This window comes from Musa acuminata, chromosome BXJ1-6, assembly GCF_036884655.1.
Source record: "Musa acuminata AAA Group cultivar baxijiao chromosome BXJ1-6, Cavendish_Baxijiao_AAA, whole genome shotgun sequence".
NCBI lineage: Eukaryota > Viridiplantae > Streptophyta > Magnoliopsida > Zingiberales > Musaceae > Musa > Musa acuminata.
Genome location: NC_088332.1, coordinates 35,121,304 through 35,193,392, shown reverse-complemented (window position 1 = coordinate 35,193,392; position 72,089 = coordinate 35,121,304). Strand labels below are relative to the sequence as shown.

General features: G+C 36.9%; 5 protein-coding genes and 1 long non-coding RNA gene across 8 annotated transcripts in view; 2 read left to right on the top strand and 4 right to left on the bottom strand.

The window, feature by feature from the left end:
• The first annotated feature begins 24,263 nt into the window (after positions 1 to 24,263).
• LOC135677782 (uncharacterized) lies at positions 24,264 to 24,958 on the top strand. Its single transcript, XM_065190175.1, has 2 exons — positions 24,264 to 24,369; positions 24,442 to 24,958. Exons 1-2 carry the CDS (start codon positions 24,312 to 24,314, stop codon positions 24,753 to 24,755), a joined length of 372 nt encoding a protein of 123 aa, XP_065046247.1. The 5' UTR covers positions 24,264 to 24,311; the 3' UTR covers positions 24,756 to 24,958.
• A 1,776-nt stretch (positions 24,959 to 26,734) lies between these two features.
• Positions 26,735 to 28,204, bottom strand: LOC135677507 (uncharacterized). The gene has a single exon (XM_065189866.1). It carries the CDS (start codon positions 28,202 to 28,204, stop codon positions 26,735 to 26,737), a length of 1,470 nt encoding a protein of 489 aa, XP_065045938.1.
• Positions 28,205 to 36,755: 8,551 nt separating this feature from the next.
• LOC103988918 (membrane-anchored ubiquitin-fold protein 3) lies at positions 36,756 to 45,742 on the bottom strand. 3 transcript variants are annotated; one of them, XM_009407605.3, is made up of 5 exons: positions 45,548 to 45,742; positions 45,261 to 45,397; positions 38,845 to 39,015; positions 37,135 to 37,210; positions 36,756 to 37,039 (listed from the first exon to the last, which is right to left on the bottom strand). In XM_009407605.3, the coding sequence occupies exons 2-4, from the start codon at positions 45,388 to 45,390 to the stop codon at positions 37,155 to 37,157; spliced, it is 357 nt and encodes a 118-aa protein (XP_009405880.1). In that variant the 5' UTR covers positions 45,391 to 45,397; positions 45,548 to 45,742; the 3' UTR covers positions 36,756 to 37,039; positions 37,135 to 37,154. The 3 variants fall into 3 exon arrangements, with proteins under 3 accessions (XP_009405880.1, XP_009405881.1, XP_009405879.1); XM_009407606.3 differs by having other exon boundaries at positions 36,756 to 37,035; XM_009407604.3 differs by having other exon boundaries at positions 36,756 to 37,210; positions 45,548 to 45,741.
• Positions 45,743 to 52,134: 6,392 nt separating this feature from the next.
• LOC103988917 (glutaredoxin-C5-like) lies at positions 52,135 to 53,089 on the top strand. The gene has a single exon (XM_009407603.3). It carries the CDS (start codon positions 52,159 to 52,161, stop codon positions 52,567 to 52,569), a length of 411 nt encoding a protein of 136 aa, XP_009405878.1. The 5' UTR covers positions 52,135 to 52,158; the 3' UTR covers positions 52,570 to 53,089.
• Positions 53,090 to 54,538: 1,449 nt separating this feature from the next.
• On the bottom strand, positions 54,539 to 55,970 carry LOC135677506 (bidirectional sugar transporter SWEET14-like). Its single transcript, XM_065189864.1, has 6 exons — positions 55,916 to 55,970; positions 55,640 to 55,676; positions 55,329 to 55,539; positions 55,081 to 55,242; positions 54,884 to 55,003; positions 54,539 to 54,793 (listed from the first exon to the last, which is right to left on the bottom strand). Exons 1-6 carry the CDS (start codon positions 55,968 to 55,970, stop codon positions 54,539 to 54,541), a joined length of 840 nt encoding a protein of 279 aa, XP_065045936.1.
• A 10,216-nt stretch (positions 55,971 to 66,186) lies between these two features.
• LOC135676742 (uncharacterized) overlaps positions 66,187 to 72,089 on the bottom strand; it is an 11,176-nt gene continuing 5,273 nt past the window's right edge. Inside the window, exons 2-3 of the long non-coding RNA XR_010514397.1 lie at positions 66,657 to 67,026; positions 66,187 to 66,561 (exon numbers count right to left, since the gene is read on the bottom strand). This is a non-coding gene — a long non-coding RNA (uncharacterized LOC135676742). The remainder of the gene's footprint in view (positions 66,562 to 66,656; positions 67,027 to 72,089) is intronic.

Below are 72,089 nucleotides of genomic sequence, written 5' to 3'. Positions count from 1 at the left end.
GCCCCGATGAGAATGCTAACTTGGCCTTATGTAGTGTTGTTGTGGAAGATGACTCGACAAAGATTTCCAATGATTTAATGTACGATCTTATAGTCCATTGATGACTAAATGATGTATGTAAACATTCTCAACGTTTATGAGAGTCTCAACCTAATAGTTGCTCATCATATAAAAATATTTCTAAGTGCAAACTCTTGAGAAAATCTAGTTGAACACATTAAATTTGAAACTTAATTAAATCTCCTAAATTCATACTAACTTAAGCATTAAAGTGTTCATCAAGTATGCCAATAGAAAAGAAGTCTATATTAAAGTAAGATTTTTTAGGAGATAACCTTGATGGAAGGAACTCTCATAATAACTTATCCTAGACCCTATGCTCTCGTCTATAAATAGACAGGACCTCTAGGGGCTAAAGGTGCATTTGAGTAACATCTCAACAATTGAGAGATTAAGATTTTTCTCTCAATCTCTCTCTCTCATAATCCCCTAGTCCATCAATCTAGGTGGCCCTGTGAAAATATAGGAAGAAAGGAGAAGGATCTAGTTCTCCTTGCAGATTGATATTTTAGATCCGAAGATGAAGCACTTGTAGATCAGATAAGGTTTATTCTTCTGAACAATAAGAAAGGTATGCATCGTAATATTATTAGATTCAATTTATTTGATTTCAATCTTAGCATAAAAGTTTTTTCACATTACAGATAGCATGATTACAGATTTTATGCTAACAATTGGTATCAGAGTCAAGTTCTTGAGATCAAATATATTAGATCTATTATTTTTGTTTATGATGCCTGAATGATTCGTCAGATATTATTGATTTGTTTTTTCTATATGATTTGTTATATTACTGATTATGAGCAATGTATAATTTTATGTTTGATCGATTAATTTACTATTTACTATCATCGATATTATTGAGACGATCATCTCTGTTGATCGTTGTCGACGAAGGCCCGTGTACCACCCCGTAGCCCCACATCACATCGTGCGTGAGCAGAGGTTCGATTGCGAGCGGTGGCGGCACCACGGGCATCTTGCACAGCCTGTGAACGCGGTGCGTACGGAAGGGTAGTGGCCATAGATGGCAGCAGCTGCTGCCCCCGTGGATAGAGGGTAGCAGCAATGGCCGCGCCAAGGCGGCGACCAAGCGCGGGTAGGAACCGTGGCAACCGCATGCAGGTAGTGGCAGCGGTCGTGTGCGGGCACAAGCAGCGCTGCGGCGTGGCAACCGCACACCGACGGCAGCTGTGCATGGGTAGGCCATGCACAGGCGACGACCGCGCGTGTGTAGGTCGTGCACAGGCGACGGCCGCTCGTGGGCAAGAATCGTCGCAACGGTCGCTCGTGGGCAAGAATCGTCGCAACGGTCGCTCGTGGGCAGAGGCAGCCCCCGCGACGACAGCGGCCGTGCGCGGGTAGGTGTCGCCACAACGGACGCGCGCTAGCAACAGCTGCGACCAGCCCTTCAACGCCGCACGCAGCGCTGTAGCGACCGTGCGCGAGCGCGAATAGCGGTAGCGTCGCACGTTGTGGCGGCAGCGGCAAGGCAGATTAGGGTTTTAGCATAATTATGGTTTTGACCTTGAGGCTATGTTTTGTAAAATTATAGTTCTACCCCTTGCAAATTTCGTAATTTCAGTTTATGTTCTGGCAACATATTTATAATTTTACCCTCGAGTCTAATTTCTGCCAACCATTCATAAATAACATATTTCCGATTTATATCCTATCAAATATTTACAGTTTTATCGTTATGAAATTGAGAAATTTGGTTTATATTCTCAATTATAAAATTGATAAATATGATTTATTATAATTATGATTGAATTTAATCATGATTATATTTTGGTTATTTGATTGGATTTAATTTTTGATTAAAAAAATATTAATTATGGTTTATTTTATAGTTTTCTCATATGAATGATTGATTATACATGTGGTAAATAAAATCCAATTATTGTTCTTAGATATTCATTTAGTTATTCATATGTATATATTTAAAATTATGAAATAATATTTACCTTTGACATGATTTATATGTTATCATAATTATCATATGAGTTTTCTTTTGTTAATTAATATTCAATAATTATTATAGTTATTATTCTATTATTGAACTGCTTAGCATTAATATTCAATAATTATTATGATTGTTATTTTATTATTGAACTGCTTAGCATTAATGTTCAATAATTATTATGGTTGTTATTCTATTATTGAACTACTTAGCATAAATTAAAGAAATTTGATGAATATTATTTGTAATTTATCTCCTTAAGTTTTATCTGACTTGTAGCTACCAAAGTGGTCTTAGATGATAAACTTTTGTGATATGAATTACAATAAATGTCTTATCATTTATAGGACATTTTAGATTGTATTTTACATTTTTGTATTGGTCCTGTAGTCACCAAAGTGACCTAGATCAATAATTTATAAAATATATTATTAAATTAGTCTTAAATAATATTAAATAAAATAATATTCACAATGATAGCATGAATCAGGATAAAAAAATTTAGTAAATATTATTTATAATTTATCTTCCTAAGTTTTATCCGATCGGTATCTACTAAAGTAGCTTGGGATGATAGGCTTATGGGATATGAATTACAATAAAGTTCATGTCAATCATGGGATATTTTAGATTATATTTTATCTTTTTGTATTGGTCTTGCAGCCATCAAAGTGACTTGGACCAATAATCTATAAAATACATTATGGAATTCATCCTAAATGACATTAAATAAAATAATATTTATGATGACACATATAATTATGAGATTTAGATAATCCTAAAGGAAAATCTATTTCAAATAATTATGTGATGGGGTAGGATGATACTATTTTGGATATTCTTACAGTTTAGGGTTATATACCCAAAGGTAACAATACTATTCCACAAGGATGATATCAGTCATCCATAATTAATCTTGAGTGAACTCTAAATATGTCAATATTTCACCTAAACGTGAAATATAGATGATATCAAAAGTTCATCATATTTTGAAAACTCAAAGTATTAATATTATATTATTATAGTGGTACTTCCTTTATTGTATTTCTGTAAATGTCCCTATACTTTCTGAAATAAATGGTTTGAGTATATACAAGTTGTATTGAGTGAGTGAGACCTTGATCAGATTAATTGAAAAAATATAATATTAATTACTGAAAGTTCTATGAAATAAATAATTAAGGTTACTGATCAAGAAAGGTATGAAAGACTCAATTTTATGATACTTAGACTTCAGTACAATTTACAACTAGCGCATAAGAATATCTAAGGATTAATTTAAATTATCTGATAAGTCATTAGTTGACACCTTACTATGATGGTATTTGAGGAATTTAAGATTATATCCTCAAAATAAATGATAAAGCTATAAGCTCAAAACTCATAATATTTTGAGTATTACTTAAGGAGTAGGTAACACTAAAATTAGGATGAAGTGTAAGTCCACTTGAGTTTATAATTACTATATAAACTTATAAAAGAATATCTTCACAATAAAGTGTTACTTTTGTAGCAAATAAAGTTATGTGAAGAAAAAATATACTATAAGATTTGATTTGAAATGAAAAAGGTATAAATATAACATTTATATGGTTCAAACCAAATATTATAGATATTATTGATGGATTAATTTGATGCTTCATCATATGTTACCAATAATATATATTTATTAAAATAAAAAGAAAAATAAAGAGGGATAAAACCAAAAGAGAATGAGATATTTATCAATATAGGGAATCATCTTAAAGTGAAAGCGATATTAGTTTGTATTTATCGCTTATATCTAAAGATGATTCAATTTGATAAATCTTGAGAATCCATATTGTGTTCTTATAATTTTGGGAATTTGAGTTCTTTACCTAAAATTGTTAGAATATTATTTCCCTTTTGGTGGTTGTAAACTTATTGTAATTTAATAAAATTAACATTTGAATTTTGTATAATAGTCTATACAGAATTAATATGAATCATAAATTTCTAATGATCCTATAATTAAATATTGAAGTGAAATATAGTTTTATAAACTCCTTGAGGTTATATTTATCATTGTATGTTTTTATCTCATTAAAGAGAGGCATTTTGTCACCATATAAATAATTTGTTGAGATATGATTATATATATCTAAATCATGTAAAGTCTATAACTGTTTACACTCTTGAAATGTATATAAATGAAGTTGATAGACAATTAGATAGAAAAGTCAAGATCATCATATCTGACAAGGATGATAAATTTTATGGTATTTATGATGAACCCAATTATAATTCTTTTGCTAGATTTTTAGAAAAATAAGGTATATGATTTACTAGATGTGTTACAACATAATATGATTGCTGAAAGATATCATCGTACCTTATAGATATGGTTAAGAGCAATGATAAATTATTCTTTTGTACCCACATCAATATGAGAAAAAGCTCCAAGGACAACTATGTATATCTTGAATGGTGTTCCTAGTAAGTAAATTACATGACTTTTTTTTTTAAGTTATGAAATGATAGGAAACCTGACTTAAGATATTTACATATTTGAGATTATCCTATGGAGATAAGGATCTTCAACTCACATAAAAGAAAATTAAATTTAATAATTATTTTTGAATATTTTATTATCTATTCAGAAAAGTTTAAAGGGGTACATATCTGATTGCTCTAATCATAGTACGAGGACAATTAAATCTGATAATATAAGGTTCCTATAAAATAGTAAATCAGTGGGAGTGAAAATCTCAAAATTTAATTTTGATATAAAGGAGATACAAGTTAATACTCCTTTATTATTCGAGAGATTATTGTTACTAAAATCATTAAATGATTTGATAAAAGTAAATAATAAAATAACATTACTAAACTCCCACATTATATTGATATCATTATTAATGGTCTTGTAGAATAACCATAATTGACAACTTTGAGAATATCTCAAAGGGAAAGGAATCATGTCATTTATGGTTATTATATTACATATCTACAAGAATTATATTATGATATACGAATCAGAATGGATCCCTTATTGTTGTCATGGGTCATGAAAAGTAATGATTCTGAAAAGTAATATGATGCAATAAAAAAAGAATTAAAATTAATAACCAGAATGGTATTGATAAATTTATCGAATTGTCCAATAATTGTAAAAAAGTCTATTATATAAATGTGACTCAAAGGACAATATTGAATGATATAATAGTCAGACTTGTGGTTAAAAATTTTACTCATAAAGAATGTATCAATCATAACGAGATATTATGAATTTGAGTTATATCATAATGATATGAAAATATTTTTAAAAGATCTAGCTTTATATGGGTTACTCTAAATAATTTATAAAGAAAATGAAACAAATATAAAGTTTGGCATGCAAATTCAGGAATCCATTTATGGCCTTAAACAAACTTCAAGATAATGATATATAAAGGTTTTTGATATCATTATTTTCAGATTTAAGATAAATACTATTAATTATTATTTATATCAGTGGGAGCAAGTTTATTATATTGGTCTTATATATGGATAATATTTTGCTTTAGCAATAGTGATCTTGATTTATTATACTAAATCAAGAATTTGTCACTAAGAGTTTTAAGATGGTTGATATGAATGAGATATCTTATATTATTAACATTGAGTAATTCAAGGATAGACCTCAATGATTATGAAGATTATTTTAGAAAGGATATATCAACCGAGTCTTGAAAAGATTTTAATATATAGCTTTGTTCAGTCAATCATAAAAGTAAAGTTTTAGTCAATAGTAAATACTTTAAAATGACTTGAAAAGAATCAAATAAAGAAGATATTCTTTATATATGCTCAGTTGGAAGTCTATGCTCAAACCTGTGTTAGAAAAGATATCAGTTTTTATAGTTAAAATGTTGGGTATATATTGGATTTACCCAAAAGTAAAATACTAAAGGACTACAAAGAAAGTAATAAGATATCCCGAAGGAACAATGGATTATATGCTCACATGTATGAAATTATATCAGCTTGAAATAATGGTATTTTTTAGATGCTGATTAGATAAATTATCTCGATAATAGGAAGTCCACCTTACGGTTAATATCTATGTCAATTAGATGGGTAATTTATTATTATTAATAATAGAAGTTGATTTTGTGGCATACTTTGAGACCACTAATCAAATTTTTTACTATAAAATTTTTATCTCAGGACTTGGTGTAGTCAGACTTAATTACCAAGTTGTTGAAGATATTTTATGACATTGCAGTAGTTTTCTTCTCTAAGAATGACAAGTACTATTACATCTATATGCATTATGGTATAAAGCACTTGACGGTTAGAGAAGATGAGTCCAAAAACATATAATGTCAATTAATTACTTGAGTTCCACTATATTGATTGTTGATCCATTCACTTATGACTTATAGTCTAAAGTATTTTGAAAGAACATGTTCTTATGATTGGGTTTGTGAGCAACCCATAAAAGATATGGTGATGCATGTTTGAGTGAATATTATAATTGACATTCTTGCTTATGTACTTAAAGTTATTTGTTTTTGCTATCTTGTTTGCAATTATGTATGTACATATTATGGTTGAATGTGATGACAGGATTGTCTTGACAAAATAAATTATAGGGGTCATTTTGGACTGCATTAGGAAAGGCTAACAATATTGTGGTACATAGAAGGAAGTGTGACACTAATGATATACAACCGCTATGACTCAAATTGTTAGTTAGACTTAATATAGTATTATTATTATTATTGGACTTATTGGCCTATTTTCTAAAATTCACGCGCATGTATATAGTTTTTCCAAAAATTTCAGAATCCAATTGAGTCAAATTATTTTTAAATAAATTTTGTTTATTTATTTTTAATTTTAAGTCTTTTTGTATCTTACCAATTATTGGCCAAGTGGGAGAATATTAGATTATGTGGCTCTATTTAATTAGGTAAGATATATTATATATATGATTAGATTCTGGTTTGGTTATTGGCCAATAGAAAAGAAGTCCATGTTAAAATAGGATTCCTTAGGAAATAACCTTGATGGAAGGAACTCTCATAATAACTTATCATAGACCCTCTACTCTCATCTATAAATAGACAGGACCTCTAGGAGCTAAGGGTGCATTTGAGTAACATCTCAACAATTGAGAGATTAAGGTTTTTCTCTCAATCTCTCTCCCCTAATCTCCTAATCTATCAATCTAGCTGTGAAAAGATAGGAAGAGAGGAAAAGGATTTAGTTCTCCTTGCAAATCCTTGCAAATTGATATTTCAGATCCGAAGATGAAGCACTTGTAGATCAAATAAGGTTTATTCTTCTGAACAACAAGAAAGGTATGGATTGGAAAATAGCTAGCGTCGGTTGTTTCCCAAGGGCGACGGTACTGTAGCATCGACCAGATCTCCCTAGGGCGTTGGCATTGTAGCAGTGATCTGATCTCCTGCAGCGTCGATTGTTTCCCAAGGGTAACGATACTGTAGCAGCGACCAGATCTCCCTAGGGCAACAGCGTCTTCTCCCTAGGGCGACGGCTCTGTAGCGGCAATCAGGCTCCTGCAGCGGCGTCTTCTCCCTAAGGCAACGTACTGTAGCAACTATCAGAATAATGTAGTGGCAGCTTCTCCCTAGGGCGACGGCACTATAGCGACGATCTGGCTCTTACAGCGGCATCTTCTCCCTAGGGCGACGACAATGTAGCGGTGATCAGAATACTATAGCGGCGGCTTCTCCCTAGGGCAACAACACTGTAGCGGCGATCATGCTCCGGTAGCAGCGTCTTCTCCCTAGGGCGACGATACTGTAGTGGCAATCGGACTACTGTAGCAGCAGATTCTCCCTAGGGCGACGGTACTGTAGCGATGATCAGACTCCTACAACGACGGCATCTCCCTATGGCGACAATATTGTAGCGACGACCAAAGGAGGGATCAGACATGGTAGCGATGGTCCCTGGGGCAGTTGCTCCTCCGCTATATTCTCTCCAGAGAAATGCTCCTTCGACGAAGCAACATCGAAGCAGGTCGTGCTCTAGATCGCGGTATCTAGCCCTCATTTTTAGTGACCCTCGGCCTTGGACTAGTCTCTTCAAGGCTCCGGTTGGAAGTCCGGATCTTAGCCTGGAATTCTTTACTCCAAAAGTTCAGGCCGACAAGAAGATTGATGTATACGAGATAGCTGATTCTGTAGAGCTAATTGAGACATGGTCTATGGCGATTATTGGCTATGTGGTAGGTCTCAAAATATCATATTTTTCATTATCCTCATTTATCAAAACTCGATGGGGAATATCGGCATTTGACCTCCATATGCTGGAGAATGGTTTTTTTGTTTGCAAACTATATTCTGAAGAAGATTTACAACGGATCCTGGAAGGGTTCTGGACTATTCGTGGCCATCCAATGATTCTACGACGCTGGTCTCCTGATGTCCGTCTAGAGTTAGACAGCCTACAGTCTATTTCATTATGGGTATCCTTTCAAGGTCTTCCTCTATAACTTTGGAGTCGATGATTTATTGCAAAGTTATGCAGCACTTTGGGACAGCCACTCTACATCGACAAAGCAACAACAACTCAGACGAGAGTAGCATTTGCACGAGCATGTGTACTGGTTTCTTCCGATGAAGATCTTCCTAATGAGGTTTTTTATCGCGATCTTGATGGGAACACCCGGAAAGTACATGTCTCATATTCTTGGAAGCCACAACGATGTCAGAGTTGCTTATCTTTTGGCCATTCAAATGGAGCTTGTCAACAAACTCTGAAACCGATCACAAACGTCTATCGGCCACGCCAGGCGCCTCAGCAACAAGGCGAGTCTCCTCCAGTGGTAGTAGCACCGGTGGTGGCGAAGACTATTGAGCTTTCCGACACGCAGGGACAGCACTACGGACAGAAGGACAAATCCAGAATTTTATCTCTTCCCATTACATCGAAGCCTTCCACAACAGAAGTTTCCCATGGTACTCGTGAACAGGAAAAACATATATCAGGAACTTCGTCTCTTCTTATATCATCGAATCTGTCGACAATTGGAACTCCAATATCCACTCATTGCACCAACCAAGACCTTGTGTCTCAACAAACTCAAGCCCAAACAATCCTCGCCAGCAAAGATATTCTTACTCAACAAACTCAAGCCACAACAAACCTCACCAACAAGGATATTCTGCCTCAATAAACTCATGCCCCAACTGACCTCTCTAGCCAAGCTGCCCCAACAAGTACTAACCAGGATATTGTGCCTCAACAATCCTATCGCGCTTCAACAAACTCTGTTAACCATGACTACTTAGACTCAAGATATTTTAAAGTTTAAACATCTGCAAGCTGTGGATGAAGTGGATAAATATAGAAATAAAGTCTTAAAAGGTAAAGATATTATGCGGGAGAAAAATGCAAAATCGAAGGATAAGAAAAAGGATGGAACTGTCCATCCAAATTCATAGGATGAATATCCTACTACCTTTTCCATTTATTATATTTCTAATGAAAATAACCTATTGGAATGTTCGTGGACTTAATAAGCCTGAAAAATGTCAGGAGCTCAACAGAATAATCAAGTCTGCCGAATGTGATATTGTTATTCTAGTGGAAACAAAAATTAAACAAACGCGCGTTCAAGCTCAAAAGAATCTAATATGGTCGGATGCGGAACTGTTTACCAATGACTCTCATGAAACTTTTGGTAGAATATGTGTATTATGAAATCCTAACTCTATTAATGCTTGGTTTATTTCTACTACTGATCAATTTATCCATCTTAAGGTAGAGGACAAAAAGAATGGCTGTCAATTCAATTTCACTGGTATATATGCTTCAAACAGTATGCAAGAAAGAAATACACTATGGACTGATCTAACTAACATTGCAGATGACTATCTTAATGTACCTTGGATTGTTCTTGGTGACTTTAATACTGTTCGGTACACAAATGAAAAAGTGGGGGGTAGACAGCTTTCAGAAAGTCAGCTTCAAGGTTTTAATAATTACATAGATACTACTGCATTGACTGATATGAAATCTGTGGGTAATTGGCTCTCCTGGAGTAATCAAGGTGCTGGTAATAGAAAAATAATGGCTCGACTCGATAGATGTCTGATTAATCAAGAATGGTTAATAGTTTACCCTGATTCACTTCTTGAGTATGATGCTTCATTGTTTTCTGATCATTCTTTAATGTACATATACGTAGATAAAGCAACACCAAAAGGCAAGAAATCGTTTAGATTCTTTAACATGTGGAGTACTCATCCTCAGTTCCTTGATGTTATCGGATCAGCTTGGAATGTTAATGTGCATGGATCCCCTCTTACATCTTATGTCAAAAACTCAAAGCCTGCAAAGCAGCACTTAAGGAGTGGAATACAAATACCTTTGGCAATATTACCACCCGAGTTCAATTTTGCAGAAAGGAATTATTGGCAATGCAACATGAGCTGCAACTTCAGCCCCATGATGAGAATCTTATCGACAAAGAGACAGAAGCTAGAAAAAACTTCATGCAAGCCTTAAAGCAGGAGGAAAGTTTTGCAAAACAGAAGTCTCGACAACATTGGCTTACTTTAGGGGATTCCAATACTAAGTTTTTTTATGCTTCCATTGCTACTCGAAGAGCCATTAACCGCATCAGGAAATGCAGAGACAAAGATAACAATCTTATTGAGAATTTAGATGAGGTTAAAGCATACACTAAGCAATTTTTTTATTGAGAATTTAGATGAGGTTAAAGCATACACTGAGCAATTTTTTTATTCCTTAACCAAGCGGGGCAACCTAATAATATTCATGTGGAGCCAACTAGAAAGCTTGATTCGGGTGCCATTTCTATCCTCAATGCCCCTACTACAGATGACGAAATAGTAAGAGTTGTCTGTAAGTCACCAAAGCACAAAAGCCCTAGTCCAGATGGATTTCCTACTGAATTTTACCAAATTACATGGTCTACTATTGGTAATGATATGATTAAAGCTTGCCAACATTTTTTCTCTTCAGGTCATATTCTTAGAGAGATTAATTACACTTTTATTTCTTTAATTCCAAAGAATGCAGGGGCTGATTCACTAGAGAACTATCGACCCATATCTTTATGTAATTTTATTTACAAGATCATATCCAAAGTGTTAGCAGATATATTGTAAAAGGTAATACACAAGATAATTAGTCCAAATTAGGCTGCTTTCATCAAAGGGAGAAGTATACATCATAATACTCTGCTTGCTAATGACTTGGTCAAGGATCTACACTCAAAAGCAAAAGGGACAAAAATCTATTTTAAAGTTGATCTACGAAAAACCTTTGACTCAATTAATAGGAACTTTATCTATAAGATGCTCCTTGGTATGAACTTCCCTCAGCAATGGGTTAATTGGATTCAATGTTGCTTAGAAACTCCAAAGTTTTCAATACTCTTCAACGGCTCACCTATTGATTTTTTTGGGAGCAAGAATGACATCCGACAAGGCGATCCACTCTCTCCATATCTCTTTACTATTGCAATGGAAGGACTCAGTTGTATGTTGGAATATGCGGTCTCTGAAGACAGTATTAAGGTACCCCATACTGGCCCTATTCATATATCACATATAATCTTTGCAGATGATCTTCTTATCTTTCTTCAGAATGATTCAACTTTAGTAAGAAACCTGGCTACTATTCTGAATAATTTTGGTATAGTTTCTGGCCTTCAGTTAAATCATACGAAAAGTAATGTTTCATGAGCCCTTGCATTGAGGACAAAGACGTTATTGCACATACTCTAGGGGTTAGTGAGGGAAATCTGCTAGTTACATATCTGGGTCTCCCACTCATATCTACTAGCATTCACAAAACCCACTATCAGCCTATACTGCAAAAAATAAAGAACAAAATTTTCTCCTGGAAAAATAGGCTTCTTTCAAAAGCAGGACGACTTGAACTCATCCGTTCGGTGTTGTACTCTTACTCTATATATTGGTCTAATGAATTTCTTTTGCCTATTGGACTTCTCCAAGATATTGAACGGTTATTAATTAACTTCTTCTAGAATGACACAAATGATAAGACAATGCATATGGTAAATTGGGATAGCATCTGCAAACCGAAAGATGAAGGAGGGCTGAACCTGAGAAATACTAGAGACTGGAATAAAGCATATTTGGTAAAGCAATTGTGGGACCTTTTGTAAAACAAATGTTCCTTATGGTCATAATGGGTTTCTACTAGGTATCTTTCAAAAGAATCGATTTGGGAAATTTCAACAAGAACATACCACTCTACGGAAAGGAATTTTAAAGGCAAAGAATTGGCTAATCAAACACATTTCTTACGCAATCTCAACCGGAAATAATACTAATATGTGGTACGATCATTGGGTGAACGAAAAAAGTATATTTCAATTATATGGTGACATAATACGAAAAGACCTTGGGGCTCCTAAAGATTGGAAGGTTACCGAGTTCATTGCTAATGGTACCTGGTGTCTCCCTACTCCGATTTCTCCTAAAATGTTATCACTTTGGCCGACTATCACAGCTATTCCAATCAGGAACAACTCTTCAGATATACTTATTTGGCTTCATGACAATGACAAATTTAGTGCCACATCCGCATGGAATCAAATTAGGCAAAGAAATAACAAGTGGCTCCCAAACAGTTGGACATGGGATTGATCGGGATCACAGAGACATTCCTTATATACATGGCAGGCCCTTCTGAATAAACTATATATAATAGACAATATGAAAAGAAGAGGTATCCATCATATTAACCGATGCTCCCTTTGCATGCAACAAGAAGAAACTGTTGACCATCTCTACTTTTCTTGTGACTATACTAAATGGATATGGAAGGAGATTCTCCAGCGATTTGAATTCAATAGAATACCGCAACCAAACTTGCATCAAGAATTAGGTGACATCATGCAATGTTTTTCAAGAAAAGGGCCTCTTACACAATTGGAAAAAGTTATATTCAGATGCGTTATTTAGTGGATGTAGAAAGAAAGATGTAGCAGAATCTTGAAGTGTCAATACACAAACAATGCTCAGCTTTTGACAGAGATTATTAGAGACTCAAGATCATGTATGGAGAACGATCTCAAAATGGAGCACTTTACACGAAGAGAAAAAGATATTTTTATCAAATTCAATTTTGCTATTAGCTAAAGATCTTGGGCATGATGTTAAAAGCTGTACCCACAGGAAATCTTGGCATATCTGGACTTTACATTTTATTTGTTGGCCACAGTTAAGAGTTATAGTCTATAGCATATGTAGTCATAACTACCGCATGAGTACTCTACGAGTTACCCAGCTTCGTCTATAACTTATATAGACAAAGCTATTTGTAGAAACTTTACACAAAATCAATTTACTTTTACTTATAAAAAAAAATTTTAATCTTGGCATAAAAGATTTTTCGCATTACAGATAGCATGATTACAGATTTTATGTTAACATGCCCTTAATATAGTTTTTTTATAAGGTATTGAATCCCCATAATACTAACACCTTAGCGTAAAATGGACTCAGGAAGCCAAACTTGGTTAGCTTCAAACCAAAACCATATGTTGGATAACTAGAATTTATTATATTAGTTTGATGCTAGAAGGAGGGTTTACTCCAAAAAGCATTATAAGAATCATGTCAAACCCTAAGGATGAATTAAGAAGATGCTATTCTTCTAAACCCAAACTCAGAATGACCAAGAATATCTACTTTTCCATTTCTAAACTCTTTGCCTTCCGACATTTATTTAATGACATTGGTTAGTCTTGTAATCATTCTCATTAAGTTCATCATTCATTATCATTAATTTTTTTATTTATTATGATTTAAGTATTTTAGTTTTTATTCTAAATATAACTATTATTATTAAATATTTTATTTAATTTCATTAAAATTTTTTATTAGGTCCAAACATTATAAATTTAAATTAATTCTTGAACGTTACAAAGTTGATGATAATAAATGTTCTTGATGGGAGAACGTCTATATAAACGAGGGTTTTGATGCTTGGGCTATATATCTTTCTCAAGTCTAAAGAATTTGCTACACCATTTTAAGCAAGAGTTCTGATCCGAAAAATATCAAAATACAAAAAGAAACCATTTCTAAAATTTTTGACAATAATGGTTAAAGATACGTAGTTTTCATTTTCGCATTAGTTTTCTTATGTTTCTATTATAATAGTTTAGAAACATATTTGATATTAAAATTTCTAATAGTTGATATTAGAGCCATTAACCTTTGCCTTGATATGAAAGAGTTTTCATTTTTTTTATACCATGAATATGACTTGATTTTGGTTTCCTTTTTAAACTTCTTGATATATTTCATGTTGAAAATCATGAGGATATAATATTTTTAATATTTTTAGTCGATAAAAAACTCACATTATATATGAATATTTGGTTATATTAATTCATGCTTATGAGTCAATTTTATATATTCAAAATGTCTAGTGACCCATCTAATCTTAATTAATTAGGAATTAGCCACAACATCCTTAATTAACTAAAATTATATATAAAATTAAAATAAGGATCACATAAATAATTAGACATAATATTATGATTGATTATATTTAATATAATAATTATTATCCTATAGGATATTTTATTATATTAATATAATTATTTTCATAATTTACCCATAAGGATTATGAATTAGAATATAATTTAATAATTTTATCATAAAGATCATTTGAATCTATTTGAATTAAAAATTTAGCTCACAAGTAATTTTTATGTCATGAGATTCATCTTTTGTCATGTTTCACATTGGTAAAACATACAATTTAAACTATTAAGTCTGTTTGATTTTATGTAGTTTCTCAAACTGTTAATTTATTTAATATTCGATATGACATTGTCGAACTTGGGGTGATAACTATAAGATATGGAATGAGTGGATTCTCCTTCATTTAAGGTGGATAGATATTAATTATGCTATTAGGAAAGACGAACCACATACAATCACTAATACCAGCACTCCAACTGAGGTCGCTATGTGAGCGATGAGAGCGATTCAATCGGCTTAGCGTGATGTTTATTAAGACTAAGATAACTGTTAGCATACATGGTTCTGTTGACCAGCATGAGAAGGTCTAAGACTTCTATAATCTATCGATGAGTAATTCGTCACTTCGAAAAATGCACTAGCAAGTACCTTGTAAAGAGTGTACATGAGCATATAATGCAAATACGAGATATTACGGCTCAACTTAAGAAACTCAAGGTTAATATGTCAGAATCCTTCCTAGTATATTATATTCTGAACATCCTTCCACATCAATATGAGCCTTTTAAGATTTCATACAATGCATATAAGGACAAATGGTCAATCAATGAATTAATGACCATATGTATTCAAGAAGAAGAGAAGCTAGTGATGGAATTAGGTGAGAGTGTATTGGTAGTAATCACTCATGAGAAGAATAAAACTTACAAAAACTAGGCCAATCCAAAAGCTCATCAATAGGGAAAATATAAAATACCACCCCAAGCTGATATCAAGAAATAAGTAAAGTGTTTCTTTTATAAAAGGAAAGGATACATGAAGAAGGAATACATGAAATTCCAACAATAACTTGAAAAGAAAGGTAAACCAACCTCGTTTGTGTGTTTTGAATCTAATATGGTTAATTTTAATATTAACACTTGGTGGATTGACACTGGATCAATAATCCATATTGTAAACTCTTTACAAGGTATGCAAAACCTAAGGAAGCTAGTGAGAAGTAAGCAAAGCATCTTATCATGTAATAAGATAAGATCATATGTAGAGGCAATTGAAATATGTATTTTAACTTTAAGTAATGGTTTTGTTTTAAAATTAGAAAGGACATTTTATATACCAAGTTTCTCACGAAACTTAATTTTTGTTTCTAGACTCGTACCAATTGGATATTCATTTAATTTTCAAGACATATCATTTCATTTATTATATAAATATGATTGTGTTAGGAAATATATTTTGTCTGATAATCTTTATCGTATTTTCTTACAAAATGATGATACTCAAAATTCAATGCATATTCACGCTAGTACTAAAAGGTGTAATATTAATGAGGACTCATCTATGTTATGACACCAGAGATTATGATATATTTCCATATGGAGAATTAAGAGATTAGTTACTGATGGGGTACTTAATACTCTTGATTTTACTAATTTTAAGACTTGTGTGGACTGTATTAAGGGAAAGCAGACTAACAAGCCCAAAATAGGTGCTAATATAAGTTTATACATATTAGATATCATTCATAACGATATAAGTTGTCCAATCATTGACACATATTGTTAAAAATTCTTCATCTCCTTTGTAGATAATCACTCACGATATATATATATATATATATTTTTGCTTCATAACAAAAATGAAACATTGGATGTCTTCAAAATCTTTAAGGCTGAAGTTGAGAATCAATATGGTAAGCAAATTAAAATTGTGAGATCAGATAGAGATAGAGAATATTATGGTAGATATACTAAAAATGGATAAGCACCTAGTCCTTTTGCTAAGTTTCTTCAAGAACATGTAATTGTTACCCAATACACTATGCTTGGTTCTCCAGACCAGAATGATATTGTAGAAAGAAGAAATCAAACATTATTAGATATGATACGGAGTATGCTTAGCAACTCTAATCTTCATAAGTTCTTGTGGACTGAAGCACTAAAGACGGTTGTGTATATATTAAACCGAGTTCCTACCAAGATTGTCCTAAAGACACCATTTGAATTATGGAAAGGTTGGAAACTGAGTTTACGACATATACACGTTTGGGGATATCCGTCTAAGGTCAATATATATAATCCACAAGAGAAGAAACTAGACTCGATGGCTATTAGTGGGTATTTCATTGCATATGTCAAAAAGTCCAACGGTTATATGTTTTATGGTCCATCTCACACAACTAGGATTATGAAATCAAGAAACACTAAATTTCCTAAGGATGACATAATCAGTGGGTGCAATCAGGAAGATAGTATATGTACATGATCATATAAAATTTTAACCTTCCATATCAAATGATAGATTGGTTATAGTTCATAGCACTCCTAAAGTATAAACTGACGCTAAACAACTAATCATTGAGATTTCAAAAGTTGCTGATAGTATTCTAATAGATCAAGCAGTTTAGGAATTATAATAAGCTCCTGAACAACTAGATGAACCATAAGTTCCTTCGGGAAATATTGGTACAATATTAAGAAGATCTACTAGAAATAAAAGATCAACAATTCCTAGTGATTATGTTGTATATCTATAAGAATTTAACTATAATATTAAATGATTTGTAAAAAATCAAATTTATGGCATGATGTCATGAAAGTAGAGATGAATTACAGGAAGAGCAACAGAGTTTGAGATATTGTTGAATTACCTAATGAAGCAAAGGCTATTGGCTGCAAATGAATCTTTAAAACCAAGAAAGATTTATTAGGTAACGATACAAGGAAATACTTGTTGCAAATGAATTTACTCAGAAAGAGGGAATCGATTATATAAAGATATTTTCTCTTATATCTAAGAAAGATTCTCTTCATATCATTTTGGCATTGATTGCTCATTTTAACCTTGAGTTATAATAAATGGATGTGAAAATGATATTTTTTAATGGAGATCCAAAGGAAAAAGTTTATATAAAACAACATGAAGGTTTCTCCTCTAGAGTTGGTGAACACTTAGTTTTTAAGCTTAAGAAATCTATATATAGGTAAAACAAGCCTCTCACCAATAGTATTTTAAATTCGATGAAGTAATTTCTTCATTCAGATTTGTTGAAAATCTCATGGATCAATGTATATACCAAAAGGTCAATGGGAGTAAAATATATTTTCTTGTTTTATACGTAGATGATATTTGGCTTGCAACCAATGATAAGGGTTTGCTGCATGAGGTGAAACAATTCATTTTTAAAAATTTTGACATGAATGATATGGGTGAAGCATCTTATGTCATTGGTATTAAGATCTATAAAGATAGACCTTGAGGCATTTTAGGTCTATCACAAGGAACTTATATTAATAAACTTTTAGAAAGATTTTGGATGAAGGATTGTTTACTAAGTATTGCTCTCATTGTGAAAGGTGATATGTTCAATTTGAACCAATGCCCAAAGAACAACCTTGAGAGGGAATCAATGAAAACCATCACATATGTTTATATTGTAGGAAGCCTTATGTATACTCAGGTCTATATTAGACCTAAAATTATATTTGTTATGGGGATGCTAGGTCGATATTAGAGTAATCCAAGTATGGATCACTAGAGAGTTGCAAAGAAAGTGATGAAATATTTACAAGAAACCAAAGATTATATGCTTATGTATAGATATACAGACAATCTGGATGTGATTGGTTACTCAGATTCAGACTTCGCTGGTTATGTTGATTCTCATAAATCAATATCAGGATATATTTTTATAATGGCTGGTGGAGCTATTTCTTAGAGAAGCACTAAGTAGACCTTGACTACCACTTCTATCATTGAAGTTGAGTTTGTCTCATGTTTTAAGGCTACTTCATATGGTGTATGGTTTAAGAGTTTCATTTCTAGGCTTAGAATTATGGATTCTATTTCTAGGCCATTAAGAATTTTCTGCGATAATTCAAATACTATCTTTATGGCTAAAAACAATAAAAGTGAAAGCCAAAGTAAATACATCGACATTAAGTATTTAACCATAAGAGAATATGTAAAAGAAAAGAAAGTGATCATTAAGTATATTAGTACTGAATTAATGATTGCTGATTATATTAAAACTCGTTTGTGATAAAATAAGACTTGGTTCCAATTTGTAATTATAATAAAACTCTTACATATTTTGTGATATTTTCTCATTCATGTGCATATTAATTTGAGAAAATATATTGGTAATAGATCAAGAATAAATATAAGGTTTATTCATTAATACATGGATAATAATACTTGGTTTTAGAAGACTTATTCATGTACTTGTTTTTTAAGAAAGTTATTCGATAAAAATTAATTCAAATTATTAAGCTAAATGTATGGACCAAGTGAGAGAATGTAACCATTCTCATTAAGTTCATCATTCATTATCATCAAAATTTGTATTCTAAATATAATTATTATTATTAAATATTTTATTTAATATAATTAAAATTCTTTATTATGGTCCAAACATTATAAATTTGAATTAATTCTTAAATGTTACAAAGTTGATGATAATAAATATTCTTGACGGGAGAATATCTATAAAAACGAGGGTTTTGGTCCTTGGGCTATATGTCTCTCTCAAGTCTAAAGGATTTCTTACACCATCTAAAACGAGAGTTCTGAGCCAGCCAAAATATGAAGAGAAATTATTGCTAAAATTGTTCACAATAATTGCTAGAGGTACGTAATTTTCATTTCCACATTAGTTTTCTTATGTTTATATTATAATGATTTATAAACATATTTTGATATTAAAATTTCTAACAATACCCTCACAAACTCCTCGAATAGCTAAGTTTCAAACCACCATTCCAATCTCTATGGAGTTCTTCACTAATTTGACTCAATTAAGTTTAAACCTTTGTAGAAATCATATAAATAGTTATCCCAACAAAAGGCAACCCCTTTGACAAAAACTTTCGACACCTCATCAAAAGTTGATGCGTAGCAGTTTTGTTGTTTCTAGATCAATAACATAAGTGGCTCCCCTCGAAGTACAGTTACCACACCATACTGGAGCTTGGATTGTCAAAAGGTTTGGAGATACATAAGTGGCTCCCCTCGATGGCAGGATTTCCCTATGAAGATTTCAAGACTAGAAAACCTCCACAAAATGGGGTGGCGGGGGAATCAGAGTCCCGCCTTCAATGCATCAATATATGTACAAAAATAATGATTTGACACATGATTGATCATCTGGCCAACTAGCTAGGAGCATGAGCTCAGTCGAAATCAAAATGCAGATCATTATGTGACCTACTACTCGAGGTTCACCCCAAAGAAGCAGCCTCCCTCGCAGTAACTCTAACCCCTTAGAAGGAGGAGAAAGTCTACCTGACCGAGATCGAGAGTAGAGACATGACCAACAACTGATCCAAATCCTAACAAAGATATTTCAGACCTTTGAAGGTGGGAGTTCGGCAGTCAACCGAATGTTCTTAGCTCAAAGTCCAAAAGGTCTAAGAGCAAGAAAACAAGAAAGTGTAAAAAACCTAAAGGGAAAGGGGTCCTTTATAGGGTCAACTAACCCTTGGGTTCTACAAACAGATCCTTCATTTGCTCAACGTTTCATTTGAACAAAACCGATACACAATAATCGGGAAGCTAACTCGATTACACAATACTTCGTAATCGCTGCCCTCATAGTCCAACGTAATGGATACAAAGTCTTTAGTTCAAGAAAATCACACAAATTCTTTCTTGGTAGATTTGTATTGTTATTGCTGTTTGAATGATTCTCCTCCATCCGCTACTTTCCTCGTGCTTCCAATTTATCTCTCTATTTATTATATCCTAATTTTGCATTTTATCCTTTTTCATATATTTTCTTTTAATATTATGATGTATGGAGTTAAAAGTCCTCCTTTCCTTTATTCTAATGTAGTATTAGAATAATGTAGTATTATTCTAATACTACATTATTAAAAAATTAATGTAGTATTAAAAAACAATAGGATTGATAAGAACATTTACAAGATACCAAATGCACACAGACTCACACTTTATTACTTGCTTCATGAACTACAGTCCTATTTATAGGATTTAATGACAACCATCATATAACTACTAGATTGAGGTAGTTATTGAAACCACTCTATAACTACTAGATCATGATTGAGATGGTTATTAAAATCATCATGTAACCACTAGATCATGATAACTATCTAGATAGATAACTATGAATCAAATCTCTCAACACTCCCTCTTGATTCATAGTTGTATACACCAATTTACGCCATAAAATAAACATACTTTCGAACTAGAAGTGATTTGGTGAGGATATCCGTAACTTGTTCATCTGTTCCATAATACTTTATGGCTTCACTTGCCTGAAATACTCTTTCAATCATCTAACATGCATAATCACTATCAGTGAAACCAAATAATTTACATTTAAATTTTGTTTTGAACACCCATTTTAACCCAATCGCTTTCTTTTCTTTCGATGGATCCATTAACTCCCAAGTTTCATTCTTCTCTACATAACTTGCTTTCTTTTCTCTTTTCTAGCAATCTGCCTTCATGTGACCAAACTTTTTACAGTAGTGACATTGAATTCCACTCTTGTAATTTTTTTGATCATAATTTGATTGCCCTTATTCATCATGCCCATCAAAGTGTCCTCTTCCTCTTCCATTTCCTCTACCACGAAATTCTCCTCTGCCACATCCTATTCCTGCTGATTTTTTATCTTCTTTTGAAGTAGAAGACTCCCCTTAACCTGAAATACTTTTTTTTCACTTTTTTTAAGTGACCTGTTCAACCTTACTTCATGTGCTTGCAAGGAACCCATTAGTTCATCAAATGAATATGTAAATAAATCTTTTGATTCCTCAATTGCGGCAATAACATGATTAAATTTCAGAGTTAAACTTCTCAAAACTTTTGCAACAATTATATGATCATGAAGATGTTCACCATAAGATTTCATTTGACTAACAATTTCAGTCACTCGAGAAAGAAAATCTTGCACCGATTCATTGCTTTTCATGAACAAAATTTCAAACTCATGACGGAGGGTTTGAAGTTTTACCATAATCACCCTTGATGAGCATTGAAATTCATTTTAAAGTATCAACCAAGCTTGCTTTGAGGTTGTCGCTGCTGCAATTCTTGAGAAGATCGTCTCATGTACAGCTTGTTGAATGAAGAACAATGCCTTTGAGTCCTTCTTTCTATTCTCCCTTAGCTTGATTTCGTCATCTGGATCCACATATCCATTCTCTATTAAGTCCCAAAGATCTTAAGACTTGAATAGAGTCTTCATCTTGATACTCCAAAATTCATAGCTTTTGCCCAAGAAGATAGGGATAAGGGGTTGAGACATGGAATTGTCGTTAAATGCCATAATACCTAGTTTAGATTGAAACTAGGCTCTGATACCACAAATGTTGAGGATGGAGGAGCAAGGAAAAAACAAAATACTACGATTCAAGTAAAAAGAAGTCTTTCGACTCAAGAAAACTGATGTAATATTAAAAAACAGAAGGATTGATAAAAACACTTACAAGATACCAAATGCACATAGACTCATACTTTATTATTTATTTCATGAATTACAGTCCTATTTATATGACCTACTGACAACCACCCTATAACTACTAGATTGAGGTAGTTATTGAAACCACTCTATCTTGAGGTGGTTATTAAAATCATATAACTACTAGATCATGATAACTATCTAGATAGATAACTATGAATCAAATCTCAATATTTTTTATATATTTTCTTTTAATATTCTGATGGAGTTAAAAGTCCTCCTTTATTCTAACGGAAACCTCAATCCAGCATGCTACAAAAGAATCCTATATTCAATTCTTTCTGATGCAAGTGCTGCGCTGTCCATCGACACTTTTTCCTGTTGTTGGTGTAATCCTTGGTTGACTCAAAGGATTTGCCATGCGTGGCACAAAAGAAGCTCGGTTTCTCATAAGCACTTGTGGCAACCCATAGCCTTCCTTTTTTCCTTGCTCTTTCTTCAATCCTTTGCTGACATGTAGTCGCGGTACTTTCGACAGATTTGCAATGTCTTTTCTCTCGATTTGTGAGCTTATTATTGCTGATTAATGTTTCGTCACTTCATGATCAACATATGGCTTATAGTTTGGCCGTTGATACATTTGATAGAGTTGAGTTGAGAGGTGGTTCTTGACTTCATCATATTAGAAATTAAGGTTTACAATACTGTTTGTTTGGTATGGTAGATTACGAGTGGTATTTTGTCGGTCTATTATATATTGGACCAGAAGATTAATTTTTTAGATTTTTCTTGAAACTAAAGTAAAGATCAGTATGATATTGCTCCAAACTTTATACGAGACATTATCGGTACACGAAAATGCAAACCTTGCTAGAAATCTTATGACATCTCATGTGATCGTTGAACCTTGATCATCTCGTCACCTTAAAGTTCACTTCCTGTTTCAGGGTGATGTATGGTTGAAGCTCGAATCTGAAGCCTGCTTCGATAGATTCTCGACTCGTGTTTTGTGTCAATCTTTAGTGGGAGCAGGCGTAGCATGGAAGACTGAAAAGACCCTGAAGTCCATATAGTATTTGCTGGGAATCTCAGGAACAGTGAGGAAGAATAAAGTGAGAGTTGAGATGGACCAATAACAATATTCTTGGTCCCTGCTTTGTTGCTGGAATGTTTCACGTTGACTTGGAATTGCTTTGGATTCTGCAACAAGGAGACTTGACCTGTCATATCTAGGATATGATTCTACCAAAGATAAGCATTTCTTTTATCTACCAAAATCTAAAGAAAAAACATCAGTAGCCAATCCGTTATGGCTCTTATAGAACAAGATTGTAATTATTTAGCTTTAGATGTAAGCAAAACAAATCTTTCTAGGAGATATAGATAGCTCAGAATCTTGGAAGACTCTATCTTCTGCTCATGTCCGATTTGATTGTCTACATGCATATGACAAGGGAATCCTACATGACGATGCTCATGTCGGCAAAGGAAAGTTTCGAGTTGGATGTCCAATCTGTTCCTCTTGTTTCAAGATATTCTCGACAAAAATCCTCTAATACTCAAGTTAGTTTACGATAATAAAGTTAGGAAAATTGAACAAATCGAATTTCCAACCAAATTGAGACTCTTTCTGAGAATCCGAGATATCATAGCATGATGGGTTCAATGACAATCACCGCTGCCACGGATATTGGTCGAGAGAAGACATAAGTTATGTGTTATAAAGTAAAACAAATCTTTCTGTAGCTGAAAATAATGGGGGAATGATTCACCCCAATCCTCCTGAAAGAACCTTAATTTCCTGTCGTCAAACCACATTGGAATGAATGAGCTTTTCTTTTACTAGGAAGTAAAAGAAGACTGTAACATGTTGAGTCAACATGAAGGTGATGCGTCGTGATTACCTCACACACACAGGGAGTCGAGTCAATCCACAGCCAACATGGCCATGAAGTGGCTCAAGATGGTGCTGATTAAAGTAACAGGCAAATGCCTTTGTCCTAATCGTAAAGGTGTTTGCTTCCTCACATGATCTCCTACCCACTCATCAACCCATCCAAATCGCAGCCCACATGTTTGACAGAACTCATTTTGTCTATATGTAGATATATAGTCACACACGCAAAGTGAAGGCTCATATCCTCTTCAAACAAAGCCTTCTTTTGCAATGGCTTCTGTCCTCAAGCTCCTCTCTACTGTCCTCCTCCTCCATTCCTTTGTAGCAGGTATTCCTCTCTATCTATCTGTCTGTCTATATATCTATCTTCCAATGATTCATGTCCTTGGAACTGATGCAGTGGAGAGCCAGCGGTGTGAGCTTTCGAGCATTCAGGTGCAGCAAACCAACACGGGGAAGAAGTTGGGATACGACCCGGTGTTCGAGGTGGAGGTGAAGAACCTGTGCCGGTGCACCGTCAGGAGCGTGTTCCTGCGGTCGGAGGGCTTCGCCAGCTCCATGATGGTCGACCCCAAGCTGTTCCGCCGCGAGGGCGCCGGCTATCTCGTCAACGACGGGAAAGGCATCCCCAGCTCGGTTTCCGTCAAGTTCTGCTACGCGTGGGATCGGGCCTTCACGATGTCCCCCGCGAGCTTCCAGGTGGGTTGCTGGTGATCGGTGGATATATGCAGCAGCTCCATGGGAAGAGCTGAGCTGCATGTGGATAGAAGCAGCGTGGGGGATGATGAGTTTGGAGGGGTTGGAATAACTGGGTTGTAACCATTCCTTTAGATTAGGGTTTCATGGTGTGTGTCATTGTCTTCTTTCTTTGTAGCAGTTCAAAGTATACGAAAAGAAGTTGCACCAACCTTGTGATCCCCTAATGCTCTCCATTTAGAAAAAGCCAGATGTTTGCTTCAAATTTTGTGACTGTGTTGCCGCGATTGATTAGATGGGAAGGTTTTCCCGCAGCCAACATCATAAAAAATAACTAAAGTGAATCTGATCAATCACTATCAGATTAATGTTTTTAGTCTCAAACTAATCTAGTACTAAACGATATAAGCCAAATCCAAATTGACATGTTTCGTATTGTGTACTCACTTTTTATCTCTGTTCTTCAGCACAACCACCATAATGCAAAATGAGCATGAAAAGTGACTTAGATGGAAGTGTTGTGCAAAAGTAATTAGACATTTTGAATGGCCTTACATCATTCTAAAGGCTAGCAGTCATGCACGACCGAACCCTCTGCAGACTTGCCCTGTTTTGCTGTCTCTACCATAAAACCATAGAAATGCAGCTATCTCGTTGACTCTCATGCACTATTGCCTCGAATTAAGAACAAAGAAATATAAGAGACTTGTTATGCAAGTTTTGGACAAGACTACCAACTTCTTTTCGGAATTATGAAGATAAGACATTACAACCACCCACAAGTTGCCGCTGGGATGGGATACACCCTACCAGCTTTAGAGTTCAGCATAACTATGCATCAATATGTCTGTCCTATGATATTTTGACAAATCGAATTCAGTTCCTTTAACCACAACATGATGATGATGATGATGATGATGATGATGATGATGATGATGATACAACCTTGGGATTAAGACTAGGCAACCTGCCAAGTTGTTGTTGGACATCTCTGCTATCTCAAAGCTGGATAGCAATGCAGGCCAAGCAACTGATGATCACTTACAAGCACTGCTGCTGTGGACCAGTTGGATTCATGCAACTATAATGTCTGGATTTCAATAGCTTGACAACATCCACACCCAAAACACAAAAAAGAAAATAAAAACCCTTTTAAGACTGAATAATCTCAACTTGTTATGAATGTGACAACTAAGTTTGTAGCTCATCCTTTCAGCAGCATCTTCCAGTCATTTGAAACCAATGACCCCCCCACCTCCAGATCTATTAATGAAGTTGGCCTGCAAGAAGAAGGAAAGTCTGTGTGTCATGGCATAAAATGCATACTCTACTTTTGTTTGTGACTGACTGACTGACATGGGGAAAATATATGATGCTGAGAAACATAGAAATGACTGTTATTTCATGTCATCTGATGATGTTTGCAACAACGTACCAAGAGTATATATAATGCTGAAAAACATGACAAAAATAAACTAAACATCATAATTATCAGGGCATCAAAGTCAAACTAGTTGCAGTTGGCATATAAGTGGTAGATGCAGAAGAATCTTACCAACATTGTCGAGACATATTATATAGAACAGTTTATCACATTGCAATTTATCAAGCAGGATGGCATCTTTTGTTTTCCTGATTAGTGTTGGTTTCAAAGAGAAATCTACTGTACCACTTAATGATAACAAAACTGCTATACATACTTACAAGTAGAATACAATCATCCCTACTATCTGTACAACTATATTATTCCTCAGTGGAATGTCCTCAAGTCCACTGTTCTATCTATCTATCTATCTATCTATCTATCTGATTTAGGGATCAGAGAACTAAATCGAAAGATTGTTCTTAAGCAGAATTTTGTTCATCAAATCTGCAGAAGCAGAGGTAAACAAAACCAATCACCATTTCATACTACCATAAACTATACAACAACCTAAACTAGGAATCACTGCTTGATCGGGCTACCTTCGTTGTCGACCAAGGAAGCAAGAGCGCGGTTAGCACTTAGCAGCACCAATCTTCTTCTTCTCACGCATGGTCTTTACTGCCCGCTCCAAGTGCTCGACCCTCTCCACCACATCTGTCATCAGCATGCACTGCTGCGTGTTCTGCTCACACAACGCCGCTACCAGGCCCTGCAGCCTCTCCGTCTCCGCCATCACCTTCTTCAGCACATCGACCGTCTCGCTCATGTGCGGCCTCGCTGCCCCTGTCTCGGCTTCAGCGATTGTTGTCGAGATCCCTGCAGCCGCCTCCGTGTTCTCTTGTTCTATTAAATCAGCGACGGCAGCTTTCTCCGGGTTAGCCGCGGAATCGAATCGCATTTGAGACGGATCGATGGGTTCTTCCATGGATAGTACAACAAAGTCTTCAATCACTGCCTTCTCTTCTTCTTTCTTGAGGTCGTCGGTCAAAACTAGGGTTTCGAAGCTCTCGTCAGATGCATCAGACACCTGTTTGACGACGGCCAAGATAGGGTCTTGGTTAGAGTCCGGATCGCTTTCTTGAACCGAGACATCTTTGGAGCCAGAAGCCGTCTCTTCCTCGGCGTTGTCATCCTGAGGCATCTTGCCAACCTCTTCCAAAATGGCGTCACGATCACGGATCTCTCCGTGCGTCTCTGCCGGAATTGGTGATTCAAGGGTTTGTGTTTGGCTGAAGACGGAATCTAGGAACTCCTGGAGCGAGATGACTCTCCGGATCACCTTCTTCCGGTACTCCCTGACACCGCGGACGGAATCAAGACGGAAGAGCAACGCCATGAGCATCTCGCTCACCCGCAGCCGCTCCTTCGGCTCCGCAAGCAGCCGCTCCAATCCGGACCGCACCATCTGCTCTATCTCGCCCAACTCCGCCGCGAGCCTGGAGACGACCCTCACGTTCTTCCGCACCAGGTGGCCCCGGAGGACCCTCTGGATAGCGACGGCCGCGGACGACCTCGTCGCCTTCGAGGGGAGCGCCGTCGCTGGCTTCTTGGCAGCGGCCGCCAAGTCGGATCCGAAGCAAACGGGGACAGAGAAGACCGGGTCGTTCACCGCCGGCGAAGCTGCGGGGCGACGGGGTTGCTCTCGGTGGTGGCCGGCGGTGTTCCCAGGGTCTTCTGAGAAGAAGAAGGGCTTGTCCATGTCTATCTCTCTCTCTATCGGTGAAAACGTCGAAGCACCGGGGTGACGGGGTTGCTCTCGGCGGCGGCCGGCGGTGATCCAAGGGTCTTCTGAGAATAAGAAGGGACTGTCCATGTCTATATGTCTCTCTCTCGGTGAAAACGTCGAAGCAACGGGGTGACGGGGTTGCCCTCGGCGGCGGCCGGCGGTGATCCAAGGGTCTTCTGAGAAGAAGAAGGGACTGTCCAAGTCTATATCTCTCTCTCCCGGTGAAAACGTCGAAGCACCGGGGTGACGGGGTTGATCTCGGCGGAAACCGGCGGTGATCCAAGGGTCTTCTGAGAATAAGAAGGGACTGTCCATGTCTATATCTCTCTCTCCCGGTGAAAACGTCGAAGCACCGGGGTGACGGGGTTGCTCTCGGCGGCGTCGGCCGGCGGTGTTCCATTGGCCTTCTCGGGAGAAGAAGGGCCTGTCCATCTCTCTCTCGGTGAAAACGTCGAAGCCCGGGGGCGACGAGGCTGCACTCGGCGGCCGGCGGTGCTGGATGGGTCTTCTGAGAAGGAGGATCTCACTATCTCTCACGGTGAAGTGGCGGGCTCTGAGAAAAGTGCGACCCAGGCTTCGTTGGTGGGCAGCGTTGATATATATAGGGGTTTGGATATATCAAGTAGGTTCGGAATCCGAGATAGGCTGGGAAAAGTTCCAGATTCCTCTGGAACGACAAGCAGAGGTTGCTTTGAACTCGGACTTTGGTGACGACTTGCGCTCGGACTTAGCATGCCGATCCTACCCGTTTTGGCATCTAATTGGATCTGATCTTGGGATTCATGTTTTGGAGAGAGAGAGAGAGAGTGGAGGAACTACATCATAAACTTAGTTAAAATACATATCATCAAATTCTAATATATATCATCTAAATCTTTTAATTATTATAACAGGATGATAGCATCTTGTCATATCAAAAAGAGCACAAAAGGGAAGTGTCTAAGCTTGTTAGTAACTGTTTTATCTTAAGATAATAAAATTGATACGAGCTGAAAGTTGATATTCATTTTTCTAGATCATATCATGTTTGGAATTACAAAAAGGTTCATTTTGGAATGAAATGAGATTTGGAAGTGCTCGTCCAATGCCATAGCATAATGCCCTAATTTAAAACTTAACAATTATTATTCATATAAAATAATATATGCTTAGATGATGATGCTTTTATCTTTGTCCAAAATGGATGTATCAAGCATAAAAAAAATGTGGTGCGTGAAACAAGATGCTTTGTCCTTTTAAAGTGCATCAATTATTTTTATGCCTATGTCTATGATAAATGCATCAAGTTGATTTAATTTTTTTTATCTCAATTGAATTGAACAAGCATCAAGATTTCTTTTCTTCTTTTTAGGTTGGGTACCAATTTTCTTGACCCAACTTGACCAATGTGGTGAGTCATACTTGAATATTATTCACAATATATATATATATATATATATATATATATATATATATATATATATATATATTTATTATCTTTCCTAAAACTCTACATGTCTACCTTAAGATTCTCATTTTAAGGATGTAATTTTTTTTATATTATATCTAAATTATTTAACACTCAATTCATAAAGCATAGTTAGTCTAATAATGATTTGTAGATTTTTTTTTTTTTTTTTTTGTAATCCAACACTCCTCTCCATTCCAACCATCTAATTTCTAATATATGAATAATAACTCCATCATACTAATCAAATGCATGCACCTATCAGTCTAAACCTCAACGCTTATGGTAATTTGAGTTGAGTTTTCCCGTGAAAGTGAAAATTTATGGTCACAAAAGAATCATCGATGGTGTGGATATAGAGTTGACTTGGATTCTCCCACAAATAGGAAGATTAAAACCCTTGGATCTTAGTTATATCGGTGAAAGTTGAGAGAGGAGTATCACGTTCTTCGAACAGAATGTGTTTGATTACCTTTTAATCATGCACATGATTATGCTTGTGTTGTGAGATGATTGATATATCATAATTATATTTATTTGATAAGTTAACATTTGGTCGTCATTGGTGTGGCTGCATAAGCTTGTGAGAAATTATCCGCTTTAGACATTTTATCCTTTCGAAACTCGTGAACTCCAATCCTTGGTTTGATTGGATGGAGTTATAAATCCTTGGTTTCTCAATCATTTATATAGATTGAGAAATGCTTAATTGCAGTTCATAAGCTAAGAGCTTATGACCTTCCTTATATAAGTCAATATTTGGTTATCATTCGTACGACCTCATAAACTCGTAAGAAATTGTTCCCTTTGAATATATCTATATGGTTTTACCCTTTCGGGGCTTGTGAACCTCAAAAAGCATATCTAAGGGTAAAGGTGACCTGGTGGGCTTATAAGTTATTGGTTCCCCTACTCCTCAATGTGAGACTAAATATCCTTATAAATATTAATATTATATCTTATTAATTATTTAATATTTGATTTATAGTCGATTTTCTATTATGCCCCTTGTAAGATTGAGTTTTTATCATGGATGTCAATCTTAGAGTGATATGAGTAGAATGCCTCGTAAATATCCTTATATAAATATTAATATTATGCCCCTCATTAGGTAGCTGCACCTAATAACTTGATTTCTAATGAAATAAAAGTCGATAGCAATGTACTTTATATAAGATTGGAATACTGGATTGGAGCATGAGTAGGTAGCACCAATATTATTATAATAAATTATTAGACCAAAGTAAGGATTGACATCAAGTTCGTGAAGTTAGTGACCTAGTTGAGTTCTACAACATTGATAGTAACAACATGATACTTGACTTCCACGGTAAAATATGCATTTATTTCTTATTTCTGAGAGCTCATATTGAGAAATTTAAGGCGGCATCATATGCGCAGTGGAAGGATAGAAAAATAAAATCTAAGAATTTCTCGCATAAAAGTTTCTTGTCATCGTGAGAAGACTAGTGCATAAAAACCCGTAAAATTAAAAACTACGTGTATGTAAAAGATATGTTACATATAGGGAGTTCGTATATCCTTGAAAATCTACAAATCTATAAGAGAGGATGAAGGAGGTTAACTGTTCTCCTCTCTATTTGTGATCTTTATAGTAGGCGTTGCGAAGATGCTACTCAAATTACTACACAATCTTCCTTTCTATGTGCACCATGCAATCAAGAAGGGGTCGCCCTTCTTGCTATCCACATGCCCCAAACTAAGGTTGTTGGCTAAGGAGGAGAGGGAGAGAGGAGTATATGAGGTGGCAGCCAAAAAGGTCTAGCTTATGCCCTCCTTTGGTTCCCTTTTATTTATAGTGGTCCCTATCAACTTAACCCTAATGGATCCTGCCCTATTGGGTACTAGATCTCCATCCAACTACCCAAGCCTCTTAGATTAGCGGATCTCTACCCAATAATCTCTCATTGTCTCTTATTAGATCTTATTCATAAGATCTAATAATTCAGGAGTTTACTGAATATCCAATAAGACATGGGCACCAATGAATATATTATATCTGAACCTCTACTCGTCACAACACCTACCATATGTGTGTGGTTCTCTAGGCCCAATATCAAGCTAGCTATCAGTCATACCTGTCAGAACTCCTTCTGGTCAGTTAATTGTCATCTTCATAATAATTCACTCGACTCATCAACTACGGATGAACTATGCCACTACGTCGTAGTCCCTAGACGATACAAAGAAATCTAATTCATTGGACCTGTCTATCCTTAATGACTATGTATTTATGATCCATCTTCTATCTAATATCTCATAGACTGTATATTGAGCATGGTACTACTTGGCTCATACGATTTCTATTTGATTTTTGCTCCAATCAGATTCTCCCAAAAAAACTCTTTTTCTCTCAAACCAAATGACCCTAGTTAGGGATTTGCTTGAGCAAAAATATATAGGATATTTCTCTTATGATATCAAGAACCAATGATCCTCCATTGACACTCAATTGCCCTCGTAAGATTGGCTGCCACTCCCGATGATCAGTTGTACTAGATCTAGAACTTCAAAACATATAAGTTTGGTATCAAAGAGTATAGTGCTCATACAAGACATCCTTGGTGTCTCAAGTCTAAGGATCAAATACACAACTGGGACGATGAAATCGTTGTCTAACAATGAGGTATCATCAACCATTCAACATTCCATGAGTAGATCAATCAGTGAACTCATTCTCCTATGAGCACCTGCACTATATCCTTGGTGTCCCCCACATGAGCAACTATGAGACCAACCACCTCCATCATATTGACGGGTATACAACATATTAGTATTTTTTATTATCTCGTTGTCTCTCTCAAGTGACCTACGATCGAGATTATTTGATCTCATCACGATTTGATTTTCATTGCATAGATCCATGGACATTACAATATATGCAATACATAAGATAAAGTAAGAAACTACCAATAAATAATAATAAGCAAAAAGAGTGTGCGTTGTGTCACATGTGCCATCACTCACGTAATTGGCTTGTATGACACATATGACTACCAGCTCCAACTAATAGAATTTGCACCAAGGAATACAATTTGTATGTTCTATCATCGACATTGCCTCCTAATCAACATCAACAAAGGCAGAACCATGATTAAAGATCTCTTTAAGATATTATACGATGCACTTCATTATAGACAAATAACTGGTGGAGGGTTGATGTATGAATTATGATAATTTATTAATAATAAATAAAATATTTAGATGAGTGAGAGATAAGTATTATAGAAAGCTAAGTGTTTGTTGATACTACATTGAATCCATAGTAGAACTATCATCATATAGTTTGAGTGACTCAATAGAGAAAAGTAGGGTAGCAATCTCTTTGCTATTTTACATATTTGTTTATAATATGAGATCTTAAATATACTTTTTTTGAGAAAAAAAAAAAGTCAATAGATATGAATATGACTTCTACACCAAAAAAGTAGTTCAATAATCCGATATCTTTAACAAAGAATCGATCTACTAGTTGCTTAAGAAATTATTTAATCTCAATGGAGTAGTTGCTTGTGGTGATGATATCATCTACATATACTAGTAAGTAGATAGTATATCCTTTTTATTGTCGTAGGAATAAAAATAAAACAATATTAGATTTATAGTTGACAAAGTCGATTGATATCATGTATAAGCTAAGTTTATTGTATCACGCTCTTGGAGCTTGACATATATAGTTTTTTGAAGTTTACATATATAGTTAGGATGTTAAGGATGAACAAGGTTATTACATAAATACATCATTAGTCGAAGTCACCTACAAGAAAGTATTATTAACATTCAATTATCATAAATACTAGCCTTCATGATAGCTAAGTGAAACCCTTTAGCTAGCATGCTTTATATCTAGTAGTGGATCCATCTTGGTTCAAATTAATTCAAAAGATTTTATAATATCCAATAATATTTTGTAGGATTGGATGGTACAAAGGTCCACACGACATTATTATATAAAATATCGTATTCCTCACACAACTTTAGGAAGGATTTTTAAGCTTGAGTGATATTTGTGAGTTTTGTGGGCTCAAGTTAAGAGCTTATGGTGCTATGAAGATAAAAAATATAATGTAGTTTGGAGATGTTATTTTTGAAATATGTTGTTATATGATATTAAAGTCGGGTGAGATGACTGGATTCTAGTAATGGTATGAAAGTTAGTGATGAATCAATGATATGTACCTAATCAAGTTTATACATAACAACATCATTTGATCGAAGAGGAGACAGAAACATATCAAGTGGTGTTGAGGACGTAGCTTTGGTTGGTAGTATAAAGTAATATAGTGAGGTGAGAAGATGTTAAATAGGAACAAAGGATGAGGATATGGAGCAAAGCTATTAGTTGAGCTAGGTGACATAACAAGAGATGATCTTAAAGGAGTTTGGCATATGTCCATATGAGTCAAATGATAGATGGATATGATGATAGCTTTTATCATCGAAGGATCAATGTTGTATAAGAAAAGTTACATTTAATGAATATAACATAGCATGATATAAAGATATTATGGTTTGAGGATTAAATTATCAAAAGACATTATGTTCAACTGAGTACCCAATGAAGATATATTATTTAGATCCTGTTTTTAACTTAAGAGATATGTATGGCCAAAACTAGGCATAATATAAATAACTAAATATTTTTAATTTGTGAAGGTTTGAGAGTTTGCGAAATTGACATTTGAAAGGTGATTTAAGTTGTAGGTTTGAAGTGGGCATATAATTTTTGAGGTAGATATTATTCTAAAAGGTTATTGACTAAAAGGATTGTGGTATGAAGGCTTGGTAAAGAAGAGTAATAGTGGTTTCAACTATGTATTAGTGTTTTCAATAGAGCTAACAAGTTAGAGTATCTATGGTGGTGAGTTCAGATATTGTATGTGAAAGGTAAGTTATTAAGGCTTGGTATTCATCACCTTCATTAGAATAGACTATCTTAATGGTGAACTGGAAGAAATTTTTAACTTTTTTTTTAATAAACAAAAACTAAGGTAACTTTGGATTTATGTTTGAATGAATTGAACCATCTAGTTTGGTGAAGTAGTCCACAACAATAACATATAGAAACTAAAATTATCACAAGAAAGATTAGAGCAAGACTCCAAATATGAATGTAAATAATTTCAAGTAGCATAGACAAAATATAGAAGTGTTTTCTAAAGATAATCTATGACTTTTGTTACCAAGGAATGAGTCACATTGACCAACATCTTTATTTGAAAACTAGAATAGCGTAATAAAAAATTATTTGTTCTTGAATGGAAGACGATGAAGGGCCAAGGCAATGATGGTATACATTAAATGGTATAGCAACCAATATGATAGCGATTGGTTGGGTAACTCATGAAGACATTAGTGGTGGTCACTCAAAGATGTTTTTATTCCGACATCGAAATAAGAATGCCCTCATGTTTGGATCCTTTACAAGAAATAAGTCAAGAAAAAACCTAATATAAATATTATTTTATTTGAAGAATTAAGAGATAGAAATAAGTTTTTTTGGTGCACATAAAACATCAAGTTTAAAAGTTATTATATGTGAATTAAGTATCATAAAACCAGTATAAGTGATAGGAATATCATTACTATCACCACGTCTTTATTGCTATCATAGTCAAAATTGATCAATAAATTCTATAGGTCAGAGGTAATATGATGTGAAGCTCCAGAGCCGATTAGGTGTTGTATTAGGCATTAGTCGACCAATGGCTTTTATTGTATGTCCCACTTTGTCACTGAGTTAGCAAATGATTATTTGCTGATTCATATGTTGTTAGACTGCTAGGACTTTTGGTAGTTGTATTAATTGTATGAGTTGAAGTGATTTCCAATATGTCTAGGAGATAACTTATTTGACCCTTTGTTAAAGTTCTTACTATTTGGAGTTGCCCTTGCCTTTGTATTTTTAGTTAAGTTGAGCTATAATTACTACTCTTGTCTTTTTTTTCTTTTTTTTAAATATGTTTTATGATTGAACAATTTATCATATCATTCTTCGAATGATGTTGGTGACTCGCACGCTCGAATTACAGTCGTCAATTCCTTATATTCATCTCTTAGGTTATTAAAAATATGAACGTTGATTTATTCATTAGTCAGAGAATGACTTGTCAAAGCAAAGTTATTTATAATATTTTTTATATTTTATATATAATTAATAATAGTACTTTCCTCTTGATTATATCACTAAGGTAGATTAGAAGACTTAACATCGAGTATGAGAGCTATCGGTGAAAGTGTTTTGTAACTTGGATTATGTTTCTATTATAGCACTGTATGAAATGATTAGTGGCACTATGAAACCAATAACTAAGGCTTAAAAAGCTTATAAAATAAGATGATCTTAATGTAATCATAATTTATGATGACTTTATTGTTAAAATTATATTTTTTTTATATTTAAATATTTAAATCATTGATATAGCCAAATAAATCATATTCAAATAAAAGGTTAATAAATTATGCTTGTTAAATACATAATTGCCACATGATTAGAATTGCTACATTGACATATATGAATGAGTCTTGAAGGTTGAGAAAAATTTTTGTTTCTTAAAGATTTAATCATCGGAGAGTTAGAGATAAAGGAAGACAGTATGGATGTCGAACGTGGTTGGATGTCACGCTGTATCGTCGAGAGAGAAGACTGTTATCGTGCACAAACATAAGGTCAACCACGGATGGTTGATATCAAGTATTATAGAGGCATATCAAAGACGGTTGCCGGAGTAGAGCAGTAGTTGTCCACCACAAATCAGTATTGTCGCCGTAAAGTGTTTGTCGTCTGCCGAGTAGAATAAGGCAGAACAGTAAAGGAGGGTCAATGGCAGAGGCAGATTAGAAGATCAAGCTCAGCAAGGTGAAGCAGATCTGCTGCAAAGCAAATCGTGTAGGGTGAGATTGCATAGGGAGGAATTGCACGTCTTCGTCGTCGTCGTCTTCAATGCAAGCACAAGTGCCAAAGCAAATCTCCGTTGGGCTGTGCGTATCCATCAGTACCTCTTAATGTTCAACTCAACATTCAGGAGTTCAGGGTAAGTTCTAAGAATTTGATCTTCGAACATATCTGGAGAAACCCCCCTTGTATAACATTCGTTCTGTCGATTATAAAGAATTAAGTAATTCTAATAAGGACGTATTTCATTTCTTCTCCATATATAAAATTCTTTCTGCAACAATCGTCGACTATTAAGTAATTCTAAGCACTTTAATATGGACATATTTCGTTTTGATGCCATGCCGATGTAAAAGACTTATCTGCTGAGTGCGCTACACATAGGTAATCTTGGTTGGCCATGAATAATTATCATATCACTATCATAATCCAACTTTAACGCATATCATCGGACCAGAGATTAGACCACGAGAAAATATTTCTTTCTTTATGCTGCTTCCATGTCAACAAAAGCTGCATCAGCATTTACTTCCAGTTTAAAATCCGTGTTCAAGAACAATGTGGGAGACAACAGGGCACCCTTCGAGACTCTTTTAACTTCCATATGCAATGAGTTCGATCAATACAACGAATACTTTTGTTACACGGAAAAACTGTAGCCTAAACACAATGAAACTAGACAATTTACTTCATACATACATATCGGACATTAAGACCCTCTCTTCTTTCACAGATGATTAGCATGTTATAACAACTTCAACGGAGCGAGGCAAGGATTAGAACCTTCCTTCAAGAAAAGAACACATGCCATGAGTTTTGTGCCATCCTTCTCTTCCGCTAAATGAAAAGCTGGATATGATTCTATTGCTGCTAACTACGTACCATAGAAGAGATTCATTGCTCTACAATATCGAACAGTAACAGGCTGCCTTCTTTGGCAACTCATCAACTTTCTTCTCTGTCAAGAAAAAAATAGCAATGATCTTCTATTTTCAGGCAGCCATAAACCACATAATGTTAAATATTTAATGAGATGATATCTAAAGAGATGAATGCGCTGATCACATTCAACACGTGAACCAAGTATGTAGAAAAAAATGAAATCTTTATCATACCCAATATAATAAAAAGCTAATTCCAAGACTAGTCAACAATTTGATTATGTAGGTTTTAGATTCAGGGAAAACATGAAAAGGACTGAATGTGCTTAAACATAATTGTCATCCATTAAGGAAACAATTAAATTTGAATCCTGAGGAAACATATTTGAAACGTTCCCTCTATATCTAAGGCTTCCATCTCTGTGGGAGATCCAAATCATGCATTTCATACAATCCATGAAACATTAGCAAATTTTCTTGAAGTAATAAGACTAGATGTTGTGGATAGCAAAGCATTTAGGTTTGAATATCAGTATTGGAACATATAACTCAATAACAGCACATATCAATTTCTTTTTATAATATTTTATTTAATGACATAAGACAAGAGGCTTTATATATCTCAATGACGACAAAAGATTCATGTAACCAATCCCAAATAGTTGGGACTTATGATTTTGTTGTTGTTGTACATTAGATAGGAGGGTCGTTATATTGGTACCATACTATTCCAATATACTATTTAAACCAATATCAAACTGATATTTAAATCCTTGGTGAATAGTCCCACATTAAAGCTATGTTTTCTCTCATCTGAGAAAAAGAAAAATCCTTCTTTTGTCTCACATGGTTGCCTTCTTGAGACAGCTAATCTCTTCAGACCAAGGCAATAATATGAAGAAGACCACCACCATATCCCATCCTAGGCTAACTGAAATGAAAATATATGTACATCGGTGACTTAAATTTAATATCTCGAAACATCATTTTTAATTTGGCAATTCCTGCCTTTGCAGTTCCTTTGAATCTGAAACAACTGAAATCATTTAGCAAATCAAGCTTGTGTCAGATATCAGTTAATTCCCAACCACATTCTATGGCATCTACAGGAAATAGATTCTTGGCCCACCCTTCTTCTGCAGTAGCTTATTTGCAGTAAGCAATAAGATACATAGGACATGACAGTTTTATTGTAGGCCAATCCAATTCAGAAATTTGCATTTCAAGGTAACTTCGAAACCTTAGTTTTGTTCAAGAGCAAGCATGTTCTGTACAGGTGGTGTGATTGCTTTCCACATTTCTTGTACTTATTTTTGCAAAATACACATGGCTACCATTAATGCACAGAATTTATAATTATCATACTAGTAATCTTCTGTACATACAGTATCCTAAAATTAACATTTACATTCTTCCCAACTTTTAAATAACTTCACTGGTTGACATTTACTCGCTAAGCTGGGCACCTAGTTAGAAGACCTAAGATCACTTCATATCATATTAATTTAAGAGAACAGGTGAATTTTTCAATACAAATTACTAGCACTTGATAACACATCTTGAGAAAATGAGATGTGAATCGACCCTCACACTAGGATTTACCAAATTCGAATTTTACAAAGTTTGATCCAGAAGTAATTCTAAAAAAGAATATATAGTTCCAAAGTGATATAACCAAGAAAAAACAAAATATAAATGAGATTCACATTACCTGTTTTAGACTTAGCTGATGATGGCTGCACAACAACATGCATGGTGATAATACCTCCGGGGAGCTCACCAAAAGTTGGCTTGCACTGAGAGATTGTTCTGCTGTTCTCCAAGATTTTCCCCGCACTTATCAATTTGACATCATTAGCGATTTTTGGTATAATCTGCTTATCTAAAATGAGGAGAGTATATGGAAATGAGAAACCCAAGCTCAACAGTAGATGGAACAACCAAGAATGCAACAAACTAACAGGTTAACATGGAGATATTGATGATAAACAAGGTGAATGTATTGGACAGAAAGAGGATATAAATGATAGATAACCAGAATATGCTCTTGAATGCCACATGAAACTAAATCATCATCCGCAATTTATCTGCTTTAAAGCGCCAGATGTATCAATTCCCAATACCAATACCACATTTGTCATAAACAACGTGCTTGTCCCTTTTCATAGAAATTATCACGACCCAAGTGATCTTAATTCAGACTATGTAGTTGATACACTGAGAAGTTTAACTGTACAACTTTTTGTTCTTAAAGAATACATTCATTGATTAAAGCAGTGAAAATAGACTCCAGAGGCATTGGAGGTCAAAAAGAGCAAAAAATCCTGAAATAGAGTTATTTCACTTTCAATCTATCAATCAAATTTGCAATTCAATCTGCCACTTAGCTGGCCTCAAGGAATATGATTGATCTTACAGTAAATCCCAAGTTTGTGAAAACTTGATAATCCTGCTCCATCTATTCTTCCCACAACTGGAGAACATGCCACATACAATCCTACCTATATCATTTATCATTGTTTCATTGCCATGATATCTTTCTTAATGCAAGTGATCAATAACATGAAAAATATGATGCAAACTGAAGAAAAAATAAGTTAACGGATCTTAAAGACTCACATGGTTATCTATGGTTCTATATAGAATACCATGGAAGTAACAACACCTAATTCACAATATCTAGAAATGAAGTCTAAACTTAATCCTCCAGTCCTCCCCCTCCTCTTTAGAGAGAGAGGGAAAAAATAAACAAAAAAGAAAAGTAAAAGAAAAGAGGCAGAAAAAGGCAGCAACGTGGGCAGCAACGTTGACATCCTCGTAGCAACAAAGAGAGAAGAACAAGGCAGAAAAAACAAGAGAAAGAAAAGGAAGAAGACAAGGACAACGCAGAGATACTGTTCTCAATCATCTAACAGTGTTCTCATCTCAGGTTAGATCAAATCTACAGTAGACTCTTGCTGTGATTACTTGGAGAGGTTTTAGATATTGTGGGCAGTGACGTGATCCTTGTATCCCAGTTATTCTCTTGTGGTTGTTGCTAGGGTTTTGGACAAGAGATTGAGATTTGTATATTCATTATTCTCATAGTGGATTATCTCTAGTTTGCCCCGTGGTTTTTACCCTTCACATTGAAGGGGTTTTCCACGTATATCTTGGTGTTCTGTTTGATTATGTTTCCATTTTATTCCGCTGCGTATTATGGTCTTCTAGTATTTGTTCATATATAAAGGTTATTCCTCTTTATATCCCCATCAATTGGTATCAGAGCGGGGTTTTGGTGATTTAATTTTTGTATTTGAATATGGAGGCCAGTAATATTTCTCGCATGATTAGTTTGAATGGAAATAATTGAATGATATGGAAACCAAGAATGGAAGATCTCTTGTATTGCAAAGATTTGTATAGACCTTTGCAAGGGGATAGTGCAAAACCTACAACTATGACAGATGATGAGTGGAAGAGGTTAGATCGAAAAACAATTGGGTTTATTAGACAATGGCTTGATGATAGTGTCTTTCACCATGTTTCTACTGAAATTTCTGCATATTCTCTTTGGAAAAAATTGGAAAGTCTCTATGAAAGAAAAACAACTGGCAACAAAGCTTTTTTGATCAAAAAACTTGTGAACCTAAAATATAGAGAGGGTGCTTCTATTGCTGAGCATTTGAATGAAATGCAGAGTATTATTAACCAGTTATCCTCTATGAAAATGTCTCTTGATAATGAGTTGCAGGCATTGTTACTTCTCAGTTCATTACCAGAAAGTTAGGAGACACTGGTGGTTTCCTTTAGTAATTCTGCGCCAGATGGTATTGTCACTATGAGTCAAGTAACAAGCAGTTTGTTGAATGAGGAGTTGAGAAGAAAGAGTTCAGCAACATCTCAGATGATTCACAGGCACTTATCTCAGAGAACAAAGGAAGGTCAAAGTCTAGAAGCAGTTCACGTATGGGTAGGAGCAAGTCAAGATCAAGAAAAGATATTGTTTGCTATAACTGTGGTGAGAAAGGACATTACAAGAACCAATGTAAGCAACCTAAGAAGAACAAGAAAAAGGGAAAAGAAATGAAGTCTACAGAGTCAAAGGATAATACTACAGCTACAGTGCAGGGTGGTGATTATTTGATTTTGTCTCCTTCTGATGATATTTTTTCTTGTGTGTCAGGATCTTGAGTGGGTGATTGACACAGGTGCTTCTTATCATGCTACACCACGGAGGGAGTTTTTTGCTACATACAGGTCTGGAAACTTTGGTGTTGTCAAGATGGGCAACTATGGCACAGCAGACATCATTGGCATGGGTGATATCCATTTAAAGACCAACCTTGACTGCAAGTTGGTACTTAAGGATGTGAGGCATGTGGTTGACTTGAGGCTGAATTTAATTTCAGTTGGAAGACTAGATGTGAAGAGTATGAAAGCAGATTTCACAGAGGGCAATGGAAGCTCAGTAAGGGTTCTCTTATTATAGCTAATGGAAAGAAATGTCATACTTTGTACAGGTTGCAGGCTAAAGCTTATGGTGAGCAGTTAAATGCTACAGAGAAAGACTTCAGTATGGAGTTGTGGCATAAGCGATTGGGACACATGAGCGAGAAGGGGCTGCAAGCTCTTTCCAAGAGAGAGGTATTACCAGATCTCAGAGGTATACATCTGAACCCTTTTATTGATTGTATGACTGGTAAACAATATAGAGTTTCATTTGCTAGTGCTGCTTTGTCTAGAAAAATGCATGCCTTAGACCGTGTTTATACAGATGTATATGGTCCTTTGAGGACAAAAACTCCTGGTGGATCTGTTGATGTTCTTGGTATAAGTGGTGCACTTTATTTTGTCACTTTTATAGATGATTTTTCCAGGAAAGTTTGGGCTTATGCTTTGAAGACCAAAGATCAGGTTATTAATGTCTTCAAAGAGCTTCATGTCAGGGTTGAAAGGGAGACAGAAAGGAAATTGAAATGCATAAGATCAGATAATGGTGGTGAGTAAACGGGATTGTTTAATGACTATTGCAGGTCACATAGGATCCAACATGAGATGACAGTTCCTGATACACCTCAGCATAATGCAATTGCAGAGAGGATGAACCGCACCATCATGGAAAAGATCAGATGTATGCTTTCACAAGCCAAGCTACCCAAAAGGTTTTGGGATGATGCTTTGAGGACTGCAGTTAATGTGATCAACTTATCACCATGTACAGCCCTAGATGATGATGTTGCAAAGTATGTATAGTCAGGGAAAAATGTTTCCTACAGGCATTTGAGAGTGTTTAGTTGTCGTGCATTTGCACATGTTCCAGATAATGAGAGGTCCAAGCTGGATGGTAAGTCTAAAGAATGTATTTTTCTTGGTTACTCACATGATCAGTTTGGTTACAGGCTTTGGGATCCAGAAAAGCATAAGGTGTTCAGGAGCAGAGATGTGGTCTTCTTTGAGGATCAAACCTTTGAGGATTTGAAGAAGAAGGCACCAGCCAAGACTTCTGCAGAAGGATTAGCAGATTGTGACCCAATTATTCCTCCAGTATATCAGGGTGATAGGGGAGATGTGCAGGAAAATAGTGTAGAGCCTGATGTTAATTTACCTGCAGGACATGTTGAGAAAGAAGAAGTAGGAGAGCAAGTTCCTGCAGAACCTCAGTTGAGAAGATCTTCTAGACAACGTTAACCTTCCAGAAGATACTCTACAGATGAGTATATGATGCTTACTGATGCAGGTGAACCAGAGAGTTACCAGGAAGCAGTTGAGAGTGAGCAGAAAGAGAAGTGGTTAGTTGCTATGTAGGAAGAGATGGATGCTCTTCAGAAGAACCATACTTATGATTTGGTGCTGCTACCAAATGGAATGAAGGCCTTGAAGAACAAGTGGGTTTTTAGATTGAAGACTCAAGAATATTGTTCTCAACCAAAGTACAAAGCTAGATTAGTTGTGAAAGGCTTTGGTCAAAAGAAAGGTATTGACTTTGAAGAGATATTTTCTCCTGTTGTTAAAATGTCTTCTATTCGTGTTGCTCTTGGTATTGTTGCTAACCAGGACTTAGAGGTTGAGCAGTTAGATGTGAAGACAACTTTCCTTCATGGTGATTTGGAGGAGGAAATTTATATGGAGCAACCAGAAGGCTTCAAAGTCAAAGGTAAAGATAATTTTGTCTGCAAGTTGAAGAAGAGCTTGTATGGGCTAAAGCAAGCTCCAAGATAGTGGTACAGAAAGTTTGATTCATTTATGACAGAAAATAGATACAAAAGAACGGCTTCAGATCATTGTGTGTACATCAAATGGTTTGGTGAGGATTTTATGATTCTCTTACTTTATGTTGATGACATGCTTATTCTTGGGAAAGATATGTCTAAAATTGACAGGTTGAAGAAGGAACTGAGTGAGTCTTTTGCAATGAAGGACATGGGGCCAGCAAAGCAAATACTAGGCATGCAGATTTCTCGTGACAGGAAAAACAAGAAGATTTGGTTATCACAGGATAAATACATTGAGAAGGTATTAGAAATATTCAGTATGAGCAACGCAAAACCAGTTGGTTCTCCTCTTGCAGGTCACTTCAAGTTGTGCTCAGAACAGAGTCCGTCAAGTGATGAGGAGAAGGAGAAAATGCAAAAGGTTCATTATGCTTCAGCAGTTGGAAGTTTAATGTATGCAATGGTATGTACGAGGTCAGACATCGCATATGCAGTGGGTGTTACTAGCAGATTTCTTGCAAATCCAGGCAAAGAGCACTGGGCAGTAGTGAAGTGGATTTTTAGATATCTCAGAGGGAGCTCTAAGGTTTGTTTAAGCTTTGGAGGTGGACCACATGTATTGACAGGTTACACAGATGCAGATATGGCAAGAGATATAGATACGAGAAAATCTACTTCAGGTTATGTACTTACTTTTGCAGGGGAGCTGTGTCATGACAATTCAGGTTACAAAGGTGTATTGCTCTCTCCACCACAGAAGCAGAATATATTACTGCTACAGAGGTATGCAAAGAAATGTTATGAATGAAAGAATTCTTACAAGAATTGGGGATGAAACAAGAAAATTATGTGGTATATTGTGACAGCTAGAGTGTCATCCATTTGTGTAAGAACTCAATGTTTCATTCCAAGTCAAAGCATATAGATGTCAGATACCACTGGATTCGAAATGTATTTGAAGAGAAGCAGTTGCAGCTTGAGAAAATTCATACAGATAACAACGTAGCAGACATGTTGACGAAGACCTTACCAAAAGAAAGACAGGAGATATGCCGACAGTTAGTCGGCATGGCTTCACATTGAGGAGTCATGGGACAGCCTCCCTTATGGGCTGAAGGGGGAGGTTGTTGGGCTGGCAGCCTAAAGTAGGTTCAGCCCATGGTGGGCTTTATCAGCCCACAACCCACACCCCTTTGACCCTAGATCAATATAAAGGGGGTGTGGGGGCTCCGTTTTAGATGCAGAAAAAGGCAGCAACGTGGGCAGCAACGTTGACATCCTCGTAGCAACAAAGAGAGAAGAACAAGGCAGAATAAACAAGAGAAAGAAAGGGAAGAAGACAAGGACAACGCAGAGATACTGTTCTCAATCATCTAGTAGTGTTCTCATCTCAGGTTAGATCAAATCTACAGTAGACTCTTGCTGTGATTACTTGGGGAGGTTTTAGATATTGTGGGCAGTGACGTGATCCTTGTATCCCAGTTATTCTCTTGTGGTTGTTGTTAGGGTTTTGGGCAAGAGATTAAGATTTGTATATTCATTATTCTCATAGTGGATTATCTCTAGTTTGCCCCGTGGTTTTTACCCTAGTGTTCTGTTTGATTGTGTTTTCATTTTATTCTGTTGCGTATTATGGTCTTCTAGTATTTGTTCATATACAAAAGTTATTCTTCTTTATATCCCCATCACTTCACGGGTCAAATGCACATGATATCCGAATACTCTTGATTGGCATGAAGCATACACGACAAACGAACTAAATTTGGAGCACTCTCCTTCAAGAGTACCACAAGATCAACACAACTCGCAAGGACTGGAAAGGACAGTATTCATCACTTCAAGAAACACACAGAGGATGCACTGGAAAGGAAAACAAATGAACGTCTTGAACAGATCTATAAACCCCCAAGAACACGAAACACAAAAACCCTACCTCGTGGCCACTCCGACACAATCCTCTCTTTGAGCATGGCAATGGTGGAAGACGCAGAATACCGGATGGGACCGATGTCCGATCCATCATAGAGCCGAAACCTAAGCTCGAGCAGATCCTCCTCTGGCATTTGCTATCTGACAAGACCCAACCAAAGAACACAAAATCAGTGCCCTGAATCGCCTCTCGATCCAGCAAAGGATTCAAAGGCCAAGATAGAAGAGAAAGGGAGAATAAAACAGCTAAAATTCCGCCCCAAGGAAGAGAGAGGAGGGCAAAAATATCACCTTTATGCGGAAATCGTGCGGGAGAAGGGGGCAATCGCGAGATTCTGCGACGATTTGAAGAGGTTATATGAAATTGCTAGGGTTCGGCCTTCGAGAGCGAGGCATGCTTCGGAAGAAGAAGAAGAATGGAAGAGGGAGAAGCAACGGAGCCGTTTCGGCGGCTGCTCCACTTTGACCAGAGAAGACGACAACGCGGAAGCGTGGCAAAACAGAAATTTTATCTTTTTTTTTGGCCCAAACGACTGTCACTATTCAAATCCAATGTTCAATCAATAAAATCAAAACATACGGAAATATTATATTAAGGTTTTTTGTAGACCACTAAATTTTGGTATATTCTTTTATTTACTGTAGAAAGATCTACAGAGAGTCCTCTTTACAGATAATCAAATGCTTAGTGAAAATTAATTTTGATTTGTTGAATGTGAATACTACTAGAATGGGAATTATCATAGAAATAAGTGATTCAGAATCTCCTTTTTAGAGGGCTTGAAATCCTATAAATAAATATTAAACAATAGAAAACAGTTTTTAATTCAAATAATTCATTTAGGTAATAAAACAAGTTATGTATTTGCAATTTTGGATGATTCATAAAAATACTATATTTTTGGTATAAGATTATACTCTATGCTTCCAGTGAAAATTATGTAAGGATAAATAACTATGACTATAGATGCGTAAAATATATAATAAGAAATAATTAATTATAACTTTGGAGTATCATATGGGTTACCCATGTAAGACCAAACCCTTTGGTTCTACCATGGAGTGTGATTTCATGAAGGTTGTTGGACTTGGGACTATAGGATTTCGAATGTCTTTATCAAGATATTATTTTGATGAATTGAAATGGACAAGAAACCAAAACTTAAACATCTTATCGAGCGCGTGGATGAAGAAGAGAACCAACAAATGGATTTGGAGAAGTTTTGTTTTCATGTTTTGGAAGAGGAAAGGACAATATGAGTGGGACAGTGAAATGCTAACTTCTCTTGCAAGTCTTACCTAAAATTTCTCCTCCGGACACACAAGTCTCATAGAGTGTGTGTGTTCCATGAGAATTTAGATACAATGAGTGGAACACATTCAGATGGTTGGTGGGATCGGTCGTAACAATCGAGTGCAATGATTCCTTGTTCTAACTAGTAATTAATTGTCGATGAATTCTAGTGTGGAACACAATAGGTTGTACAACGCTTAACTATAGCCCATCACATTTGTTAAATTCCAAGGTCAAAAATAATAATAATAAAAAATTCTCATTTCTCATTCCTCTTTCTCTTCTTTCTTTTAATTTTTTTATTTATTTGTTTTTCATCAATTTTTTCTCCGCTTGTTTTTTTTTCTGTTTAAAATGATGAAATAGATTATGCTATCCCCTCCATATTTATATGCATAGTAAAAGAATCCTGGGTTGAATTTCTTTAATTATGATCCGCAAAAGGATGAGAAATAGTTTTTGGATTCTTTATTTAAACTTTTTTTAATTTTCCAAATCAATTTTGTTAGTTTTCTTTCCAAAAATCTGGTTTTGTTTAATTTGATAGTGAACTTTTCTTGACTCATTGAATTCTACAAAATTGTGTCGGGATGAATGTATGAAAAATAAAGAAGATAATTATGATTAATATTAACATGCTTAACAAGGTTTCTTCGATACTTAAATCAATAACGAATGTCAAGTTAATTAAGCATGATTAGGTGCTTAGTTGACTTAGCAAACTTAGACATCATCATTATGATAACTAGGTATGGTCCATTGGATTAAATGTGTCAAGCATTAATTGGTTATTAATGATTTGATGGGATTCTATGTATCGAATGAATTGTGATTGACTATTAATTCTTTCCATAACGAAACTATACTCATCATCTCTTTTTCTTTTCCTTTAATGCTCGTAATCTTAGATAGTGAGAAAGTTAGAATCCAAGAACATAAAAAATGTGGCAGCTCCTCCATGTTTGATTGCTTATATCTCAAGTTTTCAACCTCAAAATAACAAATTGCTATATGACTTTTGTGCTATGCATAGGTTCTTCAACAAAGTCCATCTTCAATCCTAGCTTATTAGGACCTACAGGAGGTATCATCAGACTTGACTTTTACCATCATAATGGTGACAAAAGCTAGTGAAAGCAGACTTGAGTGGATGTTTCAGATCGGATCAAACCTGCAAAGGATGGTGCCATCAAGAGGAAAGATTCTTCCAATTCGTCCAATATCAAGAGGAAAGATAGATAGTGTAGACGTTATAGCTTTGCCTAGGATTGATACCAAGGCTTGTGATATTTATAGTGGCCAAAGATTTGAAATGCCAAGGTATATAAATATTATCATTGAGCATTATATATGAGGATACTGACGTGATTAAACTGTTGAAGTTTCGCCAACTTTAACCCTTCAATGATGTAGCAAGACATTTAGTTTATTTGACATCTTTAATTTTATGCAGCACATCCTACAACCACAATGTTTCCTCCTGAGTCACTCGTGGGAAAACTCATACATGCAAGATTAGAAAGAGGATGTAATGACTCATCACAATATCATAATACTATATCCATCGTACTTATCATATGTTCTTGCAAACCCCTTTGATTCTTTCTAATTCCCTTATAGTGTGTATGTATTCGATCATTCTCATAATCAATGGTAAAAGCTAAAGCCTTACACCAGATAGAAGATGACTTTGTCCTGATGATTGTGATACACGGAACTATTCCTATTAAGCCAAACAAACAAACTAGATGGAGTTAGCAATAAAACTTGTAATTTTCAAAGCATCAAACTATCTCCTTCCTCCAACCATTGTCCTTCCATCCAAGTATCTGAGAATCTAAAAGAAATTCGTTTAATTTGAACCAATTCCTAATATTTACTAGCAAAAGAATATTCAAAGAAGACATGTTTAAGAGAATCTGAATAAAACAAGGATGTCTTTAATGTCAAGGCCTCCCAAGTGCTGTCCCAGCTAACATGGCAGGTCTTCATTTTAGAAGGATTAGAATTCCAAAAAATATCCCTAGCCATCTTAATAATTTTTTAAAGCATTTTATCAGACATTTTTTATGCACTTTCAGACATTCCTACTTGAGAAAATAATTGCAAGAAATCAAGCTGAAATCTTTTTTTCCAAATGAACAAAGAAGGGATTATGCTTTGATGATTCAATTGACGATTATTCCTCATTATTTTTTGTCTTTATTCGGTTGCGACTAGTGAATATTTTGGAGTCCAATATATAAATTGAGTCCTTTCCTAATAGAATAAAAAAATTCTATATGGTTAGAATTTATTAAATGACTAAGGTTTTTGAATTTGAGGGTATCAATTATAAGATTTGAGGTCACAACCTACTATGACACTGTAATGTATTCTTTGCTAATAGCTTAAACTTGTAAAATTATTAGTCACCCAATCAAAACTCTTTGTCAAAGGTTTTTGTATGTTATGATTCAACTCTATTATAAATAGGCCAGTCGGTTTGGGTTAATCTAGCTCACCATATAAGCTCAAACATGTCCCTAAATCAATGTTATAGTTACCATCCTATTAGCACAACCTTAGGCAAAAAAAGGAGTACATAATTGTGATAGAGGAGAAACGCGATTAGGGTAACAAAAATTCTCTTAATGCTTTGGGTATTACATTAGTAATGAATAAACTTGTTATCGCGTTATCTCCTTTCAAAACCAGATCAAAATCACAGAAATTAATAATTATTTGATGATACAAAATAAATCAGCTATTTCTCCAACCTTTTTTTTTTGTTTTTTGAGGAATCAGCCCACACCAGAAAGAGAAATAATTAAAAATATTCATTTATATGAAATGAAAATAAGTATAAACTAACGAATCATCTAATATTTTTGAGTCACATTGATATCTAGTCTCATGAATGTTAATCTTGATTAGTTTTTAGTTTCACTAAGATTTACTTTTGAAAAAAATAGAATAAAAGAGTAGTCATGATTTACTATGTATATTATTTGTACAACAAGTATGGATGAGGTATGAGATCACAATAATATTGCTCATTTGATATTTGGATATACAAACATAAAATTATGCTTGTAAAGGCTAAGCTCATGTACATCAGTGATCGTCCCTATATCTCCCCTACTAAAAAGGATGTAGGTAATAACCTGGTCGATGTCAAGCTTGAAGCTTCTATCTCCTCTTACTCCATGATGATATCCAGGAGCACTGTTCAGTCAACCAAAGCCATTGTTGATACATCTTTAGCTCATAGCTTGTGCAGGTTGAGGCTCCATTCCCAGTCTCGCTTCACCAATTAATCCAAATCTGCATGCCGTGCACAGAGGGTTATCAAATGAGTGCTTCTGCAACCACCTGCCTCAATTCCACGAGACCACAAGTGACAGTATGATGGACTGGGATCCACACCACAGCTCGTCTTGGCCCACTCAGCAGGCAGTTCTTCACCCTTCGATTTGATCACCGAGATCACGATTTAATCCAAGGATTTAAACTTCTAAAATCATCCTTAATGATGCAAAAGGATCTCTCTTCATCTTATACATACACATACGAATATTTTCAACATTCTCCGCTTCCTATAACCAGTATCCTTCCTTTTGGCTAAAGTTTCATGGTAATATTTATTTGTAAAATAAATATTATTTTCTTTTAGTTTTAAAAAATTATAATACTAATATATATTTTTAATAATTAAATACGATTCGATCAGTTGAGCCATTCATTCGATTTTGATAACTATTATAATATCACACACACACACACACACACACACACACATATATATATATATATATATATATATATATATATATATATATATATATATATATATATATATATATATATATATATAGGATGTTTTTGAACCTTAGAGCACAGGACTGTGCAAGTGTGCAAAGCTGGTGGTGTCACCATTCCGGATGGTATCTCGAAAGCTTGGATGAATGGTGCCGACATGCATACAGGTGGAAAGTTGGAGACGTCGTTGCCTCGCCACCACGGTGGCCACAGCACCAGCCAAACAGAAATAGCTTGGGAAGGAGAGAAAGGAGAAGAAAGAGAGGCAATAGTGGAGGTCAGCGGTGCAGCGGCATCGCGTAAGCCTCGTAGCAGAAGCCGTCATCTCCGCTCTCTGCGTCTTCATTTCTTAAGCGAAAGCAACGTACCATCTCATGCTTTTTTGGATTGTTAATGGTGACACTCAAAGCTTACAGTGGTAACAGCTAATGGTGGCTTTGCCATTTGCATGCCATCTCCTGACATCAGGAGACCAAGAGACAGAGGCTTCTGACACACTCCCAACTTTGCTCTCCCCCTTCCTCCATTCCCGCCCATCTAGCATCATTCATCTTCAGCAAAAGTTGATGCTGTCACTCAGATTTTGACATAATCTATGAGCTTGTCTTGATCTCTCGACGGGTCATCAAAAGCTGTGTCTACCATCAGCTGTGTCTTCATCTCACCTTGCTTGATTAGTCCTCTTTTGCCATGGCATAACTTGGCAGAATGATACTGTTTACGTATGTGTTTACGTGAAAGCATACACGTCTGCGGTATTTATCTCTCTCAGTAGAGTGCCGTGCGAAAAAAGCACTGTGGAAGCTGCATGTGTTTCCATATCTTTGCTTTATTCTCGTGCGTAGTAGGCTGCTCCTTGTGTTCTTCTTTTCTTGGTCCTCGTGAGGCTCCTCGGCTGCTGCTCTCTTCTGCATCACCCACCATCACTGCATCCACTGGGAGCAGTTTCTTAGGGATCAGAATCCCCCCAACACAAGCTTCAGATCTATGTAGATGTGTTACGTATCAGAGTGAGTAATCACAAAGAAGGGGAGAAGAAGAAGAAGGTTTCTTTAGCAGCATGAGGTTGGCCACGGTAAACGTGCGCACGCAGAGGCTAGCTTTTTGGCTCGCGCGCGCTCTCTCTCTCTCTCCACCTTCGTCACCAAAATCTATACGTCCGGTTGCTTTAAAATTCGCGGCGGGCTGCCCTGGCCCTGTTCCCACGTGCCGCGTTCCTCGCCGACACCATCATTCCCTGCCTCCCACGTGCTGACGCATCATCCACCCTCCGGCTTTCCTTCTCGTTGCGGGTCTTCTCGGTGGGGCCAGTTTGACCGTTGACCTTAGACAAACCCAACTCATATTCAATAGATAAAGCAGGAAGGAAGAGGAAGAGAAAACAAGCTGTTATAGTACATTATATGGATCTATCATGGTTTTAATTCATTTATTTCTATCAATAATAATATCTGATAATTTTCCTTCATTTTTCATTCAGTTATAATTAGACCAGCACTATTTATTGGGTAACTCATAGTGATAATAATATCATTCCCTTCATAATTTAGTGTTTGAGGAACATCCAAAACATAATCCATATGAGCATAATATATGAAAGTTGGAGAAGATATAAATATAGCAGCAGTTTCCTTTTAAATGAACTAATACTTGACGGTTGTTTTCACAAACTTCCCACTCTACCCTTCGCCAACTTTGTTTTTTTGTTCCCAGAATGTACCTCCTGCCTTCTATAAATAATCCGGCGCAGGCTTCAGCCATTCCATCTCTCCTTTGAGCTCATCTTGTTTAGAATCTTCACAGAAGGATGCATTATCAGGCGGCGTCGGCAGCGGCTGAGGCGTGGGGTTACGTGGCTGCGGCGAGAGGGGCGACGATGGACGCGCTGGAGCGGGTGGAGCGGCTGGCGGGGGAGAGCGCGGTCGTCATCTTCAGCGTCAGCACCTGCTGCATGTGCCACGCAGTGAAGCGGCTCTTCTGCGGCATGGGGGTGAGCCCCATGGTAGTGGAGCTGGACGAGGACCCGCGCGGCGGGGAGATGGAGCGCGCCCTCGCTCGGATCCTTGGTGGCGGAGGAGCGGCAGTGGCAGGAAGCGCCGCCGTGCCTGTGGTGTTCATCGGCGGGAAGCTGGTGGGGGCCATGGACCGGGTCATGGCCGCCCACATCAACGGCACCCTCGTGCCCCTCCTCAAGGATGCCGGCGCTCTCTGGCTCTGAACCCACCGCCTCAAAACCACGAACGGTATGATCGGTTCGCGTCTTCCTCTTATAATGCAGCTACAGATTACCAACTTTTTCATTTAATATGACTTCGTTTTCTATCTAATATTGGTTACTTAACAAGGTTTAAAAGAGAGAGAAAGAGAGAGAGAATGCGTGTGTGTGTGTTTGTGCGAGAGAGAGGGAAGGGAGGTTGGTTTTTTGGGTCCTCCATTTTGGGTACAAGATGATTGATATGCAAAGGCTTTGCTTGTATTACCTTCTTCTATAATTTTCTTCCTTTTTCTTCTGGGTTTTCGTGATCATGTGGGGTTTGACATGCATGATAGTGATGCTGATCATATGTATAGAAACTTCTTGAGTGTTGAGCAAAAACTGGCCAAATGGATTGTTTCCTTCTCCGAGTTCATCCAAATGCAGTACTTGTCATCTCTCTAGTTAATTTATATCATGGATCTGTCCTGAACTTTTGCTTGACGAGTCAAAATGAACTGCTATTTAAACTTCTTCTTCCTACCTTTTAATTTCAAGCTTATGACTCTGGGGCACAGTGAGTTTTGAGTTACTGAAAGAACACGAGCTTCCTCGTGATCGAGAGCATTGAAATCATACGATATGTTGGGAAAATGCTGCTCCATTGAAATCAAGAGCACGATATTCCTTCTTTGAAGAAGAGCGAGGAGGAATGTGGTCGAAATCTTCAGTTTGCGGAGAGAGAGAGAGAGAGAGAGAGAGAGAGAGAGAGAGAGAGAGAGAGAGAGAACGTCATCAACGACCAGACCACCAACTCCCACGTTTGTGCGAAGGAAGGTGGCATGGGGGGACATCGTTGTCGGCGTCGGGACCAATGAAAATCCGCCGCGTGTCTTGATGTGCCACCTACACCAACGGGCCGGGCACTCCGGATCCAAAGGCACGCATCTCCACGAGAACGTGTGGCACATCGATTCCAGCACTAGTGTTTTTTTCCTGTTTTAGCCCCTCACATTTTTTAATTTATATGGAAATCTCTCTTTTTATTTTAATTTAGAGAAAAATTCTGCTGGGATCTAATCACCTTCCTCTCTCTCTCTCTCTCTCTCTCTCTCTCTCTCTCTCTCTCTCTCTCTCTCTCTCTCTCTCTCTTTATGGGTTCCTCACATATTTTTCATCATTGTGTATGTTTGGCTTTCACAAACATATGTTATATATATGGCATAATGCATCGCCAAAATCAATCTTTTCCTTGGATTGGTTACCATAATTTCACATCTCAAAAGATATGGAGGACTACTTTGAAAAAAAAACCATTTTTCATTGGTTTTGTTGTCAGGAATATTTGATCTGAGATATATAAATAACATCGTTCAATTCCATATATCCAGAACAGCAACATATACGGATATCAAGATCGATCAAATTTCGTCTTCACCCATAATTCAACCGAGCATCCGATATCTTTTGTTGACCCGGATCCATATTACCTATTTAATGGATCCAATTTGCCACCCATAATTCGACCCGGCCCAATATGGTGTTTCTTCTGACTTTGCCCGTTATTGGATCTCCCTGTGGATATGTAACATATATAGTAGTCTCTTACAAGACTGAGATCTAACATCATCTTTAAAATAAAAGTCATCTTTAGGCATGTGTGCATCAGTGTATATATGCTGGTTGTGATATGTCCAAATTTGAACATTGTTGTTGTAAGCTAAAATAAGATTATTCTTGGAGATGATGGCAGTGTCAAATTTTAATCGCCACCTCATCCCACAAGTCTAATAAAAAGGATCATGATAGAGGAATAGTTTTTATTTCTTCATGCATACATATAACTACAAGAAGCTACCATTACTTATACTGACTGCAAAGACCAGAGTTACCTTCACAACTTACACTTCACTGACAACATACACAACCTTCTTAAGAGTCCGGAGGCACGGCATGAAGCTAATCAACCAATGGCCATGCCACTCGACTGCTATCAGACCTCAACAGAAGCCATTACTTCCTTGTTCTCATCAATCTCCTTCTGATCTCCGTCTCCCACCTTGTCTTCGCCATGAGTTTCGACCGTCCGATGGACCTCCACGGCCTTCTGGGCCGTGTCACGATTTGTGATCGGTAGGACGTGCTCCGGCGGCTCCTGCTCGACGACGGCGACCTTCTTCCTGTCCTTGTATGCTACGTAGAGCGCCATTTGCAGGATCCCGAAGATAAACCCCAGCACATTGGGCAGCTATGGAGCAGGAAGAAGGGGAAGAAGATAGAGTGATCTGGTGCTACAGTGCGATCGAAGCAGCTAAATGTAGGTGTTTGATGAAATTACCGAGACGTATAAATCCCTGATCAATAAGCCGTACGCGAACCAGACGACCGCGCTCAACGTGAGGAAGAAGGAGAGTGAGAACGGCATGAACTCCACGCTCTTTGTCCGTATGACGAGCCTCTGAGCAAACACGGAGTGCGTTAGTTTGCCACACTAACTGCTTACCAAGGCGTTGCATTGGCGCATGTCGAACTCACAATGACGCTTAGGGGAGCCACGAAGACGCTGACGGAGAAGCTCACGCAGATCCATCCGAGAATTTCAACTCGCTTCGCGCCCTCTGACAGCAGCAGAGTCAGCAGAAGAATCAACCCGAACATGGCGACGATGACGAGAAGAACCAGCTTCGCAGTAAAGATCTGCAACATAGAGACAAACACTTCATCGGAGATGGATAGTGTTAATTGCCGGCCTCAACAAATTCCCGCTCCTACGCTCTGTGTACCTTTGCCGCCTTCGGCGCGTAGACGAAGTAGACGACGATGTAGACGGTCTCGATGGGGCAGCCGACTGAGTTGATGGTGATGAGCAGGCAAGCCTCGGTCTTGAGGAACGCGTAGGAGATCCATAGCATGGCACTGAAGAGAGCAACCACGTACGGCACCGACTGAAACCCTTCGGTGGACTTCCTCTTGTACACGCGATAGAATGTCGGCCTGCATTGGCGTTGATTGAGACCAGTAAGATCACTACAATTAATGCCTGGCATAAACAAGGTTGAATGGAAAAAGAAGAAGTGAGGAAGAAGATGTTCACAGTGGCGCCAGGTACACCATGAAGGAGATGATGTTACCTTTCGATCAAAGCCAATGCTGGTGTTAGTGATCTCATCAAACCAAAAGCAGTATTGACACAACAAAAACTTGAGGATTAATATAATATGATGGCTATGCTTTGATTTGCTTTATAATATAATATGATTCCACTTCATAAAACTGCACCATTTTGCATCATCATTAGAGAGAGATCCAACCATGAAGACAGCAGTAATCACCATTGAGCTCCATACAAATAGGGAAAGAGAGATTTTACCTAGGATGCCAAAGGTGAACGCCCAAGGACGGTCCCAGGATAACCCAGCTGCCATCTCTCTAGTATATGGCGAGCACTAAAAGGAAGTGAAATCTCCTTGAGAAGGAAACCCTCCAAAGTGGCTCGCAGCGGGCCTGAGTGCTTGGGGAATGCGGAATGACGAAGGCCATTTTATAGGGAGGAGGGAGTGAACAGTGAACTTATCAATCACGTCGAACAATTAGCTTATCCTCAAAACAACATGGAAATACGTAATCGCATGACAAGCTGCATGTAGGTAAGTAAGAGATCGTATTTAAGTTACATTACTGACTATGTGGGAAAAGGAGCCATGCAGTGGTGTTTGCATTGTGTTATTTGGGAAAAATATTATTGATGTTCTGAACAACTTGACGTAGATTATACCTATATGTGCAGAAATATTCATTATGTCCTCAAAATAAGGATATCGAGCTCCTGAGGTAGAAATATCATTCTCTCGAGGTGAAAATATCGTGCTCCCGATATGCCACTTGCATGAAGATCGAGATCAGGGGTTTCCCGACCCGATCCTTTCGATGCTCAAATTAGTAATCTAAGATCTCAAAATATAGGTTTGAGTAGTTTAAAAGGAGTCCCTTTGGTTTAAGATGCATTCGTCGTCATAATGGATGAGAAGTAGGCTTGTAATAATCTTTCTTATCATAAAGGATGAAAAAAAAGTCTTTCTTGTCATAATGGATAAGTAAAAAATTTGTGATTCTTTCTTATTATAATGGACGAGAATACAACTTATGTTTTCTTACTTTGAATTTTCGTCATGTAGGCAGATGAGTGGAGGGTAACTTGGATCTTACATAGCAATCACATGTCAAATGATAATAAATTCCCTATCATTTGTCCCCCCTCCAAAGGAGTGCTTCGGGGCTCTTGCAAGAGGGGTTCGAAGCATGTCATATAGTCTGTTTAACATGGGAGCATTCGAGATCTCATCTTGTGAGTTGAGTTTTCCCAATTCAGGTGTTTCGAGCACATTGGGCTTATGTTTCTACTATAGCGGATTTCTCTTGACATCAGTTTGGGTTTCTCGACTCATGCATTTCAGGTGCATCTGGCTTTACGGCTTTGCCATAGTGGATTTATTATGGTGCAGGTCAAGTTTTCTCAACTCATGAATTTCAAACGAATTTGGTTTTATATCTCCGCCATAATGTATTTATCTAGGTGTGAATCGAGTTTTCCCAACTCATGTATTTGGGGTGTATTTGGCCTTGTGCCTTTATTGTGGTGGATTTATCTTAGCACGGGTTGAATTTTCTCGACTCATACATCTCAAATGAATTTGGTCTTATGCCTCTATCGTAGCGAATTTATTTTAGCGTGAGTTAGTTGACTCATGCATCTCGGGCGTATTTAGCTTTGTGCCTTCGCCATAGTAGATTTCTCTTTATACAGGTTAGGTTTTTCTAACTTACGTATCTTAAGTGCATTTGGCCTTACGTATTTGTTATAGTAGATTTATCTTAGTGCGGGTTGAGTTTTCCTAACTTACGCATCTCAGGCACATTTGTCCTTGTGGTTTCGTTGTATTGGATTTATCTTGGTGGGAGACGATTTTTTCCAACTTATACGTCTCAGGTGTAGTTGGCCTTGTGCCTTCATCGTAGCAAGTTTATCTTGGCACATATTTTCCTGACTTATGTGTCTCGAGTACATTTGGTTTTGTGTCTCCATAACATATTTTTCTTCATGTAAGTTGAGTATTCTTTACTTACACATCTTGGGCACATTTGGTCTTACGCCTACACCGTAGTAGATTTACCTTGGCATGGGTCGAGATTTTTTGACTTACACATCTCGGGTGCATTTGGCCTTGTGCTTCCATCGAAGCAGATTTATCTTAGTGCGAGTTGGGTTTATTAATTCATATGTCTCGGGCGCATTTGGCTTTGCATCTCTACCATAGCAAATTTCTCTTTACACGGGTTGGGCTTTCCTAACTTATGCGTCTCAGGCACATTTGGCTTAGTACCTCCGTTGTAGTAGATTTATCTTGGCGTGGGTTCAGTTTTCCCGACTCACATGTCTCAGGTGCATTTGGTTTTGCACCTTTGCCATAGCAGATTTATCTTGGCCCAGGTTAGGTTTTTTTGACTCATGTCTCTTGGGCACATTTGGCCTTGTATTTTCGCTATAATGGAATTATCTAGTTGCAGGTTGGGTTTTCTCGACTTACACGTCTCGGGCGCATTTGTCCTTATGCCTCTATCATAGTGGATTTATCTTGGGATGGGATGGGTTTTCTCAACTTACGTGTCTCAAGCGTATTTAGCCTTGCGCTTCTTTTATAGTAGATTTATCTTAGTGCAGGATGGGTTTTCCTAACTCATGCATATCGAGCACATTTGACTTTGCACCTCCAACATAGTATATTTCTCTTTACATGAGTCGGATTTTCCCAACTTAATCATCTTAGGCATATTTGGCCTTACATCTCCATCATAGCAGATTTATCTTGGCATGAGTTGGGTTTTCTAAACTTACGTATTTGGGGTACATTTGTCCTTATGCTTATACGGTAGTGGATTTATCTCGGCATGGGACAAGCTTTCTCGACTCATGCGTCTCAAGCGCATTTGTTCTTACACCTACGTTATAAAGGATTTATTTTGGTGTAGGTCGGATTTTCCCAACTCACGCGTCTTAGGCATATTTGGCCTTATGACTCTACCGTAGCAGATTTATCTCAGTGTACGTTGGGCTTTCCTAGCTCACGTGTCTTGGGCGCATTTATCTTTATGCCTCTATCATAGCAGATTTTTTTTCACATGAGTTGAGCTTTTCTAAGTTACGTGTCTTGAGCGCATTTGACCTAGTGTCTCCATTGTAATAGATTTATCTTGACGCAGGTTCAGTTTTTCTGAATCACATGTCTCAGGTACATTTGACCTTGTGTCTCTACCATAGATGATTTATCTTGGCGTAGGTCGAGATTTTCTGATTTATGCCTCTTGGGTGCATTTGGCCCTATGCCTTCGTCGAAGTAGATTTATCTTAGTACGAGTTAAGTTTTTTTTTACTTACATATCTCGAGCGTATTTGTTCTTGTGCCTCCATCATAGTGGATTTATCTTTGAGATGAGACAGGTTTTCTCAACTCATGCCTTTCGAGCACATTCGACCTTATTCCTCCATTGTAGCGGATTTATCTTAAAGTAGATCAAATTTTCCTGACTCACGCGTATCAACCACATTTGGCTTTGTGTCTCCGTCGTAGCGGATTTCTCTTCACACTGTTTTCTTTACTTATACATCTTGGGCGCATTTGGCTTTCTACCTCCACCATAACGATTTTATCTTGCACATGCCAAGTTTTCTCGACTTATGCCTCTCGGGTGCATTTGGCCTTGCGCCTCCTTCGTAGGTGATTTATCTTGGTGTTGGTTGGGTTTTCCTAACTCATGTGTCTCAAGCACATTTGTCTTTGCACCTATATCATAGTGGATTTCTCTTCACGTAGGTCGGGTTTTTGTGACTTACATGCCTCGGGTGTATTTGGTATTATGCTTTGGCCAGAGCGAATTTATCTTAGCACAAGTTGGGTTTTTTTAACTCACATATCTCGGGCGCATTTGGTCTTTTACTTCCGTCATAGTGGATTTATCTTAGTGCAGGTCGGGCTTTCCTAACTCATGTGTTGGGAAATCATGGGGGCGACATCACATGCGCAGCGGAAGAACAAGAAAACAAAATCCCCGATTCCCAAAAAGATGTTCGTCGTCGTGCGAAGATTGGTGCGAAAAATCCGCGAAACATAAAACTGCGTATAGAGTAGATTGTGTTACCTAGGGAGATCGTATATCCCTGTTTCCTTGCAGATCCTTAGGAGAGGGTGAAGGAGGTCAAGCGTCCTCCTCTCTAGCGGTGATCCACACAGCAGGGTTGCGACGACGCTCCTCAAGACTCCAGGCCTGCTTTGAGGTGGAGAGGAAGAGGAGAATAGGAAAGGCAAGCAAAGGCTCTAGCCTATGAGGCTCTGAATCCCTCATATTTATAGAGGTCCCCTGTCAAACTCTAATGGGTCCTCCCCTAGTGGGTATTGGATCTGCATCCAATAAGACAAGGGCTCCGTCAGATATCTCATATCCGAACCTCTACTCATCGCAATGCCTACCATATGTGTGTGACCCTCTAGGCCCAATATCGAGCTGACCGTGAGTCATACCTATCAGAACTCCTTCTAACTCAGTGAATATTATCTCTGTAATAATTCACTTGACTCATCGACTACGGAAGTACTAGGCCACTACGCCGTAGTCCCTAGACGATACAGGGGAATCCAATCCATTGGACCTGTCTGTCCTCAATTACCGTGTACCTATAATCCCTCATCCATCTAATATCCCAGAGACCGTATATCGAGCATGGTGTTGTCAGACCCATACGGTTTCTACTCGAGTCTCGCTCTAATCGGATTCTCCCGGAGAACTCTTTCTCTCTCAACCCAAATGACCCTGGCCAGGGATTTGTCTGAGCAAGAACACATGGGATATTCCTCTCATGACGCCGAGAGTGGATGATCCTCTATCGACACTCAATAGCCCTCGTAAGGTCGACTACCACTCCCAATGACCAGTTGTACTAGATCTGGGACAGCCAAACCTATAAGTCTAGTATCAAAGAGTGGAGCACTCATACAGGACATCCTTGGTGTCTCAAGTCTAAGGACCAGATACACCACTAGGATTACGGAATCGCTGTCTGACAATAAGGCATCATCAACCATCCAGCATTCCGTAAGCGGATCAATCAGTGATCTCATTCTCCAATGAGCACCTGTACTGTATCCCTAATGTCCCTACACGAGCAGCTATGAGACCAGCTGCATCCATCATATGGACGGGTATACAGCACACCAGTCTATCCAGTTATCACGATGTCCCTCTCGAGTAACCTATGACCGGGATTATTTAGGATATGTGTTTAAAGGTGAATCGATCTCATTATCGTGATCTCATCACGATCCGATTCCCATTGCACAAATCCAAGGACATCACAATATATGTATACATTTATGCAATAGTTATAAAGTGATATATGCCAAAATATAATAAGCAAAAAGATTCTGTATCAAGTCACACGTGCCATCACTCACGTGATTGGCTTGCTGGGCACCTATGACTAGCATCATGTGTCTTGGATGCATTTGGCCTTGTGTTTTCACTGTAATGGATTTATCTTAGCGCATGTTGGGTTTTCCAGACTTATGTATCTCGGGTACATTTGGCCTTATGCCTCTATCGTAGTGGATTTATCTTGCCGTGGGTTGGGTTTTCCCGACTCACACATCTCGAGTGCATTTGTCCTTATGCCTCTATCATGGTGGATTTCTTTTAGCGTGGGTTGGGTTTCTTGGACTTATGCATCTCGGGTGTATTTGGCTTTACGTCTCCATCATAGTGGATTTATCTTGGTGTCGGTTGGATTTTCTTAACTTAGCATCTCAAACGCATTTGACCTTCGCCTTTATTATTGCATATTTATCTAACGTGGGTTGGGTTTTCCCGACTCATAGGTCTCGGGCGCATTTAGCGTTGCACCTCCACCGTAGTAGATTTCTCTTCACATAGATCTATTTTTCCTAACTCATGTATCTCGAGCACATTTGGCTTTATACCTTCGCCATAACAGATATCTCTTCATATAGGTTAGGTTTCCCTGACTCACATGTCTCCGATGCATTTAGCCTTGTGCCTCCACTATAAAGGATTTATCTTCATACGGGTTCGATTTTCTCGACTCGCATCTTAGGTATGTTTGGCCTTATTCCTCCATTGTAATAGATTTATCTTGGTGCGAGTCAGGTTTTTCTGACTCATGCATCTCAGGCGTATTTGGCCTTGTGCCTCCACCATAGTAGATTTATCTTTGCGCTAGTCTGGGTTTCTCAACTCATGCATCTCGAGAGCATTTGGCCTTGCACCTTCATCGTAGCAAATTTATCTTAGTGTGGGCTGAGTTTTCCTGACTCATGCGTCTTGGGCACATTTGGCCTTGCGCCTAAGCCATAGTAGATTTATCTTGGCATGCGTTGGGTTTTATCGACTTACGCATCTCAAGCGCATTTGACCTTGCACCTCTGCCATAGTAGATTTTTCTTGGCACAGGTCAGGTTTTCTTAATTCATGTGTCTCGGGCACATTTGGCTTTGTGTCTTTACCGGAGTGGATTTCTTTTCATGCAGGTTGGGTTTTTCTGACTTACACATCTTTAGTGCATTTGGCATTGTGCCTTTGTTATAGCGAATCTTGGGTCTTCCCATCGTGGCGGGTTTCAAATCTTTCTTCTATTGTGATAGATTTCTTGTCCCTTCTTTGTCGTAGTGGATCTCTAGTCTTCCTGCTATGGCAAACTTCAAATCTTCTTTCCTCTGTGGAGGATTCCATATCCCTTCTCCGCCATAGCGGATCTCGAGTCTTCCCATCGTTGCAGGCTTCAAATTTACTTTTTGCCATCATGGATTTCATATCCCTTCTTCACCTTAGTAGATCCCGGGTCTTTCCACCATGGTGGGTTTCAAATCTTTTTTTTGTCATGATGGATTTCATGTCCCTTTTCCACTTTAGTGGATCTTGAGTCTTCCTACCATGGCAGCCTTCAAATCTTCTTTTGACTATGACATATTTCCATCCCTTCTTTGTCTTAGTAGATCTCTAGTCTTTTTGTTATGGTGGGTTTCAAATCTACTTTCCACTATCATGAATTTTATGTCGCTTCTTTGCCATAGCAAATCTTGGGTCTTCCCGCTATAGAGGGCTTCAAATATTCTTTATGCTATATTAGATTTCATATCCCTTCTCTGCCATAGTGGATTTTGGGTCTTCCCGTCGTGGCGGACTTTAAGAATCTTCTTTTCATTGTGGTATATTTCATATCCCTTCTTTGCCGTAGCGAATCTCGGAACTTCCTGTCATGGTGGGCTTCAAATCTTCTTTTTGTCGTAACAAATTTCACATCCCTTCTCTACCATAGTGGATCTCGGGTCTTCTCGCTATGGTGGGCTTCAAATCTTCTCTTCACCATGTTGGATTTTGATTTTGATCGGCACATGATGATGATCTCCATCGGAGACGTCATGGTGGATCTTTTCGCTGATGATGGTCTCAGTGACGGACTGGAGGCTGAGCTAGTTGATGAGTGCTTGTACTCAGCTCTTCTTCTTCGAGGTGGCCAACGACTGCAATAGTCAAAACTCCACGAAGAACATCATGGTCTCTTCCATGGTGAGCATGGGGTATAGGAGGTTGTCCTCCATGATATAAGTAGATATCACCTTGAGGAACTACCCATCGAGCTTCTCATCGTTGAGAGTGATAGAACCTTGTAGGCTCTCCCACATGATGTTGTTCACAAGGGCATTGATCAGGGTGGACTTGTTGGAGCCACTTGCCCCTAACATTGTGAAGATCTCCCCTTCCCTTGCCTCACTAAAGATGGAATTCAATAGCATCTTAGTCTTAGAGATTGCCTCTAGTGGTGAGGTCAATGGTAAGGACAAAAGGGATGGGGCGGGAGGCTAAGTGATTGTCGGCACTACCTCCGAGGGTAAAGTCATCAAGCTCGAGGACATGGTGCTCTAAGGAGGCATAGCCATTGCTCTCGGTGATACTGTTGCTATGTGTATCGTCGGTGCACTTGAAGAGCTGGCCGAGGGTGATTGACTTATTTCCACCATCACCTTCGGAGTTAAGATCGATTAGGGTGGCCATCGCTCTTGGTGACGTTGCTGCTGATCGCGTGGGCATCAATCAACATGGTCATCAACTATGTCACCATTATCGCCTTCAGAGTCCTAGTTAGCATTAGCTCGGGAGCTATGGGATGAAGAGCTAGCCAAGGGTGATGGACTTGCTATCATCACCACCACCGGAGTCCTAGTTGGTGTGAGCTCGAGTGCTATGGTGGTCGACCAGGTCGTCACAGTCGATGTGCTCAGCCTCTACTATTGAGGAGGATCGCTGGTTGAATAACGATATCTTATCCACGAATTGGGGCATGGTATCACTTCACTATCCTCTTTTATCTTGTTGGGGTCTCTTATTAGATATAGGTGCTAGTGGGTGCCAGTGGTAGTGGTGGTTGAGCTGCTGTCTACGACTGAGATGGTGACATTGCCTGTTGGGCTAGTTGGGGCAAGAGTGAAATATTAGCTTGCATGATGCCAATTAGTATATGCACTTGTTGGGTGAGGTTTAGGAACACCTTAGTGGGGACAAGTAGGTGACTCAGGATCGTTAAACAGACTCCCATATTGCATCGGTATTTATGCATGAGATGGATTTATCCACATATAGAAAGGGTGGTTGTTGCCCCCCTTGAGTAAAAGTACTAAAGGTTTGGGTAGGGCCTCCTCACTTGAGCGTTCGTTAAGAGGGTTGGTAGATGGATATTCTTACGATATTAAGCCCTCATTCTATACCAAAATATTAGTGAAAAATATCATAGACATATTGGTTAGCTCGATATAGTCTAAATATCTCCAATGTGAAAATATTGTTCTCCCGATGTGCCACCTACATGAAGATTGAGGTTGAGAGGGATTTTCCAACCCGATCTCTCTAACGCTCAAGTTAGTAATCCGATGTCCCCCAAATGTAGATTTGAGTAATTCAAAAGAGTCTCTTGTATTAAGTTTAAGATATCTTTTGTGATTGACTTTCTCATCATAATAGATGAGAATAAAGTTTGTGATTGTCTTCCTTGTCATAAAGGATGGGAAGAAAGCTTGTAATTACTTTCCTTGTCGAAGAAGCTTATCTTCTTGTCGGATGAGAATGAGATTTATGTTTTAATTTTCCATCATAATGGATGAGAAGAAGATTTGTGTTTTAATTTTCGATGTTGGAGGGTGACTTAAATCTTAGATTCCCATCACTTTTCTCTTCTTAGACCCATGCATACATGCCCTAAGGAACCAAGATTTCCTCGGTTTTGTTCTGTACCTTCTCTCTTTGTTTTCTTTCTTCCAAATCAAAAAATAACTAATTTGCAAACTTTTAATTCTTTTTCTTAAAAGATAACTATGATTTCATTAATCGAGTAAATGCAATGGTACCATGAAACTATAACAGCTATATATCTGCATTGAAACATCCGAATTGATTAATATATTATTAAGCAAGTAATAATTTTTATATTCAAATTCACAATGCGAGCATCATATATTATTTAATATAATAATTTTTTTTTATTTTTTAAAAATAAAAGCTATAGATTTGGAGACAAATCCTTTTCCATATGTTAGAAATACTAATGATTTTAGCAAAATTGGCTACCAGTTTACAGACTGGTTTCTTTCCCTATATATGTCTTTATATTTTTCTAATTCTTGAATAAATTTATTTTGTGAAATATAACTCCATAACTATATATACATGTATATATACAAATTCAAAATGACATGTTAATTTGTTGATAGGAATTTAAAGGTAGGAAAATAATGTGAAAAATTGGGAAAAGTGGTTGCATCCTTTGAAAAATTTATTTTTTAAATATTTATAAGGAAAATACATATCTTTCAATTTATTATCTCTCTTCAATCTTAGGGTTGCCACACATTTTGGTTTGGGTCAAAGCACCATTGCCACCGGAACGACATGATGCAAACGAAGAAGCAACAGCTGTATCTGAGTGCCTCTCATGGAGCTCAAACTCTTACATTATTATAATAATTTGATATTTAGACATCAGAGTTATAGCATAACAAGTTATATTTTAGGGTTAAAATTTTAAACTTCGAATATTCTTCAAATTTTGATTTTCCCTGAAATAAAAAAATTGTTTTTTATTATTTAAAATAAATATCGAGGATAAATTTGATACGATCATAAGATGATGGATCATGTCGTTTACGACGCATGATATGATGAAAGATCTAAGTGATAGAGTTTGTATGGCGAGAAATTTGTGCTCTTCATATATTTAGTTGTCTTTATCAAATACTTAAACAAATAAGTGAAAGAGAATATCATAGGAAAAAAAAAATAAAACGAATAACGATTTAATTTGTCAATACTTAATTAACGCTCTATTATAAAGAACATTTTTTTCTTCCTGAAGTATTTTTATTTTTCTTCTTCTTCACTCTCTCTGTTGTCTTTGATAAGCCTACTTCTAGCCTCATACTCCTTGTTGCAATGAAAATAATAAAAAGAAGATATCATAAACTAATCTATTTATTTAGCATAATTGGGCATTTTAAATAGACAATGTCAACTAAAGACAAACGCTACTAAATAAGTAATATAAAATACATGAAACTTAGTGATCCCAGGTGTGGAATTATTTCACCAGCAGAACAAGAGGGGGGAATAAGAAAAGAGAAGGTACAAAGCAAATATGCAGCAAGTGTTGCAATATCTTGTTCCAAGGGAGCAAAAAAAAAGAGCAAAGGAGAAGATCATGGCTAAATATCTTCTTATGTGCCATCAAGTGGCAGAATTGGGAGCCCCAAAAACCTCACACATTGTTGGTAGAGGAACCAAATGGGTTACCTCATCACACCATGAGCAGCACCCAGTGATAAGCATCTTCATGCACTTTTGTCTTCTTATCCTTCTTTTGCTACAATGGAATTATCTTCGTCCTGGAGAAGGAACTATCTTGGCCTGCCATTGGATGGTGGTCAATAAAAAATAATTACAAATGCATCACTGAATGCAGAATCATGCCTGTCTTCAAGGAAATGTGGCCACAAACAAACCTTTTGATCCCTATCTTCCATCTTGTTCTTATCCCTCCTTACCCTGCTACTACTTGTAGCTTCTTGTCAGCTCTTCTGAATTCAGCAAACCCTATCCCAGACGCCAGCCATCACTACTCCTTTTGAGAAATTTCACAAACTGTGAGATCAGCAAAGCTTAGTAATGGGAGCAATCATTGATTCTCCTCCACTGAAAGCATATATATGTTACTTCCCAATGGAACATGTTGTCATAATTCAATGCTTTTCGAATTCCCAGCCTGAGTACATCTAATACAACATGAAGCGCCCTTGATTAAGGAATGCATTGTCCCATTAGGATTGGTGGTGAGTGCATGTTTGAGCTTAGCCAAGGCACAACCTGCAATATCTAAATTTGCAAACCATTAACAAACATGTCTTCTTTTAGGAAGAATAATTTCAAAAGCTCAAATTAACCTTTTACAGACTTGATTCCATTCAACAACAGTTCTTTCATGAGGAGATTAGGTAGTCTGAATTCTTGAATTACCTCGTAGTTGGTTACACACTTCTTGAATCTCCATCATAGACACATCTCTAATGTTGTATTAATCACATGAAGTTGATAACACTAACTAATTTCAGGAAACACAATTACCATATAATTTCAGTTCTAGATCATGCTTTATTTGAAATGTAATACCCTATCTGTAACTTAGATAGCGTCCACTGCTGCCATCCATTCCATTGAATCATTTGACTCTCACATAATAGATTTTAGGAGAGTTACACAAACAGTTGTGACGATAGAAGTAAACAATGCAGCCGAAGAATTTTGCCAGCATCAGGCCTTTATATTATTTGTCCGAGGACAAGCATGAAGGTATCCCATTTTCTTAATTTGGAAACTCATAAACATAAAGCAAAAGAAATTACCAACTTGTTGAACATCCCAACTGCAGAGAATGCCAAGAAAGAATGACCAACCTCAAATATACACAAGGAATTTCCTTATTGTGCATGGATTCCAAAAAAGAAGCATGATTAGTGACAATAATTAATAGCTCAGAACAAAATCAAAGCCATTACAAATGTCTAGAATTGGACAAAAAGAAGCACATCATGCGTAAAGGATGTCTTACTGCAGTCAACAGAAGCTAAACTTAGCACATATCTTATATCATAAGGTTCTGCTGTTGACAATTAAATGGTTCAAACTCAAATTTTGTTCTATTTTAGTTTCAAACAGAAGTGCTCCTTACCACCTATCAAACAGACATGCTCTTGCCTTTGCCGGGACCAAGTCCAAAGATTGATGCATGAAAATCTGTCGTACAGGCACTAATTTTCTAAATTCAACACTCAACGACTGCACATGAATGCAAATGTATCTTTAATTGCAGAGATTATCTTTACTCTTGTCAAACACTGTTTACTCCTGAAGTGGTTTCATTTCTTGACCCCCATTTCTGATCCTGCACTTGTATGCTAACCACACAAGTTTTAGGTTTAGATTAGGGTCTATAGCTGATAAGTAGCAAAAAGTTTCATGATTGAATCCAAAACCAATGAAAATTTTTCTGGTTATATATGGACTGTCTACAAAATCACAACTAATATCAAGTCAATAGAATAGATCGAGGGGTATCAATTATTTTTTTCTTCGATATCTGGTTCCCTCAATTAGTGAGGAGAAAATGAGACTAGGGTGGATACCATGACACTACGTCCTCTTATAAGATGTGACTCAACTAAAAGAAAGATATGGTTTGGTCAGATCAGCACTTTCCTGATCTCAATCTCTGCCATGTCACCTCGCTGGAATGGGAGGCAAAGTGTTGCATGGTAAACCAACATAGAATTATATCACAACCCATTGTCAAGCAGTGTTTTTGAACTAAATAGTGCGTAAGGTGGCCAAGATTCGAAAAATCTGACTCGAGACTGATTGTGGTCAAATCCATGCATATATATACATTGGTATCTTTCTATATTTATGTAATCTACATGCTCAATGCAGCATGACAGCAGCAATGACTTATAATTAGCTAGATGATTTGATAGTTGCATTCTGTACAGGTATTCATTCCACCAAATATGCAAGTGAGATCTCCCATCACATATAGTGATTATTTTACAAATAGGATTCCAGTTTCTGAATCATTAGTGGTGAGTATCCTCCAATGATTTTAAATGTCACCAATCCTTGTTTGAAGTTTGGTGTGACTATAGCCTCTCGCTGTTATAGGAAAGTTATCACCAATACTTGTTTAAAGTTTGATTTGACTATATCCCCTATCACCTTAATGGAAACAGGTATCACAAACTAGATGCAAATTCTGTGTAGATAGACCAAAAACAAAGAATATTTCATGGGGTTTGGAATACATCTTAAATCAAGATAAAGACTATAAATTACAAAAAATGATGAAACAAGTGTATAAGGCTCCTAGGTTTAACGGATACTTACCCCTATAGGCATTATTTCTAGGACTTAAACCTTAATCAATAAAGTCACAAAGGAGACCTCACGTGCCAAGGCTCACCTTCATGGATAAGAAGCTATAATTTTTTACATAACTAACATATGCTTCATGTATAATATTGCACTTAAACAAAACTTGGAACAGAATAAGAAATTGATGTAAAACAGAGTAGGAAAGTACAAAGAAAGAGAGGGGAAGAGAAAGAAAGAGAAGTGTGAGATATGAGAGGAGGGTAAGAGACTAAAAAAGATGTAATTCTTTTCATTCAAATATGAAGTTATCCAATCACAAGCTCCACTATTATAAGGGTTTAGGAGCCTTAGTATAATCAACGGAGGCAAAGATTCTCAAGAGTAATCTCTTAGGGAATTAGTATGCCTTTTATAAATCTAAAATATAACTTCTAAGATACCTAAATAGTAAATAAGTACGCTTAATACAAGAGTGTATTTAATATAAAAGGAGTCCCTAGAAAGACTAAAAGACTTTAATTTTCAACATAATTCTTAGAATTTCTACGCCAACTAATTGATGATATTTTATTGATTTCTTTGTCTAGAATAAACTTTTCTAAAATCCTTTGTAAAACTAGATGATTCTCCATCATTCTCCCCTGGTGGAAAAGAACTCGAACCCGGAGAGTGATTTGCAAGGTACTAGTCTAATTAAGTCTAGTACAAAGTTACAAAGTTCCTCTAGAGTAATCCAAGTGGCATAAGAAGCTGGACAATTATGCCACTTGACAAGAAAGTGTTGAGTAATGCTGAAAGAAGACATAACAAGGTGATCATCAAGAATGAACTCTACGTTAGCCTTGTGTTGTGGGAGAATTGGTGCTTTGAGAGGATTGCCATCGCAGAAACACTGATAGACAGAGAAGGAGGCTCAAAAGTATCATATTATAGAGTTAAATCATCTATATTAAAAACTAAACTAATATTTAAGTTAGAAGCAAATCGAGGATATATGTATTATATCCCAATTTTTGGATAATGGGGAAAGGACCAATAGCACGAGCATGCAATTTTTTGAAAGAATTTTTAGGGAATCTCTGAACATGAATCAAGGCATAATCGCCAACTTAAAACTCTTGACATCTACAATATGCATTAGCAACAAGTAAGGTTCGTCTTACCATGACATACTATCAAGTATGGGCAATATGTATCGGTCCGATAGGGGATCGATATGGGTAATACATACTAGTCTGTCGTTATGCCCCACCATACCATGTGTCAATACATCAATACGAACCATATCGATAGTCGATCGGTATACCAATACGAATTGGTAAGGTGAACCATTGTAGCAAGTTCATAACTTTCATTACTTAGGACAATTTTATGTTGAATCTCAACATGCAAATCATGAATATGTTGAGCGAAAAAGTATGTTGGTTCTAAGGCACGATAGTTAAGTGAAAGAGGTATAAGGTCAATGAGGGTGCGAGAAGTATCGCCGATGATAGTTTGACTGAGTTATTGTATGTAAATTTTACAATGGGTAAGGTTAAGTCCTAGTTTATAGGTTTCTTGCCAACTAAACATCTAAGAAGATTTCCCAAGGAATGATTAACAACCTTAGTTTGGCCATTAGTCTGGGGGTGAAGGGAGAAGAAAATTTCAATATTGTGTTAAACAGTTTTCACAAAGTTTTTCAAAAGTAGCTAACAAATTTCGTATCCCTATCTGACACTATGGTTAAAGGCAAGCCATGTAATTTAACCACTTCTCGAAAAAATAATTTAGCAATATGTGAGGCAACGTTGGCTTGTTACATGGGATAAAGTGGGTTATTTTTTAAAATCGATCAATAATAACCAGAATAGAGTCATGGTGACATGATGTTTTAGGAAGTCCAAAGGCAATCTAAACTCACATCTTAACATGGTGAATGCGGAATGGGCAATGGGGTGTATAGGATAGCATTTTGTTTATGAGTTTTGGCAATTTGATAGATATAACATTGCGACACCACTCGAGTAACATCTCGCTTTAAGGAAGGCCAATAAAATCTATCCTTGACCAATGCAATAGTCTTGTCTCAACCTAAGTGACCTGCTAATCCACCCATGTGCATTTCCTAAACAAAAAGTCTCGGAAGGAGGATCAGAGAACACTCAATCTAGTAGATCGAAAAAGATAACCATTCCTAATAATGAAATATGTACTTTTATGATGGTTTCCGTCTTGAACTTCTCAATATATGTGACTAAATTCTAGACATTAGGTATACTTTCTTTTATCGCACGAATCCCATGACCTTGATACTCATGGTAGAAAGGATTGTAGAAATTCTACTAAGGGCATCAACAGCTTTATTTTGAGTGCCAGAACAATGATTAATTACAAAAGATTATTCATTGAGAAACTCAACCCACTTGTGGAGCATTTAACTTCTTTTAGGTATTTAAGTACCTTAGGGCCTCGTGGTTAGACAACAAGACAAACTATTGCAGCAGAAGGTAATATCGCCAATACCTAAGATATTGTATAATCACATAGAATTCTTTATCATATGTAAAATAATATTCTTTTGCATCATTGAGTTTCTCACTGAAAAGGTGAAAGGTTGACCCTCTTGACTAAGAATTCTTCCTAATGCCTATACTAAAGGCATCACAAGTGACTTTAAAAGGTTTACTAAGGTCAGGGTGCCTAAGAACAGGAACGATGGTCATTTTCGTTTTAATGTCAGCAAAGGCTTTAGTAGTAGTAGCCAAGGTCCAAGAAAACTTACATTTCTTTAGGCAATCAATGATAGGTGCCATGATAGAACTAAACCCTCTAATGAATCTCTTATAAAAAAAGACTAATCCTTGGAAGCTTTGAACCTCAAAAAAGGCTTTAGGCTTAGGCCATTCTAAAATGATGCTGATTTTTTTTGGATTAGTGGCAACACCTTGGGCAGAAATTATGAAGCCTAGGAATAGGACATGGGTTTGTATGAACGAACATTTTTTTCAGATTGACATAGAGCTTAGCAA

Bases quoted from the DNA above. Each gene is read 5' to 3' on its own strand.
- LOC135677782 (XM_065190175.1), top strand. From the start codon at position 24,312: ATGGCTTCTGTCCTCAAGCTCCTCTCTACTGTCCTCCTCCTCCATTCC. The intron at 24,370-24,441 runs GTATTCCTCTCT...GAACTGATGCAG, and splicing joins CCTCCATTCCTTTGTAGCAG to TGGAGAGCCAGCGGTGTGAG.
- LOC135677507 (XM_065189866.1), bottom strand. From the start codon at position 28,204: ATGGACAGTCCCTTCTTATTCTCAGAAGACCCTTGGATCACCGCCGGT.
- LOC103988918 (XM_009407605.3), bottom strand. From the start codon at position 45,390: ATGCCAGAGGAGGATCTGCTCGAGCTTAGGTTTCGGCTCTATGATGGA. The intron at 39,016-45,260 runs GTAGGGTTTTTG...TCCTCATTTTAG, and splicing joins TGTGTCGGAGTGGCCACGAG to ATAAGCAGATTATACCAAAA. The intron at 37,211-38,844 runs GTAATGTGAATC...TTTTCTTGACAG, and splicing joins ATCAGCTAAGTCTAAAACAG to AGAAGAAAGTTGATGAGTTG.
- LOC103988917 (XM_009407603.3), top strand. From the start codon at position 52,159: ATGCATTATCAGGCGGCGTCGGCAGCGGCTGAGGCGTGGGGTTACGTG.
- LOC135677506 (XM_065189864.1), bottom strand. From the start codon at position 55,970: ATGGCAGCTGGGTTATCCTGGGACCGTCCTTGGGCGTTCACCTTTGGC. The intron at 55,677-55,915 runs GTAAAATCTCTC...TTTGATCGAAAG, and splicing joins GTTCACCTTTGGCATCCTAG to GTAACATCATCTCCTTCATG. The intron at 54,794-54,883 runs GTAATTTCATCA...CCTGCTCCATAG, and splicing joins TCAGGGATTTATACGTCTCG to CTGCCCAATGTGCTGGGGTT.